At 44.5% G+C, this 72,089-nt stretch overlaps 2 protein-coding genes across 7 annotated transcripts in view; both read left to right on the top strand.

The window, feature by feature from the left end:
- Nucleotides 1-21,854: 21,854 nt before the first annotated feature.
- On the top strand, nucleotides 21,855-51,340 carry LOC126534060 (uncharacterized). Its single transcript, XM_050181293.2, has 5 exons — nucleotides 21,855-22,054; nucleotides 35,733-35,869; nucleotides 35,941-36,014; nucleotides 39,102-39,188; nucleotides 50,962-51,340. The coding sequence occupies exons 1-5, from the start codon at nucleotides 21,950-21,952 to the stop codon at nucleotides 51,120-51,122; spliced, it is 564 nt and encodes a 187-aa protein (XP_050037250.1). The 5' UTR covers nucleotides 21,855-21,949; the 3' UTR covers nucleotides 51,123-51,340.
- A 7,214-nt stretch (nucleotides 51,341-58,554) lies between these two features.
- LOC126534066 (uncharacterized) overlaps nucleotides 58,555-72,089 on the top strand; it is a 19,606-nt gene continuing 6,071 nt past the window's right edge. For 2 of the 6 annotated variants that reach the window (XM_055072604.2, XM_055072609.2), the window contains exons 1-2: nucleotides 63,845-64,042; nucleotides 70,435-70,571. In XM_055072604.2, the coding sequence (XP_054928579.1) occupies nucleotides 63,938-64,042; nucleotides 70,435-70,571 (242 nt within the window). In that variant the 5' untranslated portion in view covers nucleotides 63,845-63,937. Of the gene's footprint in view, nucleotides 59,185-59,296; nucleotides 59,439-63,844; nucleotides 64,043-70,434; nucleotides 70,572-70,641; nucleotides 70,710-72,089 lie in introns of those variants that run through there. The other 4 variants (XM_055072606.2, XM_055072607.1, XM_055072608.2 and 1 more) reach the window with 4 other exon arrangements.

A 72,089-nucleotide genomic window follows, 5' to 3' on the forward strand; every position in this document is an offset into this window, starting at 1 on the left:
TACAGGGCTCAATCTGAAATGCGAACAGCTAAAAACAGCAACGCAGCCCTCTCACACGTAAGTACATAGACGTGTGACATTCAATTACTCTGCAGTTCCTTTCTAACGGCGCAGTAGTGTCAAGAGTACCTTTTTAATTCTGCATAGCCGCTGTTACATATGCAGCTGAAACTGCAAATGAAACGGCGCGTTGTAGTGGTTTTGTACGTGTTCGCGTTTAATTTTTTTGACCACTGTAAAGAAATGGGCGACAATTTCCACTTTGGGCCGACAGTGTTAACATGCCGATAATGGCGGTACACCTTTGCGCAATATTCGCCATATTCGCAAAACGCCTTCGGCGATTTTTCGGCACCTGCCCTTCTACACCCTTCTACTTCCACCAGCGCTACCGTGCGTCCACTGCGATCTCTATATGACACTCTTTTAGCATTACAAGCCAGGACAAGCCAGGAAATTCGTGGTCAGTCGAAAAGTACCGACAAACGTCGTGGAAATATCGGTATAAAAATACGGACCTTTGAATCATCTTTGTATATTACACCAGCCTTTACCTTTTCAAATCATTGTTTTCGATGGGCATGGAATGAGACGATCTGAGAACACAGCTCTCATACAAAATTATGTAAATTTAAAACCAAAGGTCACGTCTCCGAATGCTTACATTGCTGCAAGTAACCTTTTCTCTTTGATTACGTCGCTCTGTGTGCCGTTTTATGAGAACAGGTCATCCTTTATCCGCCATCGGATAGTGTTCAAGTTTCTACTCGGCTTGACATGTCGAAAGCCTACATTTTTTCGTCCAGCCTGGTTTCCTCATGCTTTACTACTTCAAATGTCACCCACCAATTGATTCGCTCCACAGCTACCTCGGTCCGACTCGGCTATCCTATGTACACCGGCAACTCCTGAATCAAAACCTTTTATCAGAATTCACTTCCTTTCAAATATTTATGCACACTTCACCCTTCGCTTTTGGGTGTTTCAAGGCTTCTTAAAACGTTGTACTCCCTAATACAAATGCCAAGTTTGTGGTACAAAGGAGTGGAAAGTTTGTGAAAAGGTAGTCCGACGTATAAATAACGAAAACCCCTTAGGAGTACATATGGTCATTATTGGTCGGCGACCTTGAAGGTTGAAATAAAATCAAAATCACTTTATTTCAGGGTATTTCCTGCGGAAACAGAGACTAAAGGCTGAAACAGCCTGACTGGGCCCCTGCCCCCGTTCAGTTCATACAGCATTTACGCACACAGTGACATATACAACAAGGTGCACTTTATATGAAAATTACAGTTGCACTCAATGTACAGCCGAAGATGGAAAAAAAGTGATTTTTAATACATCAGATAAAAAGTATGAGATGCATGCATATGCACACAGGAAAGTCACACGGGATTCACATATACAAGAAAGTCACACGGGATTCCGGTGTTAGATAGCTAGTAGACCTTTTATCATCTTACAGATATGTAGAGAACGATTATGTACCAGTACGTTGTCCGTACGAAACGGAAAAAAAAGAAAATTTCAGAAATGCTATGAATATAGTAGAAACTAATGTAAAACAGTCTACAATACGCATGCTGTTGTGAAAACAAATGTTTTGTACATTCTTTTAAGTTTACCAGGGCTATCTGTCGAATTTATTATGTCTTTCTGTTTATTTAGAATCTGTATAGCTTGATATATTACCGATTGTTGGCCGTAATTTGTCCTAATCTTCGGAAGCCTCCTCCTATGCTGCCTAAACCCGCACTGATGTTCAACTACCATATTGGAATGCATCATGTAACCGCACAAAAACAAGGGACAAAGAAGGAACACACAAGACAGGCGCGGAGGCGTGTTCCTTCTTTGTCCCTTTTTCTTGTGCGGTTACATGATGCATTCCAATAACGACCACCAACTAGCCCGCTTATCCCTGTTAAACAACTACCATATCACTGGCATTTTATATGTTTGTGGCGTGTATATGTTGCACTAATTTATAAAGGTAAACTTGATTGGCCATAAGCATGTTGTGTTTCACAAATAACTCCCTAGCACGTAAGTCACGGATATCTCCTGTATAATTTTCAAAAATACCTAGCACGCGCTTTTGTAGTACCGGTAATCTATTATAGTTGCGTTGAGTGGTGGTACTCCATACTAGCGAACAGTAGGCAATCTTAGAATATAATAGAGTGTAATAAAGAGTTTTTTAGCCGAAGAGGTATTAATGTAGAAATCTTTCTAAGGCATCCTATTGATCGAGATATATCGACTACCGAATTGTCCACATGACATGACCATGCCAAGGACTCTTGGAACCAAATGCCTAGGAATATTTGCTCAGGTGTTTGCTGAGTAATCTCGGTTCCATACGTAATATGCATGTCATGTTGGTCGCGTTTTTTTGGAGGAGAAAAAATTATGCACTTCGTTTTAGAGGCATTTAATTGTAGACAATTATCATTTAGCCATTTGGATAGGCTTTGTAGAAATGATTAGTCTTTTCTTGAAGTTCACGTTTCGTCCGTGAAGTAAAGAATACGTTAATATCGTCCACAAACATTACCATAGCAAGGGTGTTGTCAATCTTAGTTTGTCATTAATGTATAACAAAAACAGGGTAGGACTTAATACTGATCCTTGAAGGACTCAATTTGTTACATTTAACGATGTTGAGGAATAATTATTAACAGCTGTAAATTGGAAGCGTTTCTCAAGATAGCTAGTTATTAATTTCAATGACATGGCACGTATTCCATAACATTGCAGTTTTAGAAGTAGAATATCATGATTCACCGAATCAAGCGCTTTTCGAAAATCTAGAAAGAGCCCTAATGTATAATCCGTATTTTCAATACCTTGAATGATTTTCTCCTTTGCACGTAGGAGCGCTTCTTCAGCTGATTGTGCTTTTGAAATCGAGATTGGGAACTACATATGATATATATTTTTAGGAACTTTGTTATGCGATCATTAATTCCCCACTCTAAGACTTTTGATAAGACAGGTAATACCGATATTGGCCGATAATTTGTAAGGGCGTTTTTGTCTCCGGCCTTGTGTATCAGAACAACCTTTGCTATATTCAGTTGTTCAGGGAAAATACCAGTATCGAACATTAGTTAATTATATAGGTGAGAACTTGTTTTAGTAACTTGGAAACATACTTTACTGGTTCAGCCCTAAATTCGTCATGACCAGCGGCGACATTTTTTATTCTATTCAGTAAATCTTCAGTCTCTTGCGGGGAGACGTGATACAGAACAAACGAATTAGGTGAAGAACTGATGTGTCTTGTTGGTTGTTGACTGCCTATAACTGCGCTATCTGACTTCCCTGATTGTATAAAATACTCATTGAAGGTGTTAGCCAAACAGTACCCAGCTATCGCACTTCCATTTATTTCAATCTCTTGTACGCTGGTTATTGCATTTTTTCTGCTTGTCAATCTGTTTACTGTTTCCAATATCTTTTTTACATTAGTTTGATGGCGAAGAAACAAACTTTCATAATAATTTTCTTTTGCTTTCTTTAGATCTGAAGTTACTTTATTTCGAAGCTTCTTGACTTCCTTAAATAGGTTTACATCGCGCGTACTAATAAAAGCATGATACATCTTGTTTTTTTTTTTCTTATTCCTCAGTATAATGCAGGGTTAATCCAAGGTTTTCTTATTGCTTTCTTATTCTTTCGGCCACATTGTAAAGAAAACGCATCATCATAACTTACTTTTAACATGTTGTAAAATTTCTCGTAAGCATCATTAGGATCACTACAGTCATACATGCTATCTGATTTATTGCCTCCACTAACCAAAAAAACATTTTCGAGTGATTTGTCATTTATCCCTCGATACTTGCTTACTTCAAGATATCTGCGCGTGAAGTGATCAGTAACACAAAATAAGGGTAGATGATCGCTTATATCGCTAACTATCACTCCGCCCATTAGTTCTGATACACTGGTATTCGTAACACAGATGTCTATGGTTGTACCTGTTTTAGGACCAATGCGTGTGGGAACGGAAATCAAGTTTTCACATCCGCATGACATAATCAGGCTCTTGTAATTCATGGCGTACTGGTCATTACGAACCGTATTTATATTTATATCACGAACAACAAAAAAGGTAACTTGTTTGTCTGAAAAACCTGCAGCTATTACTCAAGGAAGTCTAAAAAGTCACGTTTAGAACCACCTGGTTGCCTATATATGGCAGCAAGGTGAAATTGAGATGTTTTTATAACTAAGCATTCAACATTTACATATGTAATTGTGTACTCCTCAATCATGGTGAAAGCATAGCTATGACTGATATATACCGCCACACCCCCTCCTCTTTTCCCTACGCGGTCCAAGCGTATGCAGGTGTAATTATCAATGACGGGTGTATCGGTAATCGTCAGCCAAGTCTCCGTAAAAACAATGCCTTCGAATCTGAGCACGAGAGATGCCAAGAAAATTTGTAGGCTGTCAAGCTTGTTTTTTATGCTTCTAATGTTGAAATGAATCAAAGTTAGACTGCTTGGTCTTAAATACGGTGTTAAATACTTCTAATGTGTATACATCACACGTGCTCATCTACAGAAAAGAGAAAGCAAGCTTATAGTTAGCTGATGCAATCTTTAGTTCATTTTTGCAAGGTCATCGGAAGAAAAGATTCGCAGGAAACGGCTATCTTCGTCTTTCCTTGCTAGGACCTTGCCACCTGCTGTCCACACAAACTTCCATTTGAGCTCTTTCTTCTTTGCCACTGTTGCTCCAAGCAACTGCTCGTTGTGGCGTGTCAAATGTTCATTGACGAAACTTGCACTGTTAACACCAGCCAGGCCAACGTGTTTTGTGCCAATCCTCATTTTCTCAGCCTTGGCTAATATCGAGCCTCTCTTAGCGCGCCTCACAAAACGAACTTCTTGGTTGTTGAGTTCGCAGTTGGGACTCTATGGCATATATCAATGTCCCTCTCATCAATTGTCTCTCTGACTAGTTCACAGATTTTTCGAACGGCTACCAAAGACTCGCACTCGTCCGGAACATCTTTTATCTCAAAGTTTTTACTTCTTTGATACTGTTACAGCTCTTGTAATTTCGCAGTTAACTCCTTGTTTTCAGTTTCTAGTTTTTGATTCTCAGACACCAAGCTTTTTAATTCATCTCTTAGTGCCTTTAGATCCCGAGTCACGTCGTTGACATGTCACACGTGTCGCTGCAGTGCTGAACTGACTTTTTCAAGTCCCTGGGTTCAGCACGCATTTCCCGCTTAAGTTCTGCAAATAACGCTGCTACATCACTTTCATCCTCCTTCCCTTTCCCCGGCATCATTGTGCGATAGCACAGGTATCAATCCAATCACTTTCATACAAAAAAGACAGCGACAACAGGCGTGTTCGGCAGCAGCGCAGAGTTGCAAAGAGGATTTCAAAGCAAATCGACACTATTTCTCATCTGCAAAGGATGCAGATTTGTCTTTAGCATGTGCACAATTCAAGGCGCTGCCGCCGAACTGGACGCCAGGGCTCAGGGGCACCGTGTTTAAGCCGTCGGTCATCAGGAAGCTACAGCAACACCCCCAGCTATCTTCGTCACGTGGTAGAGCTTTGACGGGAGCAACAGATCTTGCCTGTAGCACTGATTACCTCGGCCGCTTCTTGAGGTGGCTGCAATGGATGCAGATTTGTCGTTAGCGTGTGCATAATTCAATGAGCTACCGCCGAACGGTTGTTTACTGATGCCTCATTGTCGTTATATCTCAACGTTCATCGATCACTACACTTCGCTAGGCCACCTGCACAGAGAAAAAAAGGAGAATTTAGTGTAACGATGAAGAGGAACACTATAGTGGGCCGCCCTCTGCAGCGCTGTTCTCAAGAAATGCCACTCCTGCTGAGGTCTTTGCCCTGCTCTAACAGTCGCTCTCAAGCGGCGGTGACTAATAAACGCCGTTAGAAGTGGTGGAAATTGATTTGGCCTGCAACTTCAACCCTAGAACTTCGATTCCGAACCCCACGCTCAACCATGCCTGAAGACGCATCACTGCAAACGCATAGTGCTCCATTCCAGCAAGCACCTCTTCAGTCGGTCCTGTGCTCTGGTGCGCCTCGCCCGCGGAGCAAGAAACATTTAGGAGTGGAAACTCCGCTGTTCGCGGCGACCAGAAAATGTCACAAGCCGGCGGAGCCACTTAGTGTTCCTGTATATGCTCCCGCAGGGAGCAGAGTTGCGCATAACTGTCCGGCGACGCTCGCACCGCTATTGGCCGAGCGCGAAAAATGACGTCAAATGATCCGCGTCGCTGTGAAGCCAACTTTACGGGCGCATCGCCGACTCATGCGAACTCGTCGTTTCCGTCAGTACCATCGCCATTGCAATCAGTGGACCATCGATCGTGCGTTCAGAGGAGCAGCTAGAAGCTCTTGCATCTTGAATCTTTTTCTACTTGCAGATTTGCTGCTACTAAATAGTAAGCACTACTAAATAGTAAGTACTACTAAATAGTAATAGTAAATAAAAGTAAGCTTTGCTTAAAATGTGCGCATGTCAACATTTGAAATGCGCTTAAATCTGTGTCTGCACCGCATGTATCGAAAACGTGCAGCTGTTGTGAACGATGGTTAGTGATAAATGGCGCTCTGTTAACGGTCACTGACATAACTGCAGGCACCATAGCTCTCTTGGCGACGGTCATTAATCGGCTGGTTTCGGCAGCCAAAATGTGCTAAGTGTCCACCTTACGTGTGCGAAGTTTTAAACACTCTTTAAAACATTTTTTGCTTTCTGACCATGATATGACAGCTTCATATGCATGCTGAAAATCATTGCATCGCTTTTTGTGGCAACATACTGCGCGTTTGCGAGCGAACTTTGGAGCTGTTCGAGCCACGGGAGCATTTTATTTTGGGGAACTGAAGGCGGTCCTACCCCTATTTGTACGTTCGTGTGTGTGTTTGTATATGCGTGTTTACATAGGTACATACAAAGTTTCGGTTGGTTGGAAGCCCACCCCCTCCGGCTGCACGAATGACTCGTTCGAGCGTAGCCTGTATTAAGAAGTGCCCTTTGCTAAGCGCCTGCGAGAGAGAGAGAGAGAGAGAAAACTTTATTGATGCTATCAAGGGGTTTAGCGGTGAGCCGTCTTGCGCTTGCTGCCTGGCTCTTCAGCACGGGTGTGCCCCTATTCCAGGGCTCCACTGAGCCTGGCCACTTCGCACGCGTGCTGCACCATTGCCCTTTGGGCGGTGAGCTCGCTGCTGGTGAGCAGGCCCTCCCATTGCTCCGCACTCGGGTTTTTATGTTTATGGAATGTGTAGTTATGCTTACATTCCCATGTTATGTGGTAAAGAGTTGGTATTTCTCCGCACCATGGGCAGGAGTTTCTGTATTGTGTCGGGTACATTTTACTTAGTATGTGTAGATTATAGAAAGTTCCGGTTTGTAGCCTTCTCCAGTCGGCTGCTTCCTGTTGTGTAAGTAGTGTGTGTGGCGGAGGATATTTGATTCTCTGCCCTCTATAGTAGTTTAATATTTCCGCACACGTCGGCTCCACCGTTGTAGGGTTCTCGAGAGGCTCTATCTGTCCAGCTCGGTATGTGATCTCGCGAACTAGACTGTCTGCTCTCACGTTCCCTTCTATCCCGGTATGGGCTGGTATCCAGAAAAGTTTGTGTTTAACTTTATTTCCGAGGGTTCCTGCTCCGAGGAGGATTCGCAGGGCCTCTTTACAGACTCTCCCCTGCATGTAATGCCTGCATGCAGCTTTGGAGTCTGTTAATATGGTTAGTGATCTGTTACTTCGGTAGCCTTCGGTCGCTGCAAGCGCTATGGCGACCTCTTCCCCCTCCGCTACCGTGCAATTCCTTATGGTTGCGCAGCTGATTGTCTCTCCCATGTAGTCTACTACAGCCGTAGCTACGCTGTGTGTTCTAGTGTGCTTGTCCCACGGGTATAGCCCTGCATCCGTGTACACCGTGTTTTCCTGTGTTGCCAGGTGGCCTTCCACGTAATCTGCCCTTGCCTGCCTTCTGGCTGCGTGTAAGTTCGCATCCATGTTGCGTGGAATTGGACTTATTCTGAGGGTTTGTCTGACGTTGTCTGGGATGTCTGCCTCTCGATCTATTGCCCCTTTCGTATCGTATCCTAGTCTCTTTAGGAGCATTCTTCCTGTAGCCGACTGCCAAAGTCTCGCTATTTGTGTGTTTAGTTGCGCTTCTGCCAGCTCGCTGAACGTGTTGTGTATTCCTAGCTGCAGTAGCTTGTCGTTTGAAGTATTCCTCGGTAGGTGTAGTGCCGTTTTGTACGCCTTCCTTAGTATGGTTTCTGCTTGTTCTCTTTCTAGCTTGTTCATCAAGTGGTAAGGTAGCGAGTATGTGACTCTGCTGACCACTAAACTTTTAACCAACTTGATCGTGTCTGCCTCTTTCATGCCATGTCTTCTATTTGAAACTCTCGTAATCATCCTGCTTACTTGATCTGTCGATTTTTGGAGTAAGCTAATTGTGTGACTGTATTTTCCGCTGCTTTGCAGCCACATTCCTAGAATTCTTATCATGTTCTTTTCCGCTATAAGCTGGCCCTCTAAGTTTATTTCGATTTCGGCCTTGGTGGGGTTCTTTCCAATTCTGAGTATTTCCGATTTCTCTGTGGAGCAAGCCAGGCCTCTTGCCTTAACATAGTTTTCTACGCGGTTTGCTGCCTCTTGCAGTTTCTCTTGCTTTTGTCCTAGCGTTCCTTGGTTGGCCCATATTGTGACATCGTCCGCATACATTGCATGTCGTATGCCCTCGATTTCGCCTAGTTCCCTGGCCAGGCCAAGCATCGCAATGTTGGTATGGGTGAAATGACTGAGCCCTGTGGCGTACCTTTGCTTGGGGTGACAAAGGTTTCGCTTCTTATATCCCCTAGTCCTATGCGAACAATTGGCGCTTGTAGCTCGCGACCACTAGAGAAAAAGGCCGAACACCGCGCGGCATTTGGATCCTGCGCGCGCGAGGAGTGGCTTCGCTGCAGAGCTGGATCATGGCGGCGGACCTATGCGCAACTCTGCTCCCTGCGGGTGCATGCATATACCGGAACACTACAACAACTATCATGCTAGCGGCGCCTGGCGGCCGTTTCGGTTGCCAGGGCAACCGGTCGAGCGTGTTGCTCCCCTTCGGCCGCGCGCGCCTAACTTCTATTGAGGGCACGGAGGAAGTGGCCGGAGAGCGCGCCGGAGCCGCCCGCCCGGACGCTGCATTTTTTTTCGCTGCGGCTTCTACGACGCGCCGCATGGCGCCGCCACTGCATACGGCCGCGTCGGCGCATACAATTGTGACCTTATCTGGTCGCCCGCGCTCGGTCGCGCTGACGGGAGTTTCACCTCCTAAATGTCTGCCTCCGTGGCCTCGCCTCAGGGACCCTGCCATTTTCAGCGGCGCGAATGACAGCGACGTTGAGGACTAGCTGACCACATATGGAAGGGTAAGTCCCAACAACAAATGACACGATTCCGGCAAATTGAGCAACGTGCCCTTCTATCTCGCGGGTTTCGCCAATCTCTAGTACAACAACCATGAGACCGACCTTCTGCAGTGGTCCTCGTTCAAGGCCTCTTTATTGGCTGTGCTTGGCCACCCTGGTGTGCGGAAGCTGCGAGCGTAATCACGTTTGCGAGAACGTGCACAGCAGCCGGGTCAGTTGAGTTGATTCGAGTTGAGAGGTTGTAGTCTACTGGTGGGATTAGCCTTGCAGTTGCTGCCGGCAATTGCTCCACCGTAGCGACACTTTAAATAAATAAATCACATAAACCAGACACAGACCTCACAATTACAAATATTCACTCCGAAGATCACCATGTGGAGGCCAAATCCGTGTCCTGCAGGTAATTTAAAAGATGGCGAGGTAGTGGATACAAGGTAGTGTATCGGGATGGACAGTCTCTAGGAGGCGGCGTTGCAATAATAAAGTAAATATTTATTTGACATGAACTAGGTGGTATCCCAGGAAACTAGAGTTTGGTATGAAATGAATATTGGAACGTCACCATTCCTTTTCGGTACGGTTTACCGACCGCCAAACACACCTCTCTCATACTTAGAGTCGATACCGAGTTACTTAGAAGAAAACAAAAAGCGGAACCGCCAGCTACTCCTAGCCGGTCACTTCAATAAACCTGTATTTAACTGGGACACGATCGCAACAGAGTCGTGGGAACAGCCATAGTGCAATTGGCTCCTTAACGTTGCATTCACTCATGACCTTTCACAACTTATTCGTCAAAGTACGCGAAAGTAAGGGTAAAGTCCGTCTATCCTGGATCTGGTATTCTTTGACGGGCACTTGGCCAGTTTGAAATGTTATTTGATGAGGGTATGTTCAACCATAAAGTTGTCTTCATTGACATAGTACATAACGAAACAATGTCAAAACGTAAAGAGACAATTGCATATGTTCCAAACTTTTTCAAAGCTGATGACACAAGTATCATTCACTACTTGTCATTTAGACTGTACAGTTTTGCTCCTCCAGGTGACATCAATGTCATGTGGAAATCGTTCAAGCATATTGTTTTCCTGTTGTATTAGCAAATTCGGGCCATTTCGTAAAAGAACGAAAACTAAAAGGAACCGTTGCATCACTAGAAAAATAATCCAACTAAAATGTAGAATAAGCCACCAGAATCGGAAATAACAAAACACCGCGCAAACATAACTGAGTTGTCCGCGCAACTGTGTTCTGTGATTACTGAAACAAAAAATAGATATTACAAAGAAACACTGGCACATTTCATGAGGTCGTCTTGGGATCATTTTTGGCGTGACATGTTGAAAAAGCACGAGTCACATAACATTGCAGTAGATAACATCGTGGTTACTGATCCTGCAGTGATTACTTCTTCGCATAACGAGTTCTGTCATTGGGTGTTTTCTGTTCCGTCACAATTCAGTATTGAAACCATAATCTCTAAATTGCTTCGCTTGGAAGAAATACCAGACATTAAAGTCTTGTATGAGGGAATTGTAGTTCTGCTACTGAATAGTGACGTCAAAAACACGGTAGGCCTTGATGAGATACCGAACGCATTTCTGCGCATTACTTTAAAATTATAGTTGACACGTCACTTGTATAATACCGAGTCCTGCGACTGGCTTATGGCATGTAAGGATTGGGGTCGGGCATGAAATAAATGGCAGCTGGCCCATGCCGTCGTCCAACTCATCCACGCTGAGGACGTTGTGGAAGGGAGAGACTTGTACTCATCGTTAACGAGGAATATGGGATTTATTTACAATATCTACATGAAGTGTGGAGAAAGTTACAGTTCCTCAGTCTAACATGACTGAAAGAGAATGCACAACCAGCACCCGCGCAACGGCTCCTTAAAAACACTCCGTCCTCCATAAATCCCTAGGTGAGGGAAAATGGCCGTTCAACCTTCGAACAATCGGAGCGTCCGAAGTCATCGTAGCCGACCCGCCTTTCAGGAAGAGGGTTTACACACTCACTTCCGCACAGGCTTCACTGAACACATCGAGGTGAGAGGGTTTCTCGCAGACAGGGGTCTTGCCCCGAGCAGGCGTCTCTTGATCCCAGAGTCGACCCCGCAGTCAATGGCCGCTGCATCTGTCCATTGACTGACGGCTTCTGGGGCCCGTGAGACCGCACTGCAGAACATCTTCCAGGAGTTCCCCCGCTCCCAACAAACCGTGACGGCGACGGCGAATCAACTAACAAAACTTGGTCCGCCGAACGTGTCTAGACATGCTGGCGCCGTACGGCTGCTAACGCGGCGCATTGTTGTCTTTACAAAATGAGCCGCAGCAGCGGGCTGGGGAGGGTTCCAAGGTCGCTTCTCCGAACATCGCCACCCCCGCAGCTGCGGCGGGCTGGAAATTTATTGCAGGTTGGTACCCCTGCAGGACGATCGTAACAGGCAGAGCTTATACCTGTGCATAGGTCTGGAGATAGTGCGTTGGAAATTATCGTTCAATATCGTTTATTTGTGTCAACGATATTCGTATGATGTAAAACGATATTCAATATAGTGATATAACCATATAGCCACATTCGTATAACGCTTTAGCCAAGTCATTTTACACGTACATCGAAAATACAAACTCATTTTTTGCCAGCGGACAGCGCCTTTCCACAACAACGCTTCTTGAAAAATACATCACTTCGCCAGCGCATTAAACAATAAGAAAAAAAAAGTATTCAAGCTACTGAACTGGGAAAGCGTAGGAGCAAAGATCGACGGCGAATATCTCAGCAACCGTCGGTTTACCGATTACATTGCTCTCTTCAGCAATACATCAGACGAGTTACAGCAAATGATTGAGGACCTTAACAGAGAGAGTGCAAGAGCGGGGTTGAAGATTGATACGCAGAAGACAAAGACAATGGTGAATGGCCGGGAAAGGAAGCAAGAGTTCAGGATCGCAAGTCAGCCTCTGGAGTCGGTGAAGGCATATGTTAACCTAGGTCAATTAACCACTGAGAACCCTGATCATGAGAACAAAATTCATTGAAGAATAAACATGGCTTGGATCGCTTACGGCAGGCATTGTCACCTCCTTACTGGGAGCTTACCATTATCATTCAAAAGGAAGGTGTACAATGCGTGCCTTTTACCGGTGCTGACATATGGGGCTGAGACTTGGAGAGTGGCAAAGAGGCTTGATAACAAGTTAAGGACCGCACAAAGAGCGATTGAACGAAGAAGGCTAGGCATAACGTTAAGAGACATAAAGAGAGCGGTTTGGATCAGGGAGCAAACGGGTATAGCCGATATTCGAATCGACATCAAGAGAAAAAAAATGGAGTTTGCCAGGTCATGTAACGCGCAGGTTAGATAACCATCGGACAACTAGGATTACAGAATGGGTACCATGAGAAGGGAAGCGCAGTCGAGGACGGCGGAAGACTGGGTGGGGTGATCAAATTAGTATATTCGCGGGTGCTAGTTGGAATCGGTTGGCGCAGGACAAGGGTAATTTGAGAACACAGGGAGAAGCCAGTGGACATAGAATGGGATGATGATGATGATGATGATGATGATGATGATGATGATGATGATGGTGGTGGTGGTGGCGGTGGTGGTGGTGGTGGTGATAACGACGACGACGACGATGATGATGATGATGATGATGATGATGATGGTGATTTCATGGGATTTGATCTTCCGAAAGCATTAGAAAGAATTCTAAATGCAGAATTAATTTTGTAACTGACTGATATGTGACTGAATACATGTGTACTACATGTGTACAATAGTACACATGTAGACAGACATATGTAGTACAATAGTACAGCCTTTCGAATTTCTTTCTGTCTACTTATCGATCGCTGTTTCTTCATGTTCATACCATTTCAAGCCTATGCAATTGGGTTGTATTGTTCTTGCGCTTTGTTACAAAATTTTTTTTGTTGCTTGATGTTATGTAATATTCGAGGATTTATTTGAAGGCTTTGTGCACGACTGACCGTCATCGTGCTGTTTTGCCAACTGTAAAGGGCTCGGGACTTCGTCAAGCTGCTCAAGCTTTTAGTCCCGTACTCCTCCTATTCCAAGAGAAATAATATTGATTGATTGATTGATTGATTGATTGATTGATTGATTGATTGATTGATTGATTGATCGATCGATTGATTGATTGATTGATTGATTGATTGATTGATTGATTGATTGATTGATTGATTGATTGATTGATTGATTGATTGATCTGGGAATGTGTCCCAATAGACAACTTAGGTCGCAGGAGGGATACATGTCACCGCTAGTAGGTGCCCGAATAAACCAGCGGAACAAGAAGCAAGAAGTGAAAAAAAAAAGCCTACAAGCGAAAAGTGAAAAAGTCAACATTATATTGCAAGAAGCACGAGAACAGCACAAGATTTAGGAAACGTACGCTGGTGGCACGCGTTCCCTTAACATTTGTTCTGCTTTCAAGCTATTTGCGGCACCATGTCGTCGTAACAACAAGCACGGATAACCACCATTTTGAATTAGTAGGCTAGGAGAGGTGAGGAGGTCAGCAACAGAAGCAACCGAATGTCCAGGAATGAGTCATTATCCCTATTCTTAAGGCGCAAAAGCAAAGACAACACAGGTCACACAAGAGAGGGCAAGGAAACAGAGTGCCACTCAGGACCACGTCCTGCGTTCTGAGTAGTTATAAGTGGCGCGCTGTCCCGTTCTCCTGTCTTGTGTCTTTTGTGTTGTTTTTTGGCACCTTGAAACTAGGTAAAATGAATCAATGCCAACTTTTCCAGCGAGAAGTTCCCTTAACTGCCAGAATGAGTAAAGCAGACGAAATAATACCAGTGCGTGGCTTGAGCCAGGAGCGTTGAGCTACATTGAATCGAAGAAAAAAAGTCGACATATTTTGTAAACGTTTGCTGCAGTGGTCCTTGACACAGTTCACAAAGGCAAACAATCGGGACTGTGCCGGCTCGTATTTACGTCACACCATTGTCAGAAGAAGTCATCTCGGAATAAAGACTTCATGAACCGTTGCAGCCGAGGGCTAGAAATACACTCTTGCAGTTCTTACGGAGAACCGACCTGGATGAACGACTCTAGCACTTGCAAATGTTAAGTGTTATCCTCTCCTTTGAACAAAAGATATTGTTGTGCATGTACCCTGTTTCTTCTTATCTTTTACATCTCGCTCCCCACCACCGACTGCAGGGTAGGAAACCGGATTTTTGTTTTGGCTAACCTGTCTGCCTTACCTTCCTTTTATTTCTCTGTCTCGCTCTCTATGTATTCGAACAAAACATTGAATATGGAGTTTGCGTCCCATGGCTACTCGAAAATTAATGTTTCTTTTTTCTCTATTGTTTCAGGCATGCTACCGACTTGTGTGGAAAAACTGGTATACATGAGTCCCGACAGTACTTGCGCATTGATTTTAGTTTCGTCATTGGTTATGAGTACGTCTCATGCTTCCTTTCTTTTACATTACTAAATGCGCATTTCGCGAGGCTTGAAAACAATTTCACTAAAAATGCGCGCTCACCCACGTTGAAGGATGCCCTTGGTTCTCTGGATTTACGCATGAAGGTTCTTTCAAAACGCAAACATTCTTTGTTGGGAAGAAGCAGAAAAGGATTTTAAACTAATCGCATCGTTCCTTAATACAGAGGCGTAGTGGTAAAAGTGCAAGCACTAACATATGACAGCTTCTACGTATACAAGACAACAATCTAAAATTATAGAAAGTAGAAAAGGGAAAACAGCTACAGTGCTAAAGTCTTAAATTTTGTGCTTATCACACTACGTGTGCGTCACATACAATATTCTTATTGACACCTTTATAATTCAGTATACCTCGACTCTGGGCTGCCGCTGTGTTTAACCTTAATACCGCTTAGCAGCATTTTTAATGTGCCATGCATGGAGGTTCCATTTATCTCACATATCTTCATTCAGTGGTTTCTCACAGCAATGCTGAGCACTCAGCCCATATTATTTCTTAGATTCGTAATGACAACCCTTCTATCTTACAGATTTACGTTTCAATTTTGTAACAATCGTTTGTGTCCCAAATATGTATTCATCCTGCTCTGGTGCTAGAAATTATTGTTTTGCCGTAGTTAAAGTACTGATCCTGCTGTAGAATGTAAACAAATAGCAATAGCTTCAAATTTCTTGCGTTGTGGTTCAATTATTTGGCCATAAACAAAGCTGCACTCATAAACACCTGCGCTCATCTTACGACCATTGACAGTTTATACCGTTATCATTCATCATCATCATCATCACTATCATCATCATCATCATCATCAGCCTGGTTACGCCCACTGCAGGGCAAAGCCCTCTCCCATACTTCTCCAACTACCCCGGTCATGTACTAATTGTGGCCATGTTGTCCCTGCAAACTTCTTAATCTCATCCGCCCACCTAACTTTCTGCCGCCCCCTGCTACGCTTCCCTTCCCTTGGAATCCAGTCCGTAACCCTTAATGACCATCGGTTATCTTCCCTCCTCATTACATGTCCTGCCCATGTCCATTTCATTTTTTTATTTCAACTAAGATGTCATTAACTCGGGTTTGCTCCCTCACCCAATCTGCTCTTTTCTTTTCCTTAACGTTACACCTATCATTCTTCTTTCCATAGCTTGTTGCGTCGTCCTCAATTTAAGTAGAACCCTTTTCGTAAGCCTCCAGGTTTCCGCCCCGTACGTGACTACTGGTAAGACACAGCTGTTATACACTTTTCTCTTGAGGGATAATGGCAACCTGCTGTTCCGGATCTGAGAATGCCTGCCAAACGCAACCCAGACCATTCTTATTCTTCTGATTACTTCAGTCTCATGATCCGGATCTGTGGTCACTACCTGTCCTAAGTACATGTATTCCCTTACCACTTCCAGTGCTTCCCTACCTATCGTAAACTGCTGTTCTCTTCCGAGACTGTTAAACATTACTTTAGTTTTCTGCAGATTCATTTGTAGACCCACCCATCTGGTTTGCCTCTCCAGGTCAGTGAGCATGCATTGCAATTGTTCCCCTGAGTTACTAAGCAAGGCAATATCATCAGCGAATCGCAAGTTACTAAGGTATTCTCCATTAACTTTTATTCCCAATTATTCCCAATCCAGGTCTCTGAATACCTCCTGTAAACAGGCTGTGAATAGCATTGGAGAGATTGTATCTCCCTGCCTGACGCCTTTCTTTATTGTGATTTTGTTGCTTTCTTTATGGAGGACTACGGTGGCTGTGGAGCCGCTATAGATAGCTTTCAGTATTTTTCATACGGCTCGTCTACACCCTGATTCCGTAATGCCTCCATGACTACTGAGGTTTCGACTGAATCAAACGCTTTCAGGTAATCAATGAAGGCTATATATAAGGGTTGTTATATCACTGTTACTGTTATCACTGTGTTATATCACGGTTGTTCATCACCTGATTGATAGTGTGAATATGGTCTATTGTTGAGTAGGCTTTACGGAATCCTGCCTGGTCCTTTGGTTGACAGAAGTCTAAGGTGTTCCTGATTCTATTTGCGATTACCATAATAAATACTTTGTAGGCAATGGACAGTAAGCTGATCGGTCTATAATTTTTGAAGTCTTTGGCATCCCCTTTCTTATGGACTTGGATTATGTTAGCGTTCTTCCAAGATTCCGGTACGCTCGAGGTCATGAACCATTGCGTATACAGGGTGGCCAGTTTTTCTAGAACAATCTGCCCACCATCCTTCAACAAATCTGCTGTTACATGATCCTCCCCAGCTGCCATCCCCCTTTGCATAGCTCCCAAGGGTTTCTTTACTTCTTCCGGCGTTACTTGTGGGATTTCAAATTCCTCTAGATTATTCTCCCTTCCATTATCGTCGTGGGTGTCACTGGTACTGTATAAATCTCTATAAAACTCCTCAGCCACTTGAACTATCTTATCCATATTAGTAATGATGTTGCCTGCTTTGTCTCTTAACGCGTACATCTGATTCTTGCCTATTCCTAGTTTCTTCTCCACTGCTTTTAGGCTTCCTCCCTTCCTGAGAGCATGTTCAATTATCTTTATTACCGTTATCACTCTTTTTTCTTAAGTTTGCGATAACACCCGCGTTTTAAGTGCACGTTAACGAACCCCAGGTCACCCAAATTCCCGGTTTCCCCCCACTATGGCGTGCTTCATCATCAGATAGTGACGTCGTCCTTTTTACCTTCCTTTCGTCCGTGTCTTGTGACAGGGAAAATCCCTAACTAATTTTTTTACCAGGAAGCAAAAGCTCAAAGGCACAAAGGCACAAAGCCGGCGATATGCTGATATATGCGCTTCTGTTCTATTTTCTATAGTTTATGATCGCGGTGCGCCACGGCAATAGTACGGTTCCCTCGGTAGTTTTGCCAGCCTTCCACTCGCCACAATAGCTCTACGGTGATGCAATTTCCGGTCGTGCTGAGAACATGAAAAATAAAAAAGACGAGCCACCGTATTTACATTTGTTCCACGATATGCGTGCTGCCGTTGAAGTACTGTTGCCGACAACAAGGGCAATATGTCTTTCTTTTATTTTGAACAACTATATAAAATGAACAACATTACCATTCGAGTTAAACGCCTTGTGAGGCGCTGGTTAGAAGGTCTCGACATACGCCCAGTGCACCTGGTTGCTAAGGCGACGAAGCCAAATGAACGCACCCACGTGCTTCGCTAAATTAGGTCTAATGGATGTTGGATAAAGCATGTGTTCGGTGCGAACGCTATCGCCCAAGTGGGCAACCATCGTATTCGGGTTCTGCCGCATTTAATTTACTACAGTACATTAGAAAATAAGCAAGAAGACTCGTGACGCACCGCAATCTTATCAGACGTGCGTCTTTTGCTCAAGACTTGTCGACGACCTAAGAGAAACTGCGAATGCCCTAGGCGCGCCTCATGCCGAGCGACAACTAAATACCCCTATATATCTATGGAGAAGAAACCACGACCCAGCAAAGCGCGGCAGTATAATGTAGGATTATTAAAAGTGCCGCATGGGCTAAATAGCTCGTCAAGGGAACCACCATTCACTCATGACACACGCTTTTCAGACCAGGTGGTTTACCATGCCGCAGTTGACCCAGATTTTTCGCTATCGCGAGATGTGAGGCGGCGTCGTAAACGCCCAGGTATTACCGCGTTCGGAAGGATAGAAAAAAGCGGCCTTTTTTCTACGCCGTTCCAGCTTACTACAACCACCCTGATTTTTGTGGCACCGTTGCGCATCGTACGAAGCCTGCTCACAGCTGGTCAAGAAATTTCTAGCAGGGTTTCAGGCAAAATTTTGTAATACATATGTCACGCAATTTGTGGCCGCTGCAATGAAAGCAATTACGTGGTAAAATTTAGGATAAAGGCGTTATTTAAGCATAGTTCACAACCACTCTGAAACCATTCAAGAAAGGTCTCCATCTTTGTGGCATCGCCACCATGTTCATGGTGGCGATGTATTTTATGTTCTCTAGTGACCTCAAGGGGTGCTCCATGAAGCTCAGCTTACGATCGGCTACTCTAACAATGACTATCAATTAATCATCACTGCATAAAATAACCGCAGTAATGAAAATACCAAATGTATGATGTTGTAGCAATCACTTTGCAAAAACTTATTTTCCGTAGGAGCACTTTCCAAGTTGTTCTAATGACATCGTCTGTTACTAACGCTGATTACATTAAAATTGAACACTAATGTGCAATCGCCTCGTTCTTTTGTAGGTAGACGTTATTACGACCTCCGAGTGAAGAATTCCTCCGTAGAAGCTGGACCTCACGCGGACTGCAGAAGGGAGTTCTGTCGGCTCACACAGCATGGAACAGTTCTTTATCAGCCAATTTGTCAGAGAAGACTTAGACTATAATTGAATTACCTTTGCCAATATTTCAGTGCAGCGTTGAAGTGCGATGGGGGCGATATGCGAAAACACCCGTGGTGCTTAGATTTAGTTGCACGTTAAAGAACCCCAGGTGGTCTAAATTTCCGGAGTCCTCCACTATGGCGTGCCTCATAAACAGAAAGTGGTCTTGGCACGTTAAACCCCACAATTTAATTTGCGTTGAAGAGCAAGCCTTCAATGTGCGAGCATGGTACTGTTCTTGGCATTGATACGTTTACATAAAATTGCAAGCAAATAAAGAACCGAAGCGCTGCGTAATGCCAGTGGAGTTACATTGATATCTAGGCAATAATAGTTTGAGCCAGCGTCTTGCGACAATCAAAGATCGGATCCACAGTTGATGCATTTAGTTGCGGCCTCAGAAAAAAAACTGTGTTATGACGAGGGATGTGGTAAAGTGAATACTCTTATCAACTTCGGTGAATCTGCTCGATTTTCTTCTTGCCAGGAAAAGTTGGTAGAGCCAGGTAAGCAGGGCCTATGGCGGGGATGGCAAATGGCTAAATGAGGTGGTACATAGACGGCAAGCTGTGTCGGTTCCGCCAACAGTGGATTTCGCTCTCGTGTGGGTCACATAGAACACACGGTAGCTCTCTCCATGTTTTTCCGCATAGCCAGGTAGGCACGTTATCTAGCCGCCCCCTCCTACTTTGAGCGTTGGTATATTGGTTGGTGACACCAGAGACTGCCACCACTGCCCCCTTTCCCGTACGCTGTATTTCTTCTCCACCGAAATTTCCCCACACACACATTTCGTGACTACAGCGTTTGCTACTTCCAGCGTCGAAACTTCCTGGCATACAAACACATTATGGTCTTTGTCACTGTGCTAAAGAAACTAGAAAGTGAGCCTAACTTTTGCTAATAAAGCGAACTAGAGGAAAGCTTGGCTTCCTTCCTTAAAATGATGATACGGCTTGACATCGTGTCGCGAGACCGTTAGTCTGCGGACTCGAATATTTCAACGTCCGATCGATGCTGTTTCTTCGAAAGCAATCTGCACCTTCTAAAAGGCCCTCAATATCGCAAATTCTTCACAACATGCCAATGTGGGCCAGCATTGCAACAACTGCGAGTCACCGCTATCAAATTCACAGTGAAATCATGTTAAGCTACACCCTGAAGAAGCACTCTCCACAAATTAGTTTTCGCTGTGACAAGCACCACCCCTGTACAGCGCAATGCGTTGAGTGCCCCTGCTGTATTCGGTACATTCGATACTGCCCTGTTATATACTGTGCTTAGACTTTTATACAGTGACTCGCCAATTCAGACCATTGCGCACGTTTTACCACATTTCGGATCTCGAAGAAAGTAGTCATCAACAGCACCGCCTTTGGCCTCTTTCAGTTACATAAATCTAGCAATGTAAATTGCGCTTTTTCACCCCACCCCAAAGCTAGAGAAATACAGGCGGAGCGCACTTTCAATGTCTTAAAACCAGCTTTGTAATGGGAACAAAGTGGCAACCTAATATTATACTGATCTGCGCAAGTTGTCTACTCTTTATTCATTTTTTCGTTCCCTTGAAATGTTGCGCTGAAGCGTACCATGCAAATAAGGGCACGGTTTTCAAGGCACAGAATTTTTCCTTCTCAAACAAGGCCTTTCATCGCTACCAAAAATTTATTTCACCTGCCCAAACGAAAACGACACGTTGGCTTCCTGAAATTACCCAGTGTAAGAGTTGCCGCATTCTGCTTCATATGAATCCAAACGGTGATAAGAGATCTCACTCCTCCCATAAATATGCTCCGGCGTAGTTGTGCCGAGCAACTCGAGTGACCATTCTCCAAACATTAAAGGTGATGAAAGACCCATTTCCTGCCAGTGAGCCTATAACTTAACTGAGCCGCATACCAAGGAGGCAGTGCTGCCCCGCACGACTTTATTACAACTTCGACATAAAGAACCACATATCTACTCAGGCTCTAATGCCAACAAATAAATCAAGCGTGGATCTATTAAGCGATTTGGGTGAATTTCTCTGTGCAACAATATCAAGCCGAATCTCTCATTATAAACGCGAGAGCACCAGCACTATCCTTTCTCAACTCGACCAACGGGATTCAAGTGACTACATCCGGTAAACCGAATACTTACAGAACTGCATATCCTTCCGCCTACAGCGACAAAAGAAACCAGAGCAGCTGCAGCTTCCAAAAATACTTTGTGGTTGAATAAAGTGTCCACTGAATACCAAACCGAGATGTTATTCCTCTCCCCTAATACGCACGGAGATATTCAAAGCAGTTGCGCAATGCTAATGTGCACACGTTGTAAAGTGTAAAGACTATCGTCACGTCACAGACGATACAGGCATCGCTTTACCGACTGCGTCAGGTATTTTTTTTTTCGCACAGCTTTTAGAAAAGGCTGCGTCCACACATTTTCAAACAACGCTTTGCTCTAGCGACACACAGCCTCGCCTGACAGCGAAATATTGCGTGCGCACCTGCTGCATGCGCTTCACAATAACAAAATGGCAGTAAAGCTTCCTTGAATGTGTGCACACTATCCGTACACAGCTGCTAAAGAGTTTAGTCGAGTGCGCCCCCAAATAAGCGTGTACTAAAGAAGTACCGCAATATGTGGTTCACTACGTCACTTCTCTCTATCATTTTCGTGATGGTGCAGAAGTCGCTGATGATTAGTTTCTCCCAGGAAGACTACGAAGACAATGACATCAAGAAGGTAACTCATTTTTCTTCATACCATTCGTTTGGTCTTTGGGCATTGTTAACTGCACAAAACTGTAATACATACAATATACTGCGAAATGGTGACGATATTTGCAATTCTACGAAGTGCTTAAAATTCAATCTAAATGAAAATCTGCTACCACATTAGCCGTTAAGGGTTGACTCTAAAAACCCTGCACTTCCCCTTCCTTGGTGTGATCCTTCAGGCATTGGTTCAATCCAAGAAGGCCGAACCGCCTTAGCCGTATGGTGCCCTAAAGCCGCTACACGAGTTTTCAGCTTACCTTTTATTAGGGTGTCTAAGATATACCCAGCTTGTACGCTTTTAGACCATATTTTACAGCATCAACCGAGCCGTTTACAAAACGCATTTCAATGCGCTGCACCTTAGTCATATCTTAATATGGTCGAATATGCTAAGCTCCATGGGTAAGCACATCTTGACGTAACTAAATCAGTATATATTAACACTTACATCTTCACGTAGACCAAAACACTCAGGGTATTCTTGTGGCACTTCGGCAAAAAAAATGTTTTTTTGCCGTTGGCTTTATTTCTTTAGCCTTACTGTCTCTCCAAACTTTTTTTTATTTTCTTAAGGAGCGGTAGCCGAGTCAGATGCATTTATGAAAAATAGTCACTAGATGAACCCTTTCATTAAGGCTCCTCTTCCTTGCACATATTTCTTTTCTCCCTCCCGTGTCGTTGGACATACTTGTTACGACCTCTACAACCTATATGGCTCTAAAAAATTCCAACACAATAATTTTACATCGCTTCTAGGTAGTGCACTGCTGTATTAATACGCGATTTACTTAAAACGGCTCGTCCGGACTAATTCCAGAGCATCTACTACCTGGAAAACTTTGTAGTTTTATTGCTACAAGAACCTAGCTAAGAACTGGACAGTAGTACATTTGCTTGACAGCATACTTCAGAACGATTGTGTCTGTCGCGTCTACGGCAGACCCTCTGCACTGCTTAGAGCCCCGCAAAACAATTTTGGTTCACGCTGTTATGAATCAGACAAAAAGGCATTGTGTTTGCGCGAGAATGATTCAATCAGTGGCAGGGAGCTGTCTAGTGAGAATTCCCCTATATTTCTTCAAGACGCTTTCAGACCCTGCTTTAGGTTTTGAATGATTCGAATATTTAATGCAATACAAGTACCCAGTTTATCGCAAACCCATATGAACACTGGTGAACACATATGTTCTTTGTTCTTTACGTTTGCATTCTCCACCGCCCCATAGTAACCACATGTTCCAGACAACTTGTTCGTGATATTTCTGTTTTCAGTTCTTTCTTTTTTCATGTGGATAAATGCAGTTCAAGAGAGAACTGGCGCGCCTTTAACTCTACATAATGCATGTTCTCTTTATCGTGGACGTGCTTGTGAACAGGAACGTTGCTGTTCCGCATACGCTGGTCACGGTTCCTAATAACGACGTCGTTCTACCGCTTCTGAATTGTAGCCTATGCCCTCAAGTGCTACCAGCCGGCATGTTCTTGGCCAGCGAGTCTAGTAGTTCCGAATGCGACAGTCAGTCTGAATTCCGAAAGTGGTTTATTAGCGCCAATTGCAGCTCACAGCTCTGAATCGTTAACGGATGACTTCGCAAAAATAATTGCACCTGACCTGACCGCTGCACAGGCCACCGACATAAGTATCCTGCTCGAATCGTACAGTGACATCTTTGATTTCGGCGACAGGCCCTTAGGCCGAACATCTGCTGTTCAGCCCGCATAAACACTGGAGACACGAATCCTATTCGTCAGCGTCCCTTTCGTATATCGCATACTCAACGTCGAATCACCCAATCAGAAGTGGACAAAATGCTCCGCAAAGGGGTCATCGAACCATCACCCAGCTCTTGGACTTTGCGTGTCGTCCGTGTGAAAAAAAAATGATGGTATCTGGCGTTTTCGCGTCGATTACCGCCACTTAAACAAGATCACGCGAAAAGACGTCTAACTACAACCACGCATCGATGACGCCTTGGTCTGCTTGCATGGAGCGAAATATTTCTCGTCCATCGATTGTCGATTCGGCTACTGGTAGATTTTAGTTGATGAAATGGCCTGCGAGAAGACGGCCTTCAACACACCACATGGTTTATATCAGTCCAATGTCATGCCCTTTGGCATATGCAATGCTCCTGCGACGCTTGAACGTATGTTGGACTCTCTTCTGCGATGCCACAAGTAGACCAGCTGTCTTTCTTACCTTGACAGCGTTATTGTTTTGTCTTCCACGTTCGGCAGCCACCTTACGCGACTCGCTGCCATTCTTGCGGTGTTCTGAAAAGCCGGCCTCCAACCGAACTCCACTAAATGTCAATGCGGGCGCTGTCAGATTACCGTGTTGGGACAGCTCCTTGGCGCATCTGGTGTACAACCAGATCCAGAAAAAGTTCGCGCCGTTCGCAGTTTCCCTGTGCCATGTTCTGCGTCTGATGTGGGCTGCTCCGTCAGGCTGTGTTCTTACTCTCGCCATTTTGTCAAAAATTTCGCCGACGTTGCTCGGTCTTTGACAGATCTTCTAAGGAACACGATATTTTCATGGGGCCTGGAGCCCGCTCACGCGTTCGCCGCTCTTATCGGGTTTATGACCACCCCTCCCATGCTTGCCCCCTTTAATCTGTCTCAACCGTCCGAAATCCACACCGACGCAAGCGGCCATGGCATCGGCGCTGTTCTCACCCAACTACAGAATGGTACTGAGTGTGTGATGGCTTACGCCATCCGCCTGCTGTCACCTGCCGAGAGAAGTTACTCCATCAGCGAGCGCGAGTGCTTGGCTTTTGTTTGAGTTGTCGCCAAGTTCCGGCCATATTTGTCGGTCACTACAGACCACTATGCACTCTGATGGCTGTCTTCCCTCTGGGACCCGACAGGACGGCTTGGTCGCTGGGTTTGCGGCTCCCAGAATTTTCATTTCTTCTCAGTTACAAGTCTGGACGCCTCCGCAAGAACGCTGGCTGCCTCTCTCGTCACGCCGTGGATCCTCCTGATCCTGCTGCGCATGATCCGGTGACCTGCGTGACGGCTTTTACTGACATGAACGACATGCGCGCTGAACAACAACACGACGAATCCTTACAGTCCATCGTCACCGGAGTGCACTCTGGCAGCACCGACGGCACGTGCCGAATGCTTGCCCTGCATTACGGCATCCTCTACCACTGCAATATCAACTCCGACGGCCATGAGTTGCTCTTTGTCCTTCCTCGTCATCTGCGATCCATCGCTCTCGAACAACTTCAAGATGCACCGACGGCGGGACACCTTGGAGTTTTGCGTACATACGACGGTGTACGACACCAGTTCTTCTGGCCGGGTCCCTACCGCTCTGGGCGTCGTTATGTTGCAACTTGCGAATTGTGTCAGCGCCGGAAGAAACCTCCCCTGCCGCCAGTCGGACGACTCCATCCAATTGACGTTCCATCTGAACCTTTCTTTCGTGTAGACCTTGACCTGCTCGGCCCTTTCCCGACGACAACCAGAGGGAATAAATGGATCGCCATCACTTCTGATTACGCGAAACGCTATGGGACCGCAAAGAGGTTGCCGACTAGTTGCGCAACAGATCGTCGATTTTCTCCTCTACGGCGTCATTCTCCACCACCGTGCACATCTAAAGTTACAGATCGCCGTGTCACGGTTCGTTTACGGAAAGCGACTTAAAATAACATCGCTATCCATGTTTTTTATTCAAATGAAGGATGACAGCGTTTGATTTCAGAAGTTAAAGCTTGTATATTTGCATATAGGAAGAGGAACGAAAAAACACACAAACAAAGGATAGAAAACAACAACAGTATAAAGAGCACTCTACACTGCTTATAACAAACGCAGTTCTCATTAATCAAAGTCAGCGCTATTCTAATCCTATAGTTGTGAGGTGTGTCCGAATACACAAGGACTAGAGACTAAGAGTGAGGTGCGGCTCTCCAACAGTTCTGGCGCATGGTCGCGTAGGTGAAGATCGCCGAGCCGTCGTCGACGGGAGGCACTGGTCGATCCTTGATCGAACTCTAGGTTGTCACGCGATGGGACCTTGAACTAGCTCAGTAGGTTATGCAGTCCAGGTTCTGCCTGTGGAAATCTGGAAGCTCGAGCCCGTGGCACGACAGCTCACTACAGTCACGCGATGGGACCTTGTCCTAGCTCCGGAAGCCATGCAGTCCAGGTTCAGTCTGGAAGGTCGGGCCCCCGGCCCGGCCAGCTTACTCCCGCTCCCGGCTGACACTGACTTCCTCGGTGCTCATTTGCGTCCGAACACCACCACGTCATTCTAGGGTCTTTCCCTCATCTCTTCTTCCTTCATTTTCTTCTACGTCAGCCACCGTGTACGGCCCTTAATGTATCCTTCCTTCTTAGCATTTTGTTTTGACGGTGCGTCGGATATTCCGCGCGTCGATTCTTCGTCGTCAGCTTCTTCCGCCCAGCTATTCGCTCTCGATGTTAAGTTGTCTTCACCGCATCGCTCCATTTATCTACGACACTGGCTTCGCGTACTGTAACTCACTAACACACAAATGCGGCCGCTCGTTCTTTTCTCTAATTGCCGACGACCTCCTCCGCTCTTGTGCTACTGAGTACAAGCTGTCCACCGCCTATCAGGCACAGACAAACGGCCTTGCGGAATGTATCAACCGAACATTGACTTTTTTTCTTCCACTACGAGGCTTTTCTATCGAGCAACCCGTATGGGTTTCTTTTGTAGAAATTGCTACGATTGGGAGCATGTCTAATTTTCCGTTTATTAATTAATTCCCTTCACCTTGAGGGTTTCCGCAGAACTATTACGTCACTCACAGAGATGCTGTCGATGTACGTATCCAACGATCACCGCGACTGGGACGCCACGCTGACCTACGTCACATTCGCGTATAACTCGTCTCGACATGACACCGCACAATATTCACACATTTATCCTTTGCATGATCGCGACCTCACATTGCTGTTTCACAACATGCTCCCTTCTGTGACCCGTGTTGCAACTCAGTACGCTCGTGAAGTCATCGATCGCGTTCACATGGCGCGTCAAGTCGCCCGATCTCGTTTGTTAGCTTCACAGCATAAACAAAAAGTACGTTATGACCGGTGGCATCGCGATGTTAAGTTCGCCCCAGGTGCTTGCGTGCTCCTTTGGTCGCCATGCCGTCGGGGCGGCCCCTCCCGGAAGATTCTCTCTCGGCACACACGGCCTTAGGAAGTCCTACGTCAAGTTAACGGTGTCAATTACGAGATATTGCCGTTAAAATTTGATCCATCCTCGATTACGATGCCTGTTGACATCTGCACGTTTCGCGGCTGAAGCCATACTTCGCTCGCAATTATTCGCCTACCATGCGCCGAGGCGGCGCTTCAGCACCCGGGGGTAGTGTTACGCAAAGATAAAAGAAGAGGACGCTGGCTGCTGCGTGTAGTTGCTGGTCAGCCATGTTTAACTACACTGACTCTGCTTGTGTATCTCGTGTAAATACAGTCTTTCTATACTCCCAACATCCGCGTAACAGCAAATATTGCGAAGCAGCTGCTATAGCACGACGCTTTATTCAGCAGGGCCGCGCACTGGCGAGAGTGACGTGGCCATGTTGAATATATACAGATGCAGAAGATGGTCGGTGAAAATAATGCTCGCAATATGTCCCCCTCGCGCGGAGGCAGCCAAACCCAGCCGCTAATTAAGGCGGTGAACGTCATATGAAAGGTTTTTAACGTGAAACATGCAAAATCTCTGTGAAACGGCAGCGTCCGTCCAAAGGCGTGACAACGGGAGTGACCCGATAGTTCACTGGCGAAGTTTGTTTCAGAAAAATGTAGGCTCCGATAAAACGTGATTGAGACTTTCCCATAACACACAGGGGCTCAACAAGGGCCCTCAGTAAGACATCGTCTCCAAGGTGGAAGGAAACCACGGGGTGAGGTGCGTCATAGCGAGTTTTTCAATCTTGTTCACAGGCGTCGGTATTATTGCGAGCGCGTAGGCGACGCTGGACAATGCGCGAAACGATCTCCTCACACACTGATGTCGATGAGTGTGCCGGGGCATCCATGAAAGAGACGTCATTGAGAGTGGTGAGCTGACTGCCGTGCATTAAGATAAATGCAGAATACCCCATAGTGTGTTGCCCGGCAGTGTTGTAAGCGAACAAGACAACTGACAGAATGACAGGCCATTTGTGTGGTCCGGGTTTATATACATTGATATCATGTAGGACAGCGTGCGATGAAAACTCTCTGTAAGGCCGTTTGTTTAAAGGTGGTAGTTGGAAGTCTCTCTATGGTTGGTGTTGGGCGCATGGAGGACATCGTGGAGGAGCTTCGACGGAAAGCGCTTGTCACGGTTACTCGAAAGGACATGTCGAGGCTCCGTGACGTAGAAAGATGGCTGCCAAGAAAAAGGTCGCAACCTCGGCTGGGGATGCGTTTGTTTCAACGTCAAGTTGTCTAGAGCTGTGACTATATGTCGCTTAGTGGTATCTGATATGGGTAGTGGTCCACACAGGTCGATACCAACGACGGCGAAAGGAACTTCAGACATGGTAAAGGTTGGAGCAGTACAACCTGAGGTATGTTTAGTCGCTTTTGGTGCTGGCCCAGCGAACGGGCAGCATGTATTTCGCTACGCTGGTTGCAAGTTTAGGCCAAGAGAAACGATTGCGGATGAACTCACAGGTTTTATGGTAACAAAGATGACCGGCCGTGGGATAGTCATGAAAGGTCTCCGTATGTGGGCTCGATGTGATCGGGGGCGCGACAGGCACCCATTGGGGTCCTTCGGGGTGAAGCACATATCGGTAAAGCACTGAATTTTGGTTCTTGAATTTCTTTGATTGCCGGCAAGCCGAGTATTGGGTGGACGGGATGTTACGCGGAGAGATTCCATAATGGACGGGCAGTAGGAGTCACTACGTCGGCAAGATGCGAACGTAGGAGGATGGTAAGATGTGAGCCGGTCGAGAGCTGCGAGCGAAGCAACCTCAGATGACACATCCTAAGATTCGGTAATGGAAGGTGATAACAAAACGAAGCGTTCAAAGACGGTGGTAGGAGACAGCGAGAGAGACCATCGGCGTCCTGGTCTTTCTTTTTTCACACTTGTAGGTGACCTGGAAGCCGTATCCTTATAAACAAAGTATCCAACGATCGAGACGCTCCGATAAATTATTTAGCGTCGCCTACCAGCATAAGGCGTGGTGATTTATACCGACGGTAAAGTGGCGGCCGTGCAGACAAGGTCGAATTTTCGTACGGATCAAACAACGGCGAGAAACACTTGTGCAGTAATCGTATAATTTTTTCTCTGCAGCTGTCAGCGTGTGACTTGCGTATGCGAACACACGTTTCTAAGAATTTTCCTGACGTTGCAGAACAACAGCGCTGATACCATGGCCGCTGGCGTCACTATGTAGAAGAGTAGGCACGGTGTAGTCGATATGACAAAGCACAGGCTCGGCCACGAGGGCACACTTGATGGTATCAATAGCGGTTTGAAATTTATCCGACCATTTGCCATACTGTGATGAATTTGACCGTCGGTTACTAGAGGTCTTCGGAAACGCGAATCAACTGAATAACGCACAAAGCCTTCTTGAGACTCGAATCCAAAAGCCAAATTAGAGTGTCACGAAGTTTGCGGAAGACATGGCACGTTGTGTTTCGCCGTGCGGATCTAAACATGTTCCATTCGATGAAGCTCAGTCATCTCATGCGTGACGTCAAAGAAAAGCTCTTTGCTGGACTTGTGCCTAGCACAGCGACAGCAGTGGACGAGTAAATTATGGAGGCTGCAGTAGTCCAGCGAGTGCTAAAGCAACGCTACCAACAATATGACCACTTCACTGGCGGTGCGCCTGTATCAGCCACAGTACTGGCAGCCGTCGACGAAAATTCTCACTCTCAAGTGATGCAAGCGATGTGAGCGAAAAGATTGCAAAGCAAGCGGGACGTCAAAGGAGTTACCAGTTGACTCTGTCGCTGAAGTCATGCGTCAAAAACTCCGACGCGGGTTGGCATTTCTCGACCCATCTCGCAAGTCGTGCCTCTAACTAATTGCATGTAGCAACGCAAACTGTCTGTCACCCACTGGCTACCAAGCGAATGACACAGTAACACCAACACCCACGTGTCACAGTATATGCCCGAAGGGACCTTCTCAGGCCGCCCCAGCTTCACAGGACTAATAAATGGTACAGCACTAATCAACGATCATTGGGCTACCAGTCTTTAGTTTTTTTTTCGTCGGTGTCATCGGCAGACAAACTTACGATGCTTAAAACGCAACGGAAGGACCAATATGTTTCTTTGCCACCAGTTTGTTAGGTTTAGCAGAATGCTTCAAATTCATCACATAGGCATGGAATTCTAGCGGGGATATGGCGACACAGTTAACATGCGTGACGGAGTGATAACTTTCTCCACTAGTAAAGACACGACCCATGGCGCTGAAGGACAACACAGACTCTTACGTGTCGCCACCGAGGACGTCTGCAAACCACTGCTCCCATGCAGTCTTGTTTCTGCTACTGGCGACGCACAGAACGACGAAAAAGGCGTCGCCGAACAAAGAACTGCACTTGTGCTCCGCCATGACTCATGAACTGCACTTGTGCGGCCATGACTCATGACATCGTCAGTTTATTAGACAGACCTGCAAAAGTGCGGCTCACAAGCTTCACGAACGAACACCGGCAGATAAGTACAGCCGTCGCTGTAGCATAACTTGACGAAATCGACCATGCCGAAGACTGCTTTGCTTCACAAACTGATGACGTCAATACGTCGTCAAAGTTCGCCCAAGTATAACGCCGAAAAAGAAAAGAAATCTCCTGGAAATGCTTGACCCATTTAAGGTCTGCTGCTCCTCAATGTCTGGAGCATGAATTGTGAAAGAACGTATGAATTCAAGGGTCTCCCTTGGATTTCTGCTCATCCCCAGCCGCGTTTCCGACGTTGATGGCGACAATCATCTCTGGCCACAAGTGGAAGACTTGCTTAGTGTAATGCGATGACGCAATGGTTCTTTTGGGCAATATTGGAGCAACGGCTAAGGTGGATCCTCTCTTTTCTTCAAGACATGCGCTTTAAAGGACCCTCGTCAAAATCAGAAAAACGACACTTTAGGTTTGAAGAACTTCAGTACTTGGGTCATGTGGTCAGTCGTGAAGCTGCTAGACGTGGTACCGATAAAACTGCAGCTTCTGCGGAACGTGTAAGGCCTACGGACCAGAAGACCTTTAAACGCTAGCTGAGTCTCTGCGCCTACTACAGCAGCTTGCTTTATTTACTTTTGTTGCTTGGACTGACTGCCCATTTATATATATATGTATATATATATTATGTGCCCACCGCGTCAGAGGCATTACAGGGGCGGGGTGTTAATATCCGTTAAATGTTCATGGTTATATTGCGCTCAGTAGGTGAACGTTCACCAACCAGCCCTCTTCATTGCTTTACTTCAACCGTTAAATGTACATTTTAAGATACAGGATGACAGCCAACATAACATTGGCAGACAAAGTAGGACAGTATAATCGTTTACACAAAATGAAAGAAGTAAAAATATGTAAGCTATGGTAATTGAAAAGGTAAACATATATTACCAACAAATATAAATTCAACTGAGAACCACAAAGAATTAAATAAAATAAGCAGAAAAATACCGATAATTGAATCAGTTTTAAAACGGAAACAACTCAATAACAGAGAAATCACTGCAATTGAAGGGTCCAACCAATCCTACTCACAAATCGTTTTCTGAAAGCTGTGCATACGCAAGAATTATTTTCTTTGTACGGGTAGCGTGGAAGCTTCTGTCTTGGTTTCCAAAGACGAACTGAGCCGCGGCATTCTGCATTCTTTGTAATCTAGCGGTGTTTCGCATAGCATGTTGCTCGCTGAGAACGCGTACATATTCAAGGACAAATCTCAGAAATGCCTTATAAATAATTTGAAGTACGTTTAAGCTTCGCCTTTAAGAATGAAACACGATGGCCTTCAAAGATCCCTGACTGCTTATCACGCTTCCTGACAACTGCAGCTTATGTAACCGTAATGTGTATTGGGAAAGGCGGGAGGCAAACACTGCGCACGAAAGGACTTCTTCTTGGGCAAGTTGGTGCTTAGATTTCCTAGGTATACTTTGTGGCGCAAAGTATACCTAGGAAACTACGCACGAAGGCGAGCTTTCTGGTAGAAACGCGGCCCCTTGTGTGGAACGTGGATTCGTTTATGGATTCGCGTAGAAGAGCGCCATCTGGAGGGTGTTGTCGCAAAGAACCGAGCTCTGTGTATAACTGAAACTCGGAAAAGGGGCCTTGTCTTTAAGTTTCCGCGTAACGGAATAATATTTTCTCATATATTCACATTACACTCCTACACTATCGCGTCTGTAGGTTGTGGGTAAGTCAAAGTTTCCAATTTATCTGACGCATTTCACTTCGAGAAATACAATTAGTTCAGTAAAGCCTCTGCGCCACGCGGAGGGCCTGCGTGGTTCACTATGCGTGGTTCGGAATTACTTTTCGCCCACGAGATGGTCGGCGCCACTGCCGGACGCCCACCGTTGGCGCCGACACCGGGTCGTTGACGCTATCGCATTAAAAAATCCGAAGACACCTAAACACTATTTATGAATTGTGAATGCAAAAGCATTAACGTCTGATTGAACACCTCTGAGCGGTTCTTTGAGCTATGAACTCCTCGCCGGCGAGCGAACGTATTGAGACGCTTCTCCAATGCCTCCGAGATAAAGGTATATGTGCACTGCTAGCGAAGCTTCCATTGGAGCCCACCTGTCTGTCACCAAACTGGCGGCGCGGGGAACCGTCGCCATATGTGTGTCGGGGGGCTTGTGTGAAACAAAAATAAAAGGAAAATTGCAATGTCACACTCGGAAATGGAAGTGACGTCGAGAGGTTATGTTGTTTGACGCGAATGTCCCAATTTTTTAGCGTCCGACATTTTGACCGTTACGCCAGCAGCTATTTTTCTTCTGAGGCTGAGGCGAGCTTGTGACTTTCCTCAGGTGACGCGCCAGCGTGTCATTAAACTATATAGTGGCGTATGTCGCAAGGTGAACGTGGGTTGTTATTGATGACAATTTCTCCTGCTGGTTCCTTAGGAAGGTAAGATAATAGAATGGAAATAAATTACAGTGCCACGGAGGTTTCAAAACCAACTTCGTTTTTATTAGTGGAGAGTAATGAAACCAATATATAAGACAAAAAAATGCTAGAGTAGACGAAAGGGAAAATGGACAGAACACAGACGTAATCACATCGCATCGCACATCGTAATCACATCGCACTACGTTATCATTTATAAAACGTTCCACTTGCTAATTTTGCTGAATATTGAACACTCATAGCCTGCGTCATGGAGAGTGAACGAATATAACGCGACGTTTCTACGCGGAGAGCTCCCTCTTTTTGGTCACGACGAGACACAGCGTGTCGGACGCCGCAATGTGAACTTGCGCGATAACAAAAAGGCTGCACAGACACATTTCGCCCGTAAATTACATCCGCTACGTCAGGCAAAATTTGAAGTGAAGCGTACGCCAGACTTTGAACAAACACGAAAGGAAATAAAGTCGCCCGAAACCGCTGCGTTCAAGTGAGCACCGCCATTTCACACGATATAATAGCTGGGTTGCACAGGCAAGCTAATTACTTGCCTCAGAATTACTGGTTGTTTGCGGTCACTAGAGACGAACTAATAAACTGTAAACCGAAAAAAAAAATATTTGTTATCTTAGACAGCCAAAATTTTTGAAACGAAATATTTGCTCGTATGACAGTATTCGGATTAAACATTTTCGAACATTCTTCTTACATAGGTTTCCAAGTTTCCGTGTTTCTCCCACGTTGCCAAGTCGCGCTTCAATTGTGCACCACTCACTCATATCTCTGGCAATTGGTTTTGGCACGCTTTCCTTTTCACGCATCGCGACATATTTAGATCGGCCTTGTCCTAGATTGCACAAGACCGGCACACTTCGATCGGTGATGTCATGTTACCTCGCTCGGCTGCCATGGAATTCAATGAGGACGCTCCGTAGTAAGCCGCGAGGATTTCGACGTCACCGCTTTGGTCGCGCCGAGCTTGGCAAAGAAACTTTTGGTCCAGGTAGCGTAGTGTCATAAAGTATAGTGCACAGGCCTGCTATCCAGGCTGGCGCTGGTTGAGCCAAGCGACGTCACTTACGATATCGTTGCTGAGACGCCATCTTGTTCGAAGCACCCTCAGCATGCACCGCAGACCGTGCAAGTTGAGCGCATGAAGCCGTATCTCTCCGGGAGACCTGGACACGCTTTACTTGTGCATCCATTATTTGGTGAACATCGGCACTATTCATATCGAGCAGTTTCGTACATTGGTCCTTCGGCAATCCATTTAGCTTCGCCGCATCCCCTACTGCAGCAAAATTTGCTGCGCATTCCAGCATAACATATCGAGAAGCACATAACGTTTTGGAGCGCTTCATCTTACGACACGAAGCCACAGCTTTTCTATAAAAATGCGACGTCTCGTCCCTCACAACCAACAACGACAGCGATCATTTGTGTATTTTAGTAAGGAACTCCAGATGAGTCTTTCAGTGGAGAGAGGCGCAACCATTGGTATACAAGCGTGCCTCGAAAGTATTGCACCGCAGTACGTGGGAATACATCTACTCAGGGCAGGTAGTGACCGCGGATCCGGATCATGAGACTGAAATAATCAGAAGAATAAAAATGGGCTGTGGTGCGTTTGGCAGGCACTCTCACATCATGAACACCAGGTTGCCATTAGCCCTAAAGAGAAAAGTGTATAACAGCTATGTTTTACCAGTACTTGCATACGGGGCATAAACATGGAGGCTTAAGAAAAGGGCTATACTTAAACTGAGGACGACGCAACGGGCTCTGGAAACGATAATTATGAGAGTAACGTTAAGGGGGATAAGAAGATAGCAGCTTGGGTGAGGGAACAAACGCGAGTTAATGACATCTTAGTTGACATCATGAAAAAAAAGTGGGCCTGGGCAGGACATGTAATTAGAAGGGAAGATAATCGATAGTCATTGACGGTTACGTTGTGGATTCCAAGAGGAGGGGAGCGTAGCAGGGGGCGACAGAAAGTTAGGTGGGCGGATGAGACTAAGAAGTTTGCAGGGACAACATGACCACAATTAGCACATGACCGGGATAATTGAAGAAGTATGGGAGAGGCTTTGCCCTGCAGTCGGCGTAGCCATGATGATGATGATGACGATGGTGGTGGTGGTGGTGGTGGTGGTGGTTGTGGAGGTGGTGGTGGTGGTGATGGTGGTGGTGGTGGTGGTGGTGGTGGTGGTGGTGGTGGTGGTGGTGGTGGTGATGTGCTGCTATTCTTTCAGTAGCGAAGTATGCAAAGCAACGAAAACAGTACCACGTGTTCCAAAACCAGGTGCTCAATTCTTGCACAGGAAACACAAAAAGCATCCGAAGCTCTGGTCTCACGTTCTCGTCAGTAAAAGAATTCAGACACCGCAACATAGACAAATCTTATTCTGGATACTTGAGTCTAGGCGCGAAGCCTATAGCTGAGGAATTAGCGGGAAACAAATTTTGGTCTGAGTGACAAAAAAAATATTTTAGGAGATCAATCTGAAAGTTTCTTTTCACTCTTTGCAGTTTTTGAATACGACAGAACCTATATGGACATACAATACAACCGCAGCCAAAAGACGTTTCTGCGAAGTGGTCGTCATGTACAATTTGACCAACGAACTGATTCTTTTCAACCGGTCCTATTTTAGAAGAAAGAAGAAGTACGATCTTTCTATTTACAACATCAAATTTTGCCCTAAATTTATCTATTATGTTTTTTTCCCAATCGTAGGACTGTGATTACGAAAGAAATGATGGGAAAGTTTAGTGAAGAATTCAACGACGAGATGTCCGTCGGCTTCAAAGGTATCGCTATATTCATATGTCCACTTACTCATATCGCGATACCTTGCATTCAGAAGGTTTCTTTTCACTGACGTCGACAAATCTCACCCGAGAATAGCTTGCTATCTAGCACAGACAACTGCATTCACATGATATTGTGAGTTTAGGTATTGAAGATTACACATCATCAATAAATCTAAAAATCAACTCACGGCTACTTCAATATGGTACCTTTTATTTTTTTATACAACCAATCCAATACCACATTCTTCTGTTCTTTCGTATATCGAAGTGCCTGAGCGTTTTAGTTTGAAATCGACATAAACTGCTACTTGTGGACTTCCTGGGCCCGCAACGTGCATTTTGCCTTCGTTCTTGATGCAGAATTGTTCTTGTCGTGCTTGCTTATTGTTGTTAAATCCTAAATATTTCGTAAAAGCATTAGATATAAAGTGTTTCTTTGATACACCATCTATATATGTAAACTGACATCTTTTATTACTTACACAAGACATATATATATATATATATATATATATATATATATATATATATATATATATATATATATATATATATATATATATATATATATATATATATATATATATATATATACATAAGAAAGGGGGTTAACCGAGGGGCCTGGTTCTTTAGTCATATCAAAACAAGCCAACAAACACTGACACCAAGGACAACATAGAGGAAATTACTTGCGCTTACTAAATGAAATAAATAAGCGATAAATTAATGGAAATAAACTGGATGAAAAAACAACTTGCCCCAGGTGGGAACCGAACACTCCCAGGGTTCTACTAGGACTCATAAATACCCAAGAAAGTTGATGGGAAAACGGCGTCGCGGTAGTTCAATTGCTAGAGCATCGCACGCGAAATGCGAAGGTTGTGGCTTCGGTTCCCACCTGCGGCAAGTTGTTTTTTCATCCACTTTAATTCCCATTAATTTATCGTTTGTTTATTATGATTATTATCATTTATTAAGCACAACTAATTTCCCCTATGTTGTCTTGGTGTCAGGGTTTGTGGCCTTCTTACGATATATATATATATATATTGAAAGAGAGACAGGGCACTCTTTAGTCAATAACGATATTTTATTTAAATAAAGGTAAAGGGGCTGCGAACGTGGTATTTTTTCCTGACAAGTTCTAGGCTAGGCTGACATACTTTGCAGCTAATAGCATGAGCTTCAGAACCCCACTTAACAATGATTAATAACTGCCTCGTTATTAGTGTCTTATGGGCAGTTCTTTAAATGACGAAATCGAAGGAAACCACACTTTAACGCACCCGAATTTTGTTTTTAATCTTGAAAGTAGCATCTAATTTCAGATATTTATCTTGCAATTGCAGCGCCAAATCCAGGCAATATCGAAACCAAGCGACGCGGGAGCGCAGTAAAAGCGGCCGCGCGATTCCGTACTTACGCGCCTTGACGAAAAGCGCGAGCAACTTTGAAATCAAACGACTCAGCCAGTCGCCGCAGGTGCTGATAGGGCACGCTTTGATTGGGAGGCATGCGCGGCTGTGTATCGGGTCAGGATTAGCCCCGGCATAATATCACTGAAACTTTATCTCTGGCTTAATTAGGGGGCGCTGCCGTCTGGCGCACAGCGAGACGCACAGTGTCGAATAAGGCTCACGGATATGTGGAAAGGTGTAATGGTTCCAGTACTTGCCTTTGGAAGTGAGGTCGTTTGCTTCAAATCAGCGGTACAACCAGGGCTCGATGGCAACCGAAGGTCAGTGTGACGCCTCGAATTGGACGCTCACGGGAAGACTACAAATGAAGCCATGCAAGGTGATATGGGCTGGACAAGCTTCGAACTGAGGAAGGCTCACAGTAAAATTAATTATGCAGAACGACTGAGGAATATCGAAGAAAGTAAATGGGCTGCGAGAGTGTTGAAGTATCTGTACATTAAAAACATTGATTCACAGTGGAGGAAAAGAATTAGGAAGCTTACCAGCAAGTCTGCGGCCTGTAGGGTGAGCAACACAGCGACAAAGAACGTCAAGCGGAAAGTAAGAGAGGCTGAAATTGTGTCATGGGTTGCGGCAATGGAAAAGAAACCTGCCATGAGTAACTACTTAAGAGGGAAAAAAAACGAAATCAGGAAAGAAACAATTCGTGAAATCTCAAAGGGAAGCTCATTACTTTTCGAAGCGAGATCGGCATGCCTTACAACACGCACCTATAAAGTGAGATATAAGAAGGTAAGAAGAAGCATGGGCTTGCTGCGGTAAAACTAGGGAAACAATGGAGCATGTTGTATTAGAATGTGCAGATTTTATTATTATGTTATTATTAGAATGGGCCACTGCCCTGTGGTCGATTTAGGAATCACTGGGGCCCTTGAAGCCCTTAGGTTCAGCGAGACCAGGGGTAAAGTAAATGACGTCCGCAGTAGAGATTAGTAGAAGTCGATTGGAAGATTGGTGGAACAAAATTAGGGAAACGACAGACAACAGAGGCGTACAAGAACAAAGTTCACAATACGGGTTCAGAAACTTTGGTTATGGGAATTCATCGTGGGTCTTTTTTTTTTCTTTTTTAACACAGGTTTAGGTTTATAACAATAACATAACGAGAGCTTGGTGGCGCAACCCACCAAGCTCCAAGTTCCAAGGAGGACGCTCATGCCATCCATCCATCCATCTAGCGGGATGCACAGTCTCAAATTGCCTCAATTGATCTTTGAAACTTGATTATGAATGTCTCGAATTATGTGCAATTTTCAATATGTATAAGAAGGTAAGAGTGCATTAAGATGTCACTAGACCGAGGTACCAATAACGAGGTGAACTAAATCATTTTTGGTGTTTAGATTTCTCAAACACACGCTTTTGACGGCAAAGTATGCCACGTCGCCTAGAAATTCCTGTGCAAAAGACCCTGCGTTCACTGCACTCATTACATTTTTATTAAAAAACTTATGGACAAAAAAGGACTCTGTAAATTATTACGTGTCCATTTGTCATATGTAATGACTTCATAACCAGAAAGAATGTCATGTAAAAATTCCCTGTAAAACATTTTGAATGCATGCATGCGGTACCAGTCATTGTACCCTTTTTTTTTTTTCAGATGTCGTAGTTGTTACGCTGGAGCAATTGTTTTATGTTAACGAAAATGGCACCTGCGGAATTTTTATGGTTATCCCAGAATATAACGGTGAGTTCGCTTGTGTTCGACCTTTTTATCGTCCTCAATATCTCTGGCGTCTTCTTGTTAATGCCGTTATTCGGTCGCCGTCTGTACATATTGGCCATGCCTTGACGACGACGACGACGAATCACTGCCTCGTCGTCGTCATGCTTTCGTCACCAATGCGTCTTAGTCACTGCGTCGTTGCAATGCCTTCGCCATTATGCCGCCGTTACCATAATGCCGTCTTTATTGCTCCCAGCTTCCTGTCACCGCTATTTCTTCATGAAGACATGGCCATCTTGGATGCGATCCGCGGGATTCGCATGTCGTTGTCATTCCGTCGTCACTTTGCCGTCGTGGTCATGCAGCCGTCGTTTGTCGTCAGGCCGTCGTCAGAATTCCGTCATCGTCATTTTGCCGCCATCATTGCGTCTTCGTCACTTTGTCGTTCGTCACGCAGCCGACGTCATTCTGTCACCATCGATCCGGCATTGTCCCGTGGTCTTCGTCATTCCACCGTCGTTCCGCCATTGTTTTCAGGCCATCGTGGTTATCCTGTCGTCGTCGTGCCAACAGGATCATTCTATTGTCATGCTCTTGCCGTGGCGCCGTTGCCTTCGTACCGTTCTCGCCGTAATTCCATAGTCGTTCCTTCGTCGCTATGCGTTGGATGCGCATGTTTAGGTGCCACGAGTCTGGTTTGAGCGATGTGTAGCCCCATGAATATGTGTGAAAGTCGGTTTGGCATTGTATACTTACACATGGTCGGTAAAGTGAAGCAGATGCCCTCGCAAAACACCACTCAAGGCTATGCTTAAACCAGTTTTAGAGCGCTTAGAATATATATATATATATATATATATATATATATATATATATATATATATATATATATATATGTTTTTTTTAACCTTCAGAGCCCGTTTCGTCTACTGCAATAGAAATTACATGGGCACTCGAAGTGCGTTCGCGTCCTTCGCGCCGCCAACTCCGTCATACTGTCACGGTCGGTGATTCATGCGTGCCCGCGCATGGAGAGTTAGGTTTTCAGAGTCGCGGTAGATTGCGTGCGTTCCGCTTTAAACTTATGACAGCAGTGCCCTGCCCTGCGCTGCTGGCCTGAACGTTGTGCCCACAAGCACTAGCGTCTCTGCTTTACCGCGAGACTTCAGGGCTCGGAAACGATACTGTGCAATTCTATCATGGTACGATACAAGATACACGGGCACCAAGTATTTGAGATACAGATACAAGATGCTGCCGCAGTTATTGAATCCGATAGCACACTTTCCATTTTAATCTTAAGATGCCGCGATGCATTCGTAAGTTTCTTATTATAAAGCTATATAATGTAGCAGCAGAGGCGTATACACAATAATGTTTGCGCCGAAATTTCTTAACCACCGACCTACCTTTCCTCATTTGGGTGAAATGTGTGTTAGTATCTCAGCACTTTTGTTCTTCTTGGTCAGAGTATAATATTTTCATTTCGAAACAAATTATTGGGGTTACTTTAGCTGCTTGAGATGAAAGCCCGTTATACGCTGAGCTATCAGCGGTTTTCGCTTGTCGCTGTAGTGAGGGATGGGACTCACGACTCCGCTTGCCTACCAGCTAGCGGGTCGCCATCACATTTTAAGAACGTCATTAAGAAGCCTCTGCGCCATGGCGCAAATATCGCTGTGAAGTTTTACCTTGTCCGGAAATGTATTACGCGAGACCGTATCACCGGACAGGTGTACAGCAGCAACGGCGCTGGTAGCGAGATTTGTTGTGACGCATCGTGTATACAAGAGCACATAAGGTTTCAATGACATTTCATAGTCTACTTAACTGCTGGTGTAGAGCGTTTGTTAGTGACATATTCATTAACGTGCAATTATTCTATTATATATAAATAAATATATACATACGCTTTCCTGAGCGGTTCCATGCCCTCTCTACCTCTCCCACGTGACCGGCGTGCCAAACTTCACACGCTTTCACTTTTTTTCCACTTCAACAATCGTATAGCTACGAATTAAAAAGAAACAAGAGAGATAAGGAAGAACAAACATAACAAAAAGAATGAAGAGGTATCGAGAGTGAACACGGCATCGCACACAGTGCAGGCGCTTTCAAGAAGTACAGTTGTTCTTTTGCGGCAGTTGTTATTGCCTAGGCAATGTTTCCAGCATATTTTTCTCCGAGAGTGGTCTGCTGGCGAAGCCGATAATACCAGGTCACAAAGCAGAGTGCTGAGTGTCGAAGTGGCAGGGAAGCTGCTCCATACTGTCTCGTCACCCACCGAAAATTTCTTGTCACTCTGCTGGCAATTGCTAGAATATTGTATATGTGACGCCCAGCCATTTGCAACACACTGCTGCGACATTGTTTTGCGTTGGGAGAGCCCAGATGAGAGAGGGGGCTGTTACGTAAGTAAAGACACAATATTTTCTGCAGCAAATTAGGAACGAATGAATGAATGACTACATTTATTGAGAAAAAGGAGGAGCAAACATCGGTGGAAGCACGTCTCAGCAGATTGGGAAAGGAGCGGAGGACAAAAGGAGGAAAAGCTCGAGTCCGGGTGGCGGGAGAAGTCAAACTTTAAGAACAAGAGGCCAGTTTCCCAAGCATTACATCTCCTCCATCAAAGATGGTGGAGACATAATGCTTGGAAAACTGAGGGCTCTTTATACGAAGTGTCTATCGACTGCAAGAGTCCCAGAAAACTGGAAGAACGCAAACATTATACTAATCAACAAAAAGGGAGACGTTAAATAACTGAAAAATTATAGGCCCATTAGCTCACTCCCAGTATTATATAAAATATTTACCAAAATAATCTCCAATGGAATAAGGGATACACTGGACTTAAGTCAAACAAGGGTACAGGCTGGCTTCAGGGAGCGGTACTCTACAATGGACCGCATCCATGTCATTAATCAGGTTATCGAGACATCCGCAGAGTACGATAAGCCTCTCTATATGGCTTTGATAGATTATGAAAAGGCATTTGATTCAGTAGAGATACCAGCAGTCATAGCGGCATTACGTAATCAAGGAGTACAGAACGCTTACGTAAATACCTTGGAAAATATCTACAGAGGTTCTGCAGCTACCCTAGTTCTACACAAGAAAAGAAGGAAGATACCTATAAAGAAAGGGGTCAGACAGGCAGACACAATCTCTCCAAAGCTGTTCACTGCGTGCTTGGAAGAACTATTCAAGCTACTTAACTGGGAAGGCTTAGGAGCAAAGATCGACGGTGAATATCTCAGCTACCTTCGGTTTGCCGATGACATTGTTCTATTCACCAACAATGCAGACGAGTTACAACAAATGATTGAGGACCTAAACAGAGAGAGTGTAAGAGTGGGGTTGAAGATTAATATGCAGAAGACAAAGGTAATGGCGAATAACCGGGCAAGGGAACAAGAATTCAAGATCGCCAGTCAGCCTGTAGAGTCTGCGAAGGAGTACGTTTACCTAGGTCAATTAATCACAGAGAACCCTGATCATGGGAAGGAAATTCATAGAAGAATAAAAATGGGTTGGATCGCATACGGCAGACATTGTCAGCTCCTGACTGGAAGCTTACCATTATCATTGAAAAGGGAGCTGTGCAATCAGTGCATTTTACCAGGGCTGACATATGGAGCACAGAGTTAGAGACTGACAAAGAAGCTTGAGATCTAGTAAAGGACCGCGCAAAGAGCGACGGAACGAAGATTGCTAAACATGGACGTTAAGAGACGGAAAGAGAGCGGTTTTAATGAGAGAGCAAACGGGTATAGCCGATATTCTAATTGACATTAAGAGAAAATAAATGGAGCTGGGCAGGTAATGTAATGCGCCGGTTAGATAACCGTTGGACCATTAGGGTTACAGAATGGGTATCAAGAGAAGGGAACGCAGTAGATGACAGCAGAAGACAGTGTGGCGCGATGAAATTAGAAAATTCGCGGGCGCTAGTCGGAATCGGCTGTCGCAGGACCGGAGTAATTGGGGATCGCAGGGAGAGGCCTTCGTCCTGCAGTGGACATAAAACAGGTTGATGATGATGATGATGATGATGATGATGATGATGATGATGATGATGATGATGATGATGCATATAAACGAGAGTTGGTGAAACCGGCTGAATTCCAGTGTAGATGAGTGACGTGGCGAGCAAATGATTCGAGTCACCGCCCAGCATGCTTCCTTCAAGCACCCGCTCTTCTTAGCAATAAATGTATCCTGAATAGCAATATTCGCAATTACTTATTCATCGGCCATACCTCGTCCCGTATTCCCCAGTGGCAGGCTCTGTGGATTACAACAGCGCTGTCGCGACCCGCCCTCCCCCCCCCCCCCCCCCCCCCCCCCAACTTACGATCATACCTTTGCGGTTACAGTTGCCATACTCGTGACTCTAGCTATTGCGGGAATACTATGAACATGGGTTTACTGCACAAGTTAGAGAACAGACATTTTGCAATAGAGTTTTCAGTCTTACATAAGCGCTACGTAAGCACCTTTGCGGGACATTAAGGTGCGTGTCCCTTCAAGACAGAGTTTAATGTACATGAACTCAAACATCGGAACGATTTAGATGAAAGGGCGCAATCTTTTAGCTCGTTCCAAACATATCCAAGCCAACACAATCTATTAGCAACCCTTCTGTAATTTCTATGCAAAAAGGTCATATACTGAAACTTCTTCAGTGGCAGTCCCAGCCGCCGCCGCCACCACCGTCGCCGCCTAGGGGTGCGAGTGAAGTCACCGGTAGCCATATTAAATGAGAAAGAGCGCGCGCCTGCAGCCTAGGTACCGCGGTATACGCTCAGCGCTCCCTGCGTTTGCAGTACCGCTATGAACGATAAAATTAAACCACTTTAAGAAGTATGTCAGTTCGCGGATGTGTGTTGCTGGCGTCGAAAAAAAAGAAATACTCCTCCGTCGACTGATTGCCGCAGGCTTCGAGAACGGTATCGGTGGGACGCCACGCGAATCGCACTTGCTCCCTTGTTCCGATGATGAACGGTCTTTCCATACAAACTAAGCTTGCGTGATGTGAGTGCTTACTGAACCTTCACCGCTGTTTACCTACTGACTGACGTGAAAGATATTAGACATCTTGCATAAAGACTGAATACACTTCCCATTCGTCGACGGTTCACTAAAAGGTGCCACCATTACTTCATGTTTCGTGAGTGTTGTCACCTGGATGTGGACATGTGAAAAACTGCACTGAATATTTCCTATGTACTGCAGCTAGATCTGAAACGGCATTCACGCTAGTGGAGGTCTTGTTTAAATCGCAATATTATAGTACCGCATTTACGTGAGTATCAGCGGTGATATAGTTCGACGTTTCTGGCCTCAGAACCCGCCACGCCGTTTATTTGGATTTATAACACAAATATGACGTGGCTTTCGCTTCTTTTCTTTTTATTGTCACCTGCTTTCGCTGTAATATGAATGGTGTTTCACTGCCAATGGCGTCGCCTAAAGCGCAAGTAAAAAAAAATGCTTCTTTGGAATCTTTCAATGTAGTTCGCACTTTTATAGCGAAAAGGGATGCCTAACGGCATAGGAAAGAAATGAAAAAGGATTGATAAAAACCAATGCATTCAGGCAGGAGGCCCAACAAGACTCGCTGCACAACACAGCTTGCACTATAAATTCCGTGTCTACCATCTTTTCCACAGTTTCTGCTTTAGTAAAGAATGAATCGGCGAACAAGTGTAACATCGCCAACATTACGTAGGAAAAACTGGCGAGCAAGTTGGGACAGAGCGCATTGATAGTTTGTGCATTTGGTGCATGTTGGAATTCAGACAACGAAGTTGAGCAACATGATGGTTGTTATAAGACATTAGTTCTAGCATTATAATTGGCTTGCTAAAATCAGCCTCTTGTCGGCCGCTAAGGTTATTGTTTCATATCACTTTGCAATATATCATATTGAAAGATTTTTGCAATCCCTTGCAAGTCTATTGCGTATTAGCTATACATTATTGCTTCACTATACTGAAAAAATTATTAATTCTCGGTGTTAGAGACTCCTGGAAGAACGACGCATAACTAAATCATCCGGCAATCTCTAAGTTACACTCCAGTGATTTACACCGATAAATATACAAAACAAAAAAGAAATAACAGACGCGTTACTGGGCCCTGTAATGCGTATTCGGTTGTACGCTTCAAAGTCGGATGCCTATCTTTCTTTGCGATATCTAAAAGTGCAGTTGTCGGAGATTTAGAGGTGCTAAGCGACAAAAACACAGGGACGTTAGGTACTCTACCGGTTCAATGCATGGGTCACGTAGGTAAGTAAGGCCTAAGGCTCACAAAACAAACGTAGATTCAGGGGGCAACTAGGTCAACTGACAAGTAAAACTGGTTGTAGTGATAATCAGGTTATTGAGGCGGGACTGCCACATAAAAATGTTTAGTCCCGCTGTTAAGCGGATAAGTATGTACGAGTGAGTTCGCTTGTGTGATCAGTCAGGGCAGATCACCACGAGCATCTAGTCTTCTATGAGGTCGCATCTAAAGCGGAAACTACACTCGGAAGTAGAGTATTTTCTTGTCGAGAAGAAGAGTGATGAATAACAAGCGGTGTTGTCGAGCGAGGTCGTCGGAGATCGCCAAAGACAGGGCCACGTTGTTTTGCCGGTGATCAGCGCAAATGTACATTGACAGCATGTGAACTAGCATGCAACTGATACTTCATTAAGGTCGTTGCGTGTTTGTGCTGTGTCTAGCCCGAGCGAGTAGTGTCAGCGAAGCTATTGGAGAGAAAGCGTTGAGCTTATTCCGCGAAAAGTACTTGAGGATTGTCATATTGAACATCAACGCCCTATTGGAGAAAGCCTGTGACATCAGTTGCTCAGGTGGCCAAGAAAGCTTGAGTGGTAGCTTGCCGTTGGGCGTATTTGGTAATGACAGCGATAGAAACAAACTTTACGAAAGTATACAGAGGGAAAGGGGTGAGTGAGTTGAGAATTAGAATAATGAAAGAACACGTATGGTATCAAGAGAATAAAGAAGACATCTAGGGTAGATGGACGTCTATTCAAGCTATGGCACAGTTAATATTTGACGACGTAATGACGCGAAAAGTGGTACATGCCAATCCAAATTAATCAGCGTGGTCATACTTGTGTGGCACGCCGTGGTGTCCTGCCGCCAGGGCTTCATGGAGTTGTGCATGACTGCTAATATTGTGTGCTCGAAAATGACAACTAACACATCAGATACATCAGGGGGATGTTTCTGCGGTACAATGTGGCATCCTGAAAAAAAGCTTCAGAGTAGAGGCATTAGAAGATTGAGTACTACGGTCCTTGCTTTCCTTGTTCACGATGACGTAAGAGTTTAGTTCATTGTCTAGTTCGGATAAAATGAGTTCAAGTTGTGTTTATTAGCATCACAATGGCGGGCGTGCTCAGGGAAGAAGTTAAAGCGTTTCAATTAAGGATGCCCTAGTACTCCGTGTACATTACGTGCGACAATGATAGCAACAATACAACATTAATAAACGAACAAAATTCGATGACAAGCTCACTTATTAGTACAGTGTAGTAAAAAGGAAGCCCCTTGCCACTGTAGCTGTAGAGGACCCAAATAATGAACAGGCTTAAAAAACACAGTCTTTTATGTCTGTAGTAAACTGCGTAGACAATTGTCGGCGTCGTGGCAAAAGGATAAGGTGGTTATTCTGAAGGCAGAAAGCTTTATGGCCCCGTCGGCCAAGTTGGCTCTCGCAGGGATGAAATCCGCAAAGGGCGCGATGGCACCATGACTGCCAAGAAATAAAGACAATTTTTTACTGTGAATTTACGTATGTGCTTAAAAAACGAACTCATTAATGGAATAGTTTCGTTTGAAGTGCGAAAAAGCGGCTGATATGTCCACGGTGAAGTTGATCTAAACGGCTTCAGTCCCACGGCCGCTGCGAGGTTGCGGACTTCCGTGGTATCGTACTCGTCAAAATGGACCACGATTTCTTATGAATTCAAGAGGCTTATGAAAGGCAAGAACGCAGTATATTGCAGCTTGCAGAAGCCTCAAGTAAATAAACTGAATTTTTGAGCAGCATTGTCAGGTGGCGTGCTATGGCTGCGACGTCTTTCGAGAATCCCCCAAAATGAGATTCACAACAATATTCCCAACAAAAACTCTGATGCAATATACCGACACTTTTCTGTGGTCTCCATGCCACTACATCGGCCTGTTCGAAAACCTCATGTCATGCTACAAATCACCCTACATTGCCCTACGCAGTCTCAGCGAACTATGAAAGTGTCCCTTTTGAGGCTATCCAGTCGTTTTCACAGCTGCAAAGCAATGTCGTGCAGGTGTTGTGTATCACACTGTGGTCGTTGACTACTGCGCTGCCATTTGATAAATCGCCGCGTTAGCACTGCATCGCTCCGAGATTCCTTGTCTGCATCGATTCGAAAAATGCCATGCGTATTTTATCAAGTTTTGGGAAACACTACCTGGAAAGTGTTGCTGGTGTTAAGATGGGGTGTTAAGGGTGTACTGGTGTTAAGCGGGGCCCTAAAACGTACAGCTATTCCAATCTGTTTTATTACAATCATCTGACGTCCAACTTACGTAAGGGCCGACGCAAGCATCGGGTGGTGACCCGCCAGCGTTGTCTCAACAGCACAATCAAACTCCCTGCTCGTTTAATAGAATGTCACCTTTGTTTGCTTGCAAAACGAATAAAATTGCCTACATTGAGCGCTTTGCGAGCGAAGTTTGTATTGGGTCAAAAGTAGTAGTCAGGAAAAAAACACCAGTCGTTCCCAGACTAGAGCATCTGCGGGAAAGAACGGTTTGTTGAGCTGACAGCTGCGACGTCGCCGGAGCGTGCGTCATTAGCAGGGACTCCAGCTGCATAGGCATGCGCTCACGCCACGCGCGCAACCAGTGAGAGCCGTTTCGCTGCAGCCGGAGAAAGAAAGTGTCGGAAAGGCTGTCGCGTGCATTGTGCCGGCTTCCTTTGCGTTTAGTTGTCTCGGAAAACGGATGGGACTGCCAGGCGTTGTGCGTTTCCGGGCAACTTTCGACGAGCGGCAGCGAGAACTGGCCCGGAAAAGGGCTCGCCGTCAGTGCACCGGTCCAGCCGATAAAGGCGGCCGAGCCCAGGCAATCCGATAGCAACCAGAAGGTCCCTAGCTGAGGGAGCGGGAGTCGGAAGCAATTTCGCACCGTTACCAGTCGGTTACTTAACCGTGACGAATATCACATGCACGTAGGACAAGCTTCGCTTATCCCCTTTTTCCGTTAGGGGAAGGGTTGGTCATTTTTTTCTTATCTAATTGGCTGACAGGATGGGAGAAACTTGCTCATGTGGCCTGGCGTTCGATGGGGCCGAGCCAGAGCAGTGGAAATCGAGAACCTGATGAGGAGCGTCGTGCAGGCGTCTTCGATTGGCCCACTTCCCCTTGCTTGATTGCTGTGGCTGGTTGAAAATCGCAGCGGCATCCAATGTAAGGTGAAGAATGTAGCTAAAACGGATCCTCAGCAATGAAGAGTTGGCACAGCAATGTCGTATACTTCCCAAAAGGGCTGGATAACGTCATACTGCTACGCAAAAGGCTTTATCATATGCAAATAAATCCATGCTCTCCGGCATGTGCGAATAGCCAGTGCCTGAGCGATCGGTCTGCCGCCGTGTTATATTTCTTTTGGAACGGGAAAGTCTCTGGCAATTCAGATAATTTTTCAGTTTTGCTCGGCATGTTAATGCATCTTTAACGCCCACACGACATTTTGACATGTGAGTTTTCGCTTGTGACGTCGCGTGACAGACAAGCGTAGTGGATGCAGCCCGATAACTTTTAACCAACAGCAGGGGGCTAATGGCGAAGGGCATCGAATCAGAAATCATTATTTTCCTTTTGTTCGGTCTATTCATGCATAATCATTGTGTACACGTCGTGTCAGATGGGGAGCTATTGTGGTTTTCATGACTTTTCTGACAGACAGGCGATGTGGGGTTGTCCCGAAAATTTTTGGACCAATCGTCGAGTGCTGATTGCAGAATAGGGAATGGAAAAGCTTGGAATAACTTTACGTTATAGTGCCACTTGCATCAATAAAGAAATTTAAACAATTATATTGTTTATTCAACAAATATCGTTTTAAAAACGACTCATTGCAATGTCCATGTAGGTCCATCTATAGTATAGCGGGGACCATCTGAAAATGCTAAATTGTTCCCCATGCTTCATGTGAGTTGAAATATTTATAAACCAAAAACCAACACAACATGCGTATTTCTCAGCAACGCGCTTTAAAAGCGTCCTCTCAGAATGCGCGCAAACGAAATAAATTGGCTGGGGCTTAGCTAAGGTTAAGCCTGGGTATCTCGAAGCGAAAAGGTTCGGTGATGGTTATGGTTTAGCTTACGGTTTAACTTATGGATATTCTTATGGTTTAAGTTATGGATATGCTTACGGTTTAGCTTATGGTTATGCTTTATGATTTAGCCTATAGTTATGCTTACGGTTTCACTTATGGATATGTTTGGTTAGCTTATGTTTATGCTCTACGTGTGCCTTGTGTAATTATGCAAATTGCTTATCAATGATATATACCATAAGTTATGCAGGATTATTAAACTTCTTTATTCATCATTGTTGGGCACATTGTCTTGCGATTTCTGTACAGCCATGAACACAGCTCTCTGTATCGGTAGTATCACTCTCTTCTCCTTCCATGGTGAATGCGCACGCCTCTTCTCTGGCAAGCGATTATATAGCCGGCCTCCGCAATAAACACGCGCTTGCGGCGAACGTCAAACGATGACGCATAGCGCGCGGCAGTGGCCACCTCCGCCGACTCTGAACGCGCTTACGGAGCCAATTCAGACATACGCCGGCTCGCCCGACGCACGGTGTTGACTAGCGTAGTGAAGCTTTTCGCTTCAAAAATTCAAGGATTTGCGCCGCTGCATAACAGACGACAAAGGCTAATACTCGTGATCGCATAACGGGAGCGTCACTCGCAGTGCGAGCATAGGTCATAAAGGTTCACTTAAATGATGGTAATAGGCCTATAAGGTGGCAGTTGAAACAAGTGAATGAACTACAATCCATGCAATTATGGGACTGAGGCAGCACGCGCAGTCCTGCATAAACTACCCGCATCTCTTGTCGCTGTAAGGTTCGTAACAGCGCAACACCAGACGTGGACAAAGGAAGGTAAAAACGACGACACGCACCTTCCTTTTGCCCGTGTCTATAGCTGCGCTGCTACGAACCTTACAATGAATCCTAACCAACTGGCCGATTTTGCTGTCTTTATGCAGTATATCTATTGTCACCCTTGCTCCTTCTTAAGATTGCAAGCAATTCGAGGGGTTCGCGCATTTTGCGTAAAAATGTTTATCTGAAAATGACATCAGCGCCGGAAATACCTAAAGGTACAATAAATATCGAAAGTAGCTTGTCTCTCTCTTTAATTCGAGATCCAAATATTTTAGCCAAACTTATCTTAATCTGATGAAGACTAGATTTCATAAGCAACAATGCCTATTCAAGGGCAAGAAGTTGGATTAAGAAGGCGCAATTGAATACCGTCACTCGCCTTTTACCTTTCGCGAGGTCTTCTTTACTTCGACACACATACAGCGAAAAAATAAATAACTCAAGTGCGTACGTCTGATGCATTCTTGTGCACATTTTCTAATACACATTTGCAACCTGCGAGGAGTAAGAGGTCTACCGTGATTAATCTGCAATCCTCTTGATATGTATTATTCTGAAACATCAATACGTACTTAAATCCTATACTTTCTGTTTTTCAGGTATCTACCCTTATTATGATCTCCGAGTTAAGAATTCTTCCATTACAACAGGCCCTGATGCTAATTGTACAAAGGAATTCAGCCTGATTGGGCCAACAGGGCGGCTTGCTTATGAAGCCGACTGCCAGAAGGAAGTTTTCCCTCGTAACGATACCAGTTAGGTAACAACTACTAATAGCAACATGTTTAACTTCAAAAAAGCACTAATCCCGGCATTGATTTTTTTATAATGCTTGGAAGGGCTTTTATTGATTCGTCAACAAAATAAATTAGACTTCCAGAATGTCTTAACAATAGTTAACATGAGCTTTTTTTTCTGCTGTATCATGTACAATAAAAAAATGGATCAGTGGCACCAATAAGTCCAAGCTACGGGAAAGGCGTGTCACGTGTGGGTTCGTGTGCTTCCTGATTTGTATATTACAAGCATGACTTTCCATTTGCGCCACTGTGTGATAACATATGGCAGGGGGCAATGTATTGTCTGTTATTATGAGTACAATTTGCAAGAATCGTGAACGAAATAAGCATTTCGGCAGCTCGGTCCTTGCGTCTCACTCTGCAAAACACGAGAAGCTCTGAATCCACCTTGACTAACCTCATAATTGACATGTATAACGAATACACTAACCGCTTTCGCATAGGCATGCTAAAGCTAATCATAGTTAGCGATATGTTATTCAAATAATCACTTGCGTACTCCTGTCCCTTCGAGTGGGTATTTGGTTAGCAGATTTCATACGTGATCGTTTCTTCATTAACTCCTTTTTTTTTATTCGTTTGTGTTACCATCCAGTCCAGCTCCAGAATAAAATGAATTATATTGACACACGGTGCCCTCAAATCACGCGCGCCAGCCGCCTTCTGCGCCCGCCCAGTTGTTTACGGCTACGTGCGAAAGATAACAGCAGTGTAGCGGGCAACGCGTGCTCACAAGGCACGTGCGTTGGGAACGAGGTGTCATCGGTGCGGGGCACGAGGAAAAGAAGAGGTGTGTGGAACTCTTGGGAGAAGACTGTGTATGTTGGAGCAAGACTGTCACATAGCTGTTTGTCGGGCACAATGTAACCTAACGTAAAGTAATTAGAACACCTTTGCTCAACTGAGTGTTACAATTCTGGCGGAAGTGCTGGGTATGATTTCAACTCCTTCTCGAGTCAGAGAATGCAGCCCGGATTCACGGCGACTCGAACCCAACGAACTGACTCCTGTTGACCAACGCAGCAATCGGTGCCTACGTAGTCAGCCACACCCCTCCTCCCCCCCCCCCCCCCGAGTTTTTCCCTTTGCTGGATTCTGTCGAAGCGCCAACAGCTGTTAACAGAAATGCTACCGAGATGAACGACTGAACGACTCAACAGAACGCTGACCGATACGTTGTCAATATAGGCGGACATGGAGCACCGAACATTTATTTATTTATTCCAAATGGCTGCAGCGCCCGAAGGCATTATTGCAGGGGGGGGGGGGGGGGGATACATAACTAAGCAAACGGCGAATAAAAAAATACAAGGCATGACAAGCAAGTACTAAAGGAAAACAACTGCACTCGTTCATATATCTGATAACAAGGCCCGAAACATTGGTTCAGATCGGCACTCGTCAATTTGTTTGGGAAACCGGTCCCATTCACGAATTGTAAGTGGAAATAATGTGCTTTGATGAGCGTGTTTTACATTTAATTTATTTTATTTTCCATCCGTGATCGAGTCTATCCGACCTGAAAAACCATGGAAGCAAATAAATATCTTTGTTTTTTTTTATTTATCGTGATAAATTTTATACATTTCTAACTTAAAGTCCCTTCGGGGAGCACATAAATGTTCCCATCCGAACGTTAGTTTAATGTTAGTGGCAATGCTGCTGAAGTTATAATCTCTTGACACAAATGAAGCAGCACAGTATTGTACACGCAGAAGTTGTTGCTGGTGTTAGGACCGTCCCTGCCCGAAGTCTACATAAAGAGGCTTTTTCCACCTGAGAATTGATGCGAAGCCAGCATGGTGCAGGAGGAAGCGTCAGGTGTAATGAAGTGCAGTGATAATTTGTTAATCAAGTAACTGATGGCGTTTGATTTGCAGATGCATAGAAATCAAGAGGTAACAAAGGAACCTAGAAGCACTCCGGGTTATATCAGATGAATTCAGGCTAATGCTCGCTAACAGATCGGTGGCTTTAGGGAGGGAAAATAAGACAACATAAAAATAATGAATTGGACCTCAACCAAACTACTTTCAGAGGCTGCAATTTAGGTTGTAGGTAAGGTACCAAGAAGAACAGTCAACCTTTCATCGGCAACAAATCAGTTATTGGCCGCGTAAAATGCAGTAAACATTTGCTTAATAAACAAACATGCATGGTGTCGCGCACACGTATAAAAATGTAACAGGATGTCACTCTAAGGTGACGGGAACAAGGTTTCTCAACACTGACCTTATGAGTAGCGCCGGTAGTGGTGAACGAAGGCTTCGGGCTGTCGCTTGTTTCACCGCGTTTCCGAAACTTAAGCGTACCCGAACTCCAAAATTAGGCGCGCTTGAAGGCACCGTGCATAACGCAACCAGCCATCTGGGCTCACCGTTAGCTTTTGCACCCGACGCAGATTACCTACAAGATACTACGAGCAGAAGCCACGTATGCGCTTAGCTCCAGTAGTAGCCATTATTAGCCACTGCAGGGCTACTACAGCAGACGCGCACTCTCGTCCTCTAGCGCGCGCGGGCACGCATCAAGCCATTCCTCCCAGGCAACGCTCGAACGCTTTCCCTCGCTCCCATAGCAAACGCCGGGCTCGGCGCGATTGAAGTTTACTGTGTCTTTATACAGAACATCACGACGACGGCAATGATTCGCTTATAGTGTCAATATATTTACTATCTCAATAAAAGAAGCAAAAGGAATGTCACTATGTAATCCTTTGCTTTTAGGGCTTCAGTGTTTTGCGCAACACGCACACCACTCAAGCTGGTGAACACGTTGATGAGCAAGCCGCGCTACAAATGAGAAAACGGCAATTTCAGTGGCCGACAATGCAAAGTAACAACAGCTACTACGTCGCAGATTGTGATATGTGCCGGATGTGCAAGCGACTAGAGTGAGTTGGACTGGGATCGAATGACTCCCATTCACATACGCCTATTCGGAACAGCAAAAGAAAACTGCTCTCGGACGAGCTCGTCGATGTTTCATGTTCGCAGGTGAGGTCTTGTCTTTTCGAGAGCTCCAAACGTGGAAGAAGCACGTAGGTCGTCCACAACCGAGAGATCCCCGGCGCTTTCGACCCGAGCGAGTGCAAAGCGCTGAAGCATAGTTAGAGCGACGTTCTCTGTTTTCTAAACGCAAACTTTGTGAGAAGTTTGAGAGGCTTTTCGTCACACCAGAGATCCTCGCCTGGGGCATGGGACACCTCTGCACACCTGGTGCAGTAAGCTTTGCAGGATGACTAGGCTTAACGGGCTCCTTAATCACGTTTTTTCGCAGTCGCGAAATGCACTAGATGTTAAAAGAGTCTATTTTAGAAATACATTGCCACAAAAACTGCTCCAATTCCTTCGGCAGAAGCGGAGTTATTGTTAATCAAAGATCGCCTGTGATTCCCTTTGCAGTGCTCCGGGTGTCACTCGAATGGATGGATAGATGGATGTATGTTATGAGCGTCCCTTTTGGAACGGGGCGGTGGGTTGCGCCACCAAGCTCTTGCTATTATACTCGACGAGAGAGTCGTGGTGTTAGTCTGAGTGTACTGTGCTGGGCACCCCCCCCCCCCCCCCCAGCATATGCGGAAGCGTAGCTGGGTGAATGCCACAGCACGGGCAGTTGGGGGTAGTGTAGACGTCTGGAAATATAAGGTGGAGGCGGGAGGGTGAAGGGTACGTGTTTGTTTGCAGCAGACGCAGGGTGGTAGCCTGCGCCTGGCTGAACTTGGGGTGAGGCGGGGGAAGCTTCGGCGACTGAGGTAAAAGGCCTTAACGAAATCGTTAGAAGTTGTCAGATTGTCCCTGGTGTCCAACTCATCTCCAGTGACTCCAGGGCGGTTTACTAGGCCTCGCGCAATGGAGTGGGTGACCTCGTTGAGATTGGGGAGGTGTGGGTGGACAGCGCCCGCATGGGCCGGGATCCATGTTAGGGAGATTATGCTGTCTTTAGAGTGTGGTGCCTGGCAGAGGATGCGAAGAGCTTGGGGGAGAAATACGGCCTTTGCTGAAGTTAGTGATGGCTGAGCGAGAGTAACACACGATGGTGTGAGAGGTGGGATCTAGAGTTGCCAGGGCGATTGCCACTTCTTCAGCCGTCTCGGCAGTGGGGGTAGTGACGCTGGAGGCGTGGTGTAGGACTCCATCGCGTGTGGCCACGGCCACAAATCATGTGCCATGGGAGTATTGGGCTGCATCAACAAACGTGACGCCAGGTACGCGAGCAAGGGCTTTTATGACAGCTCCGGGCCGAGCTTGGCACCGGGCCCTGTAATATTCAGGGTGCATGTTTGTAGGGATAGGGTCTACGTAGATCCAGCTACGGATGTCGGTCGGGATCGGTTGTTTGGGGCCCTGTTGCTGATGGTAGGTGAAGCGAAGCGTGGATAGAATAAAGCGTCCCGTTTCAGTAAGGGTGAGCCGTTCAAGCTGAGAGCGTTGTTGGGCTTCAGTGAGTTGGGAAAAGTTGTTGTGAACTCCCAGTTGGTTGAAGAGTTAAGTGCTGGTGCAATGCGGAAGGCCAAGTGCTTGCTTATAGACCCCTCGTATGCGAGTGTCGTGCTTGTTTTGCTCAGCCCGGTACCAGTTGAGGTACGCAGCAAAGTAGGTAATGTGACATATGACAAAGGATTGAACGGGGTGGAGAAGGCTTTCTTCTTTGAGTCCCCCTCGTCGGTTAGAGATACGTTTAAGGAGTCGTAGGGTGGTTTGAGATTGGGCACAGATCTTGTTGAGAGCCAAGGCGTTGGAGCTGTTGGCAGAGATGGTGAGACTGAGGACCCGGATACTAGGGAAGTGTGGGATAGGACTGCCATCTTGAAGGCGTAGGGTGATGGCGTCACAGGGTCGGTGATCAGATTGGTGTTTTGGAGGGCGACCCCGCTGAATAGGCTTGTATAGCAGAAGATCCGATTTAGCCGGCGAGCAGCGCACACCAGTCCCTTGGAGATAGGCTTCAACAGTGTCCTTCGCCGTTTGGAGGGCTGACTCCACTTGACCATCACTGCCTCGGTACGACCAGATGGTGATATCGTCGGCGTAGATGATATGGATGATATTGTCGACTCGTTGTAGTTGCTGGGCAAGGCCAATCATGTGTAAGTTAAAGAGCATGGGAGAGATAACTGAACCTTGCTCGGGTGCCTTTGCTGCCAAGGGGAAGCTGGTCTGATCGTAAATCCCCGGCCGAGAGGGTGGCCGTGCGATTGGAGAGAAAATCACGAAATTAATTGTAGGCTCGCTCTCCCAGGTGGAGGGGAGAGACATGGTCAAGGATAGCTGCATGGGAAATGTTATCAAAGGCTTGTGTGGGGTCGAGTCCGAGGATGGCTTTCGTGTTACGGGAACGATAGTTTAGCACTTGATGTTTGAGCTGCAACATAGCGTGTTGAGTAGAAAGGTGAGGGCGAAATCCAATGATGGTGTGGGGATAGAGAGAGTTGTCTTATTTAAAATATTATATAATAACAAGCATTTCTAAGTCGCACATATGCAGTGACTTGATGTAAAGTTGATTAAATGTTTATTTTATAAAAATCGGGAGGTAATCTATTAAATTTTGATGAAAAATGTCTGGTGCGTGAATGTTTGCATTTTAAGATGCCTGAAACAGATGGTGCCACCACACCGACGGGCGCATGGGATCGAGTTGATTGCGCTTTTTGCCCCGAATCGCATCTCGTCACCAGCGCCTGCACGTGTGCAAGTAGTAGTAATTACGCAGTGCGTTTGCGGATGCCGAGCTGAATACTTGGGCGCTATAAGGAGCTGTTCCTCCAGATTTGGTTACATTATTTGTTTGCTAAAGTCACGTCACTCACAGATACAAGTGACAACACGCTACTGTCTTCAAAAAAATATGTTGTGGGGTTTCACGTGCCGAACCACGGTCTGATTATGAGGCACGCCGTAGTAGTGGACTCCGGAAATTCCGACCACCAGGGGTTCTTTGATGTGCACCTAAATCTAAGTACACGAGTCTTTTCTCATTTCACCCCCATCGAAATGGAGCTGCCGTGGCCGGGATTCCATCCCACAACCTCGTGCTTAGCAGTCCAATACCATAGCCACTAAGAAATCACGGCGGCTCGCTATTTTTCTCAGTGAGCAGCATGAGCAAGCACAACGAGCGCGCTCGCCGTGGCACTGCGCGGCGGCAGTGGTATCTACGCTACGCCAGGCCCCGCACACTCAAGTTCCAGCGATCGCCACAGAGGGCGAAAAATCAACCGCGGCGCGTTCCAGCATGAATCATGTGAGTGTAGCTACTGTAATTTGGTCGTATACTTTAATTTCATCGAGTCGTGATGATGATGAAGTAGATCAGTTTTATGAAGATCTTGAATTAGATCTTGAGAAATCGAAAACTCAGTATACTGTAGCAATGGGCGACTTCAATGCAAAAGTGGGGAAAAAGCTGGCTGGTGAACAAGCAATTTCCAGCTACGGCCTCGATTCTAGGAACGCTAGAGGAGAGATACTGGTAGAATTCGCAGAAAAGAATAAGCTTCGAATAATGAACACCTGTTTCAGGAAGCGTAGCAACAGAAAGTGTACCTGGAAAAGCCCTAATGGTGAAACAAGAAATGAAAGTGACTTCATACTTTCTTCTGACCCAGCATAGTGCAGGATATAGAAGTGATAGGTACGGTAAACTTCAGTGATCATAGGTTAGTTAGGGCTAGGATTCACCTTAATTTGAAGAAAGAAAGAACTAAATTGGTCAAGAAGAAACAGGTCAACCTTGAGGTAGTATGGGTAAAAGCAGACAAATTCAGGCGTGTACTTGCAAACAAATATGCAGCCGTCAAATTAATAACAACCGACAAACATAGTTAACATGTCATTGTTTTACAATATAAGCAGAGAATTGTTTTATTGGACTTGTGCTATTAAAGTCTATGTTTTAAAACTTCAATAAATGTTTTGAAACCTCACTGGCGTGTGACAAGCAGCAGCCCAGTGGTATCGATTGCAGTCGCTACCATTTATCGATTCTGATTGTGCGGTGGTAATTTTTGCGAACGAGGTTGTCGTTTCCTTTGAGCTGCACCATGCAGGTTTGTTTTAATTAAATAAGAATAATCTATCAGCCAGTTTATACGTCCAAGATTCGATAGCTTGCAGCAAGCGAACCTGTTTAAAGACGGTGAACTTCATCAGCTACGGAGTTTTACTGGCATAACGGCTGGACGGCTTCCTTCGTTAGTGATCTGCCTTGTCTGGCCACGTAATAACGTGTTGCTTTAAAAAAATGTGCTAGCAAACGTGAAAATGCATCGCTAGAACCAAGTACAGTCTGCTTGGAGACCAGGCAACGAAGGTGGATTAACCTTGCAGCCTCTGGGCTCGTGCACCGGTGAGTAAAAAGGCATTGTTTCGCATTCTCAACTTTGAATTTGCTTGCGTGTGAGGTGGGTAACACAGATTCCTGTAGTCATTTCGTCAAAGTGGAAAATAATAATTATGATAAAGGTGTTGTTCTTCAAAGGCAATTCAATCAGGTGCATGTAATTTTGTCACGCTCCTAAAATTCCTAACATGGAGTACAGCACCAATAATAAATAGTTTTTGCTGTTTCTTCAATAATGATACGCTCCGATAAATTCCCTGCACATTAGTGACAAAGTAACTTCCTGTGATACAGGTAGAATTAATGCATTTGAGACATAATAAAATGACCAGTGTTTATTACCTAGTACCTGGCAGAAAAAAATTGTCATCTAATCGAGGCTTCACAAAGCATAGCCCACACAAAGCCACCATTGAAAGAAATGCATATGCAAAAGCAGTGTTTTGTGTGTGTGTGTGTGTGTGTGTGTGTGTGTGTGTGTGTGTGTGTGTGTGTGTGTGTGTGTGTGTGTGTTTGTGTGTGTGTTTGTGTGTGTGTGTGTGTGTGTGTGTGTGTGAGAGAGAGAGAGATGTCGCTCATACTTGTTCACCACTTTGGATTCTATTGTCTCTGGACGTAGAAGTCAACAGTGAATTTGTCACCAGTGGCAGCAACATGAAGGGCAAAAATCCTCACAAGGTATGTTTCTGCACAACTACTAGAACCGCGATTTGTTCATTTATTGGATTAACTTTTGTTGCACCATTTTTTGTTTGCATTTCTGTGATGGCTTCACCATTTCTCTTTTCAGAAAGATGGACGAAAGTTATATTATTGGTCAGCGAGCTCGCCACGCCAAGCCATAAGAAACTAAATGGTCACAATAATGACAACAGGTCCTCTTGAACTATGTGTCCCACCATGAAATGTTTGCAAGCTTACCAGATAGAGAGGTGTGAGCCCTATCAGCAAAGCAACTGTCTACGGTTTTGTATCGTACCGCATGGGAATGCTAAAATTTTGCATGCCAGCTTACTTGCTTTTAAGCGCATTTTACGACAAACGGAGAAGTAACATGTTGAGTCCCAACTTGTTTGTCTTCTAGTCATTATAACCATGATGACCAGAACAGAAACAATATAGCAAGCTCCTTCTTGCTAATGCACAACTCTGTCATCTGGTCCATCCAAATCAGCTTAATGAGCATTACCACCAAGTACCACATTCTCTTTCACAACAATAATTTGTTACATGAAAATAAAAATAAACTTAAAGCGGTCAAATGTGCTCAATGCAATCTTTAGGACGTCATAATTGATGTTGACTGAAACTCTTGCAGTCATTGTTCACTTTATTATTTTATTTTTTTATTTCAATACCATCAGGGCCATATAGCATTAAAGAGGGAAGTGGTTACAAAGTAGTGGAGTAATGCAAACAAACAAGTCCGGTGAGTTCTGGTAATTTAATAATTCTTCTGAATATACAATCTTAGCTAATGTTTTGCAAAAAAGCTTGTTATCGGTGATGGCTACGATAGTTGAGGGAAGGTAGTTCCATTCCGGGGATGTACGGGGGATGAAATATTGAAAGAAAGATTTTGTGTAACATGGGGCTCAATTCCTAACTTACTTCGATGATGGACGCGTTTTGAATGTGCTGAGGCCGCAGCATGAAGTCGTCGTGAAGTGTGGTATGATGGAAAATTTTATAAAATAGCGACAAAGGGAGGAGAGAGGAGACTTTGCGGCGGTTAACTGGTGGAATAAGTGCTATAGGTTAGTTTTGACTAAGGTTATACTCGCAGTACAGCTTTAATTGGAAAGAATGAAACGAGTAAAGTTATTTTCATTAGTTCAATCGAAGTAATAAAAGTACCGCGACTGGGATCCCGCATTTCAGATGCATATTCAAGTTTGAAGCAAGAGTAGTCTTGTGAAGCTGTACATTTAACCTAGGCGGTGTTATGGAAAAGTTGAGCCGCAAGTATCCGAGCAAATTATTAGCGTTGTTAATGACGTATCTATATTAAGGGTCCACTTTTAGTTATTTCTAATGTGTACAGCAAGATATGACATGAGGAAATCTAAGGGAATCTTGTTCAAATGACAAGGGCTACGACTAGAATTAGATATGGGTACGCGCATTGTTCTGCATTTGTTAGTTGCAAATTGTTCGTCTACAGTTCGCATGAAATCAATAACTTGGCTAGCCCTGCAACGCAAGAGATAGCTATAAAAGATATGTTCACACAATCACCCTACTCCACACTTCTCAAAACAGGCAACAATTTTTCTTTCTCTTCAAACAGCAGATGATAAACATGAGCCTTGTGTTCCAAGAAACTTTTTGAAATATACTCTGAGTAAGTTTGGCTTAACATTCAGCCAATTAACAATACACAAACGTTCGTTAAACTTGTAACTGGCATCATGTCACCAGTCCTCGCGCATATCGTCAATACTATATTCGTCACGGGTGTGTTTCCAGGACGGATGAAAATTGCCAAGGTGCTGCCACTATACAAGTCAAAGGACAAGCATAGAATAGAAAACTACCGTCCCATTTCACTGCTACCGTTCTTAAGCAAAATACCCGAAAAAATATTCGCGAGGCGTCTTAATGACTACCTGCACAAGCACAACATTCTTTCTCGGCACCAATTTGGCTTTAGAAACGGCCTTTCCACACAAACTGCAGTCTCAACATTTACAGACTTAATTAGAAAAGCAATAGACAGTGGTTGTCTGGTCGCGGGATTGTTCATAGATTTTGCGAAAGCTTTCGATTCCCTCAATCATTTTATATTCAGCGATAAATTGCTTCGTTACGGAATTAATTTAGTACCTTTGACGTTAATTCGCAGTTACTTAAAAAATTGTCAACAAATTGTTCAGTCCAACAGCACCGTTATTAACCTTGGCGCTCCCCAGGGATCCGTACTTGGACCTTTATTTTTTTTTTTACTCTATATAAATGACTTGCCTTCGCAGCTTGTGTGTGCTACCCCTGTACTCTATGCAGACGATACTAATATTATTATAGCAGAATATGAAGAATGCAAACTAATTAATAAGCTTAACTCTGAATTACAAATTTTGCACCATTGGTCTACAATGAATGCCCTTCACCTTAACCCAACTAAGGCTGTTTTACCTTATTTCACTCTGAAAAAAGTAAGACGGCTATTCATTCAGATGTCGTTTACAATAACCATCCGATAAAACAATCTAGTGAGACAAAATTTCTTGGTGTTATTATTGATAACCATTTAAAATTCCGCCTTCATCTGCGTTCCGTAGTTCAAAAGGCTTCATATGGCTTGCATGTGCTGTCGAAATGTCGAAACTATTTCCCTCCCCACATACTTATCAATCTTTACTACGCATTTGTTCACTCTCACATTAATTACTGCTTAGCGAGCTGGGGTTGCACATACAAAACTCATCTGTCACCAGTGTTTACACTTCAAAAAAGAGCTCTTCGCATTATAGCACCCAACAGTATGCATATTAACAGTGAAGATTTATTTAAAACCGTTAACATCCTCAACATTTACGATTTGACAACATACAACATCGCCTCCGTCATGCATCAAATAGTTAATGAAAAACTGGGCTTGACAACAGTCTCGCTCCATCCCTCACTTCGCCATGTTAGAAACACATCTCACTGTCGTTTTTTATTGCCTAAGGTAAATAATAATTACGGTTGCTCTACACTACAGTGTACAGGTACCTCAGTTTGGAATAAGCTTGATAGTGACCTAACCACTCTAAGAACATTGCATACATTTCTTAAACAATTAAAACTCTCACTTATTAACAATGTGTAACACTGCGCATGCTTGCACATGCCCTCACTTTTCTTTTTTTTTTCTTTTCCTGTGCCGATGTTGTCGATGAGGTAACAAAGAAAATTGTTAGAAAAATGTATCTCATTTGTGAAATGTTGCCTACTACTGTATTTTCTTGTTTTGCTTATTCAGCTATTTAGGTTTTATGTGATTTTGCAGTTTAAAAAAAAACAGCTGCCATAGAAGTGTTTTTTTCCTAATAACAATCGGTAGGGACCCTTTAACTAATTTGTTGGGTCCCAAAAGTGTGTACTTTGATACTTTGATAAGAAAGGGTAGCCTCAGCGTGACAACTTGTCATGGCCTCACAAACATGTTTCGTCGTTGAAATGTTGGCGCCAAGCTGAGGCTTCCCTTGCTCACCTCTGTTACTCAATTGAAGTGGTCATCTTCTTGCAACCTCTTTGCCTTGTTTGAATACACAAATCGAGATTTTTTTTCAGCATGAAACTCTAAATCTCCGTAATAATCTCCGTAATGTTTCATATGGCATACCACGAGGTTTCCATATCAGGTGTCGATGAGCACCTGTAGTCCGCACAGGGTGCCTCTAAAGCAGACTTATCCGCGCCCTAATATTTAGCAGTATTGTATCGAGAACTCGACGGTATTGGTATCGGTTTTATGTCTCGGCTCTTGCAATTTTGAACGCATCAGTTGTCCTTGAAACTTGAGGTACATGTATACAATATATGTCCTAGCTGAAGCTTATTTCATATTGAAATAAAATTACACGATGTTCGTTATTATGGAACACGTATACGTGGAAAACTACTATTTTACTTCAGATGATTCGCGGAAGGAACGCAATATAAACACCATACTTCAAAACGATATGAAAACCCTCAGAATGGTGTAGCAAAATGGGTGCCACACATAAGTGCCGTTGACTGCCCTCTTGCAGCAGTCCTTTACTTTGCGCCTGAGATGCCACAATGACGCTCCATTTATCATCCCTTATCGCTAGTTCAATAAAATATAACAGCGTACAGCAAATAAGGTATGCAGAGTCGTGTCAGCAAATGTTTCAATAATACATTCGGTAATGAAATTAATAATATTTGTAATAAATGTGCCGTTTCTTTCTTAAAGCACATTTATTTCATATAAGTTATCCGAGTTATCGTAAATTTTCTATTAATTAATATTTCTGCCTAAATTTATTTTTTTCATTTCCTATAAAAGGAGGCTGAGCGGATCTGTCACCATTGCTATAGACAACTCTCGTGCGATACCTGCAAAACCTACGTAAGCTCACAAGGTATAGCCATGCGGTCATATTCGCACAAAAATATCTGCGCGCACAATCGGGAACGAAACCTAAAGCCATTCTCTTTGTTCACAAGATCCTTCCAAGTATCATAATATTCAAGATTAAAGATCGTGAAAAACACCTCGGCATCGCGACGTGATACGCAAGCATATAAGTCCTATAATGGAGCATTGTTCCTCAGCAGCCTCGTTAAATGCAACACACATAAACGCGTCGTGGCTTTCAATTGTGTCAGATGGAAGCGTCGGTTAGCAACAAGTGGCGTCTGAAGCAGTAGCAACAAACCCAGTAATACAATCGCCGTTGGAGAAAGTCAAACGCAGATGCACTTTCTTGCACTACTGATCTTTCCAACTCTCATTACAGTCCTGCAGTGCCAGAGCGTTGGTCGGTCACCATATGAAAGCGAAGACTATGATATTAAGAAGGTAATCGCTTTCCTGTCGCAATGATTAATGCACGTCACTTTCAGCACTGAGCGGGCAGAGACACGGGCGTTTCTAGCCCGAAATATCTTCATTACGACGCCCTTGCTAACTATATTCTTATTCACATCTAAACTGGTATTATAAGTTTTTAGTCTGCGTTTAACCATATATGTCATAATGTGCTTCTACTTAGGGATGTCAAATACTAAAGCCAGGCTTCCTTTACCTAATCACTCGGGCATTTTGTGTATATAACAGGCCTGTCTCACCGAATAGACCAGCAAAGTAGTACAAGTCAGCACGCCCCTGTTTCGCGTAATTGAATAAATCGCGACATGGGACCTGTGGACATGTTTCGCTTCTATGCATTTGTAAAACACGCCGACCTCTTAAAAGGATACCACGTGATACTGGACGGCTTCCTTGATTTTCTTTATTTTCTTTTGAATGCCAGCTTTGAGATCAACTGGGTAGGGCTTTTACATAATTCAGTTTATACATATAATTAAATCCGTTTGGCGCATTCTTTGTTGTGGGGGATTTCACATCAAGCGCATAAGGCCATATTCATACCACTGCATTTGGGGAATGTTATGAGGGCTCGTCATCTGACTGCCGTAAACACCAAAATTGTATTTCGAAGAACCATGCCAAAAGTAAGGATCAAGACATAGTGACCATGAAGTCTTTCTGACTCTTGCAATTGCTTCGGCTCTTTCAATGAGCTGCATCATTACCTTCGAGATTTCCTTGCATTATAACCAAGGAGTCCTCAGGAAGAGGTAATTGCGACGCCATCTAAAATCTCCGTCTCCTGGTAAGTGGCGATAACGGCCGATTACTAATTGTCCACGAACGCTTTTCGGTGCTATGTATAGATCACGTTCAGTGCTACAACTCCGTCTCCTTCTCCGTTGTACAATCGGTAACATCCTGGATTGCTCATTCCTGAAGTTCTACCATTACCCAAATTCTAGCCTCAACTGATATCGTAAGCACTTCGTATTGTCAACAAAAACAAGACGTCTTCTTGCTGTATTATGTTGGGGATATCTTACAGCGAAGCTCTCAACTTCTAGTAGGTCCGGATTGTCCTCGGCATTGTCCTCACGGAAAGTAAGAAACCTTCAGCGATTGAAGCAAAAAGTGCATATGTTCTTTGATATCACGCATGCGACATACAGCATTCGTTTCAAAAACAAGCACAAAACCAGTTTCCAAATCACATAGTTGATAATAAGGTGCTCCTGCTAACCATGGAAAGCATGTAACGCTCGCCACATACGTTTCCCGGTAACGATTGCTGTTGCACAAGCTGCCATGGCAACGGCAGCTTGTGACGTGGAGAATGACGTCACTACCCTTTCATACATAAAAGGACCAGCCTAGCAACTTGCTGCACCGGTACTGGTAGGCAACGCCTAGACAAGGCTCCCGAGAAGCAGTGTGAATACGAGGAGCGGCTAAGAGAAAAGAAGCAGCCACACGACTAGCAGCGGCGTGCTACTATTGGTCGTATTGACGCGGAATTCCACCACAGGGGAAAGGCACCCGTCACCATTTCCCTGTGGCTGAATAATGAGCCAGAGGAGGAATTGACCAGCGAAGCTTTGCATATCCCCCTCAGCAGTTGTGGTGGTTTTCAGCAGCTTGACTGGGCATCCACTTTCGCGGGGCCGGGAGGACGAGTTAATTTTATTTTTCATGTAGATTGTTATCAGAAGGAAGTCAAAACAGCTTTACTATCATTCAACTTGCAAGTGCGACTTGTGTCGACGAGTTTAATATGCGCAAAAAATATCCTGAACGTAATTTACATGAGGGTTGCAATGTGGGCTTGTTGGTAATGCATCTTCAAGGGATGTAGGTAGCGCGATTGAAAGACGAGACAAAAGAAGACACAAGCGCTGTGTATGTCCCTGTGTGTCTTCTTTTGTCCTGTCTTTTAATCGCGCTACCGTGCACCCCTTGAAGACGTAATTTACAATACGGTGTCTTTCCACTTTGGGCAGAAGTATACCCCTTCGGCACGGGAACTGGACGACGTTCGCACTGTTTAAGCATAGCAAAAAAGAGGGGCCCACGCATGTTCGACTGGTCTCAATTAAATGAGTGTGGCACTCGGTTAGGCTTGCTATAATCTCAAACCCACGTCTATCAGTTCCTTCTTCCTCTTGTAAATATACCCACACAGTTATACTATATAGTTTAGCATTCGGAGTTTTAAAGTAGAAACCATTGCATGTGTTTGAAATGTGGGAAGCAAGCTTATATATAGACACAGATGTTTAGAGATAGATAGATAGATAGATAGATAGATAGATAGATAGATAGATAGATAGATAGATAGATAGATAGATAGATAGATAGATAGATAGATAGATAGATAGATAGATAGATAGATAGATAGACAGACAGACAGACAGACAGACAGACAGACAGACAGACAGACAGACAGACAGACAGACAGACAGACAGACAGACAGACAGACAGACAGACAGACAGACAGACAGACAGACAGACAGACAGACACACAGACAGACAGACAGACAGACAGACAGACAGACAGACAGACAGACAGACAGACAGACAGACAGACAGACAGACAGACAGACAGATAGATAGATAGATAGATAGATAGATAGATAGATAGATAGATAGATAGATAGATAGATAGATAGATAGATAGATAGATAGATAGATAGATAGATAGATAGATAGATAGATAGATAGATAGATAGATAGATAGATAGATAGAATCCTAGGTTTGATGTTAGGTCAACAATTAGCGGCCACAGAGCTCCTATCAAATTATAAATCAAATGGTTCCTCACGAGAAGCTTTCGACGAACTTTTGTTATCGAGAATTCGTCCACCATACGCCAATGTCCCCGTTTTTGTTCTGCCCAAATGCTTGCGTTTATATTTGTTAGTGAGAACACATTTCTCTTCAGTAGAGTACGAAATGTGACGCGTCGTATGGTTCCCATGTCTGCGTATCCGTTGTTCTCCTCTCTGTCTCTCTCTTCGTGATCTATGTTTCCCAAACGGCATCGAATGCGCAATTATAAGACGCATGAAAAAAGTTCAGCAGTTCCTTGCACATTTATAGCCTTTCATTATTTGCTTCCCAAAAGCTTCACTCCATACAGATTCCAACATGTGCCTTGGATATGCATATCTCTTGTCCAATTTTTTGCTGCTTTCTTACTTTCTTTTTCGTTTTTAAACAAATAGATCTGTTCCTTACGGAATACGTACCAGGAAATGATAATGACAGCACAGGTGTAACTGTCCCCGGATACCTTGTCTACAAGCGGAGTTCCTTGCATGACACCATGCGCAACATTGTGTGTAATCACTCTACTAAAAAAAAAGTAACTTATTCCCCATAACTCCTACATTCGATAAATGATATGATGTATGGGAAAAGAGGGTTTTTGAATATGACCCTATATGTCCCATATCGGACTAGTGGATGTGGTAGTTGTGGAGCAAATAGATTTTGCAATAGGGCAAGAGTTATTTGAACCTAACAACAAGCTCAACTGCACATACTTTGATGAAATTCACAGTGTTACATGTCACCCTCGCTCGTCTCGCACCTCTGGTTCTCCTCTACTTCTTGTCCGCTCTTCGCACCATAGCATTAGGTTTAAGGAGCGTTAGTACAGAAGTGTCGGTGGATATAGCTAAGTGTCAATAGCATATTGTCATAGTTTACATAAATTGCCTTTCAGCTTTAATAATAATAATAATAATAATAATAATAATAATGTATATTTCCCCTCAAGAAAGATGGAGGAGGCTGCAGGTAAAAGCTGCTTGAATAAACGGCAGCTTGACAAGGGCCCGCAGCCCTCTCTACAAGGCGGCAGTAAAAAGGTTACAGGAAGGAACATCGAAAACATACATAAGCACCAAAATGGACACTAGCAATAAACAGAAAAATCATCCAATAGGAAAGACTAAATACCTTATACATAGTGTTGCCCTATTGCAGCATTAGCTATTTTTAAAATGTCAGTGGTACTTTTGTTGTAATTATTCAGGAGAGTGGGCAGGGTGAAGGACAGCTTTTCTGTGGAGTAGTTACCCCGAGGGGTTATAACATTCCGCTTTTCTTTGTGACGGGTAATGTGTACGGATATGTGCTCTTTTAGGGATGATAAGTCGCGTAGAAACATTCTATTTTCAAGTACTTCGCGTTTGAAGGCTAGTGTTAGCTTATAGTCATAAAGATGTTTTACTAGTATAATGTTTGTTTTTTGAAAAAAACTGTGTGCATGGCTGTTCTATGGTAAGTCATAAAGCAGTCTGAGAATTTTTTTCTGGAGGACAAAAAGTTTCTGTAAGTTAGTTTGAGTAGTTGTGCCCCAAACCAATAAACAGTAATTTAGATGAGAGTAAAAAAAGTTAATTATAAATAAGTTTGACCTTCAATGGCGGATATGTTCTTAGGCGAGATAAGACGCCAACTATACGTGTTAACTTTGTCAAAACAGTGCCAGTGTGGTTATTCCAAAGCATATTACTGGAAAAAGTTACGCCAAGGATTTAAATCTGATCAGTGATTTCCAGTGGTTCGCCCCCATATGTTAAGTTTACTGGAGCGTTGAACTGCTTCGACCTTGCTTCCAAGGTCCGACTCCACCAGAGGTACGGCGCCAACGCTGTTTAGCCACTTTAACCACTGTTTCTCCAAGCACTAGCTCGCTCAACCCTTTTCTTTTCTTGTTTCTCTGTAACAATGTCTAGAAGGAACGTAGCATGATGCCTCAATTGAGGTTCGGCGATGTTGCATTCAGGCGAAGGTGTTTGGTGCTGATGTTCACTGAGAATGACTGCAAATGCTGATGTTAGAATGCGCGTCTACACTTGTGGCAGTTTGCACCACTTAGTGCTGAGACAAACAAGCATACCGAAAACTTGGTGAACTTTTCTAGGAAGGCTAATTGTATTACGATGAATCACTTATGGTGGTTGTGGTCTAGTGGTAGGCAATGCGCTCAAACTACTTGATGCACAGTGAGGCTTTCAAGAATATAAACCGGGTGGCTCAGTGGGCTTCCCATATCTATGTTTGCTATACCGTAAGCTTCTGAGAACCTCTAAACGAGGACTACCGGTCATTGATTTACAACCGTGGGAAGAAATGGCGAATGACTGATGTAAACAGATGCGTCAAGTCATGACGGGTGATCATGTGACTTAATTCTCTAATAGAAAGTTCTTGCCAATGTGTTTATGTGATTTCGATATTTGCCTAAGTATGCAAATAAGCATTCGTTTCGGTTGGCTTGTCAAAGTGCCCCTTCACGCTGCTGATTATACACACACAGGCAAGACCTCGCGATGCCGCGTCAATACACTATGGAGTAACGTATAAGTGCATACCAAACAGCATACTCAAAGACGACGTCACAAAGCAGCAGCTCGTGGACGGCGAGAATAGTGCCGAGGATCAGAGTTTGCATCTCTGAAATTTGTCAAAATTCGAGTGTATCAAGAGATGCGAATGCACAGAACAGGTGCTTTCACTCTTCACATCCTTATAGGGCAGTATGAAAGTGACACGTATTTTAGTGTGTGTGTGTGTGTGTGTGTGTGTGTGTGTGTGTTTGTGTGCACGCGCACACGCACACAGAGACGGCCGCATCAGGAGTAGAGAACTTGCACCAACTGGTTGCTTGTTTGACATCGTTGCTCTCAAGCAATCAGTGTCCTAATGTTTTAGCTTGTGCCGAGATATGAACACTCATTTACAAGAACGAACGGTGTGTCTATGAATAACGCAAGACTCCCTTTTTATTGGATCCTGGTGCTTTTGATTTTAAGTTCAATTTCAACTATATCTTTATTTTCTAATTCAGTTTAAGATAGAAGTCTTGGTTATACAATGACCGCAAGCTGGCGCGTAGTCTACAAAGGAGAATGTCTTTTCTTTAGCCTAAGATCAAACAGTACTCAGTATTGCCTACAATAAGTTTAAGAGTTCATATATTTTGCATTTAAAGCCAGCCAGCCCATATGAACGAAAATATTTGGTCCGTAACACAAAGATATTCTCCTGAGTGAAGGCAGTCCGAGATTAGCAGTTGCCATTGATGTCAATTTTATCACGAAGTCTTCTTATCAAGTACGCATCGCGCTCCCGAATGCCTACTAATGACCAAACAATCTATAGGAAGAGAACTTCAGTGAAAATGAACCGTTTTCCTTATATATATATAAATCCCTTAGCAGCAGTGATGTCATAACAAGCCTGAATAACAAGACTAAGCCCTTCTATGAAAACGATAGATGTTTACAAAAGTTCAGGATTTCGCATGACGAGTTCAGCTATACTACTGAGAAGAAAATTTTAATATCATTGACTCTTTTTCTCCAGTTTGTGCACACGCCGGAGCCCATCTGGACATACAACACGACCTCGTACGTCATGCTTCCCTGTAGGGTTGACGTAATGTACAATTTGACGGACCCGTTCATCCTGTTCCACAGGTCATATTTCTCGGGCATCACCAAGTAAGTTGTTTTCATTTAGTAAATAACATTCCGCACGTGATTATATGTGTTTCCTTTTATGCCTGGACAGAATAACAGGGCAAATGATGGGAGCATTTAGCCCGGAGCACGAGAATAGAATGTTCGTCGGCCCTCAAGGCAAGTCATGTCACGCACTGACCGATTTCAATTTCGTATTTGCTACTGCTACTTTATTTAAGCAATATATTCGAAATTTATTAAGATGTGGCTAAAATATAAACAGTTAACGAGTGACACCAGATGTCTAGCAATACCTTGCGATCACAGTAAAGAAAAAGCCCTTTTCGACTGCGCTTTCTTTTTTCGGCACCAGTACTGTTGTTTGAAAAGAACAAAGGCGGATGATCCTCGCATTACCTTGCCGGCCAATCTCGATTTCAACATATTATTACCAACTGCAATATCACCAAATCCAGTTTCCTCTGCAATCCAAACCACTGCCTTCTTGTACCAGTGTTAAGCATTACCTACTCAAGATTCTCGGCAGCTGTCAAGTTTCAGACTCAGCCATTGTCAGTCGTAGTATGCAACTGCATCAAACTTTGCAAAGCTAATAATTAGCTGCCAGTTATTTTGCTTCTTGTAATATTGGTCCCCTGCGAGAAACTGCTCTTCACAACTACATAATTGCACATCTTCCCATAATTTAGCTTCGCATGAAAGCTCGTTTGCTGGGATAGCATTTCAGATAAAACACCACAGCATTATTTGAGGTTTTGGAACCCATACGGAGGTTTCTTGTGAAGAATATCTTTTCATTGTGAAACATTGCCAACAGCGCCTCACAACTTCTATTCCAAACTTGAGGTGCGCGGTAAGAAATCGAACCATTCAGAGATGTTAGGCACCGTCTGATGATCTCGAAAGGCGGTAGCTAGCTTTTCATTTAGTGAATTGAAATTATTATGGCGTACCCAGAGGCTAAACTGGCCATCGTGGTCACCCGCATGTTCATGATGAAAGTGGCTTGTTGGTGCGAAGTTGAGAGGTTAGGAGGTTTACAAAAGAGAAAATTGCTTTATTTATTTGCTAACAGGAGCAATTAGAGTAGGTATATATGCAGATACTCAATGCTGCAGGATTACGCAGTACATTAAATGTCAGCTCGCAGAACACACAACACGAAGGATTTCTGCTTAAATATCATTCGCCTTCCTCAATTCTTCACACCAGGTAAACCGGTGACGTCACGCCGCAGTCAGGTGGACCGAAGGCGTCATTTTCTCTTGTGTGACGAAACAGCATGACAACCCATGTGCGTTCATTCCTCGAGCAAAAAGTCAGAAGGGATATATTGTACCACAATGCTCGTTGCGCCAGAGAGAGGAGGAAAGAAGTGAATGGTACAGCACGTCCGCTTGAAGGAGCGGCACTCCTGCTATCTTTGAATTTAGCTTTGCTCAGTGGATTGGCAATTACCTAGCTCTCCACAGAGTTGGCTTTGCTGCCTGCAGTGGTTGTACAATTGATTTATACTGCTCCTTTGTTAATGAATTT

This window comes from Dermacentor andersoni, chromosome 7 (assembly GCF_023375885.2).
Source record: "Dermacentor andersoni chromosome 7, qqDerAnde1_hic_scaffold, whole genome shotgun sequence".
Lineage (NCBI taxonomy): Eukaryota > Metazoa > Arthropoda > Arachnida > Ixodida > Ixodidae > Dermacentor > Dermacentor andersoni.

Bases quoted from the DNA above. Each gene is read 5' to 3' on its own strand.
- LOC126534060 (XM_050181293.2), top strand. From the start codon at position 21,950: ATGTGGTTCACTACGTCACTTCTCTCTATCATTTTCGTGATGGTGCAG. The intron at 36,015-39,101 runs GTATCGCTATAT...TTTTTTTTTCAG, and splicing joins GATGTCCGTCGGCTTCAAAG to ATGTCGTAGTTGTTACGCTG. The intron at 39,189-50,961 runs GTGAGTTCGCTT...TCTGTTTTTCAG, and splicing joins GGTTATCCCAGAATATAACG to GTATCTACCCTTATTATGAT.